The 72,089-nt window shown below is 40.3% G+C and overlaps 1 protein-coding gene and 1 pseudogene across 1 annotated transcript; both read left to right on the top strand.

Moving 5' to 3' along the window:
- The first annotated feature begins 16,186 nt into the window (after positions 1-16,186).
- LOC149260616 (methionine gamma-lyase-like) lies at positions 16,187-53,431 on the top strand (annotated as a pseudogene).
- A 15,964-nt stretch (positions 53,432-69,395) lies between these two features.
- On the top strand, positions 69,396-70,625 carry LOC149260615 (uncharacterized). The gene has a single exon (XM_089460439.1). It carries the CDS (start codon positions 69,396-69,398, stop codon positions 70,623-70,625), a length of 1,230 nt encoding a protein of 409 aa, XP_089316565.1.
- The last annotated feature ends 1,464 nt before the right edge of the window (positions 70,626-72,089 follow it).

Genomic DNA, 72,089 nt, shown 5'->3' with positions numbered 1-72,089 from the left:
CTGAGGCCTCTACCTCTGGAAGTCAGGAGAAACCAGTTGAAGAAATGGACCCGTCCATGCTTACCACGTTCTTGGAGACCTGCATGAAGTTGCTCCATGACAGTAAGGTTGTGAAGGGCCTACAGGAATTGATCAATCGGTGCGCTGGTAAGGATAGCACTACTAGTGAACCACACATGGTCAGGAAGCTTGGCAAGGACCGGGCGTGAGATGAGACTCTTCGCACAGATAGGGGAATATGAGATGGACCAAGTTATCCTAGATCTGGGGTTTGACGCCAATGTTTTGCCAAAATAGACCTAGGAGAGAATGGGGAGACCTGTGCTCTAGTGGTCTCCGATATAGTTAAGGATGGAGAATTAGCAAAAAATTATCCCAATGGGGAGGTTGCAAGGGGTCATAGTTAACATTGAGGGTGCAAGCGCGCTGGCGGATTTTAAGGTAATAGATATTATGGATGATAGAAATCCCTATCCTGCGCTCCTTGGAATCAATTGGACCACTGACATGAATGGGGTAACTGAATTCGGATAATATATATATATATATATATTAAAATAAAATGGCAATTGATTAAAGTAAATAAACCTATTACATTAGTTGAATAAACAAACTAATAACATTAACTTAAATTAAGAAATAATTAAAAATTAAGAAAATCAATTTATAAACATAAATAGTTGTATTTAATCAGAATAAAAATTTAAAGAATCATTATAATAAGATTAAGAATATAAAGGGATAAATACAAAAGAAATTTAATAAATTATTAAAACAATTAAGTATTATAAGTAAATTTATTAACAATAAAAATAATAATAATGAATTTAAATTAAAATAACTTAGATCGTCGACTTCCCAACTTGACAACTCAGCTAACCATATTTATGGCCCCCGCTCCTCTTCTTTGTAAATCAGTCCTGGTGATGAGTCTTGGTCTAGACTCAAAACATTGACAAATTAAAGATGAAGATTACGGAATATCCAAATTCAGTTTCTCAAAAACCACACCATAGAAATTTTTCAAACCAGTATGAATGGGGTAATCAACCTGAAGAAGCAGAAGATGATATTTGAAAACAAGTCGCTCCGTGTAGTGGTGCCACTAGATCCCGCAGAGGGACCGTGCTATACAAAACCAGTCTGAGATTATGAAAGCGATGACGATCTAGACCAAATTTACAAGATAACGGCGCGAGACCAGGATTGGGTGAATCGGACAGTGGACAGACGCAGCGCATGGGACCACAAAAGCTCATGCATGTCAGATTCGGATGAAGAATTAGAGCATGGGTAGAACCGGATGCATGAAGTCTCAACACTGCGTTGTAATATAATGACAAAATCGCTTCGTTGTGTGTCATCCAAAGTCAAGAATCTGCCTCATTATGATGAGATAACTGATGTTGATTGCTTTTTGGACGCATTTGAAAGAGAAGTACCGGAGAGACACCACTTCCACGCCTTGGACTGGGTACTGTGCGCTACGCATACAAGATGGTGGGGTACGCACAAGGATAGTTTTAGTGATTGGCGCGACTATAGGAGGATGATGAGAATACATTTTGGGCAGCCAAAAGTGTGGATGACAGATAAATATGACAGACAAGATGACCCATGCGATCACCTAGCTAAATGGAATAACGCTTATGGTGCAGAGCCCCATCCTGAATGGGTGCATCTGTGTTGGCTTATTGGGGCCTAACCTAGGTTCAGATTTGATTTAGCCAAACAAATCCCCATACTACTGGCCCTTTCGGCAACAGTCCATGGAATGCAGACTAAGGTCTCACCTGAAGTAATATGGGAGGGTGCTAGAACCAGGTTTCCACACTCTGGAGATGTCTGATGGGTTCAAGAGTTCCTCGGTTCAACCCTGCGTGCAAGTCGCTTTGCGCACTTTCCCTTACCTCAAAACCTGACATAATGCCTTCGCGCAGCCCTACTCAGGGGCCAAACGTTGCGCTTCTGCATTATTACCCAAGTCCTTACTGGTATTCCACTGTTAGTTGATTATTTTAGCCTACTTGCTTGCTTTAAGGTATACTTAACAACATAAACCAATCATACAGCTGCCCACAGTAAATAAACAGTGTATTTGCAGTTTATATCAAACATGCATTAATCCAAGAAAAAATACACAAATTGTCACCAAACTTCTCTTTATTAATCCCTTCTTCAGTTACAGACTCGACTCCGCCCTGCGCACTCAGCTGCAGGGGTCCGCGCACTTAGCTGCAGACTACTAGGCTTATGCGCACTCAGCTACAGAGCCTTCTCCTACTCTACGACCCAAAGACACACTTAGTCACTCAGACTCTTTCTCTTCTTCTCTACTACTTCTACTTCTCTTCTTACACTTAGAGCCTCGCTCTATTTATACAATCCCATGGTCCGCGGATCATGGGTAGGCCGACATTACATTACAAAACTAGGGCGGACAACCCTATGACTCTAACATACTTCCGCGCCTGCAATTTATGGAGCTTTACAACACCATTCTGTCAAAACATGGGCTTTGAGCCCCAAAACATGCCTTGGGGGGGATTCCATGCCTGACAGACCCCCAACACAAACATCATGACTCTCCCTCGAGTCACTCTGTCGGTGCGGCAATATTTGCACAAAGTCCCTCCAACTATTCTTGAACTGTGCTGAGGTCAGCAGTGCACAGAGTTGTTTCTTGCTGGATCTGTTGCATCTTCTGTTTCGAGACCTCTATGTCTAGGGTGCTTCTCTGCATTAATGTGTGCATCCTCTGTAGGTGTGCGAGCTTTCCTTCAATGTTTGTCGTGATAGTGAAGGCCTCGTCGATCCAAGGAAGAAAATTTGCTTTTAGAACAGCCTCATCATGTCGTGTCACGTCCACCTACTCCTTCAGTGCTTTAACTTGCTGGATCCTCGCAATCTATTGGGTGAGTACCACTGTCTGCGCAGTTTCTCGAACATCGTCATATTTTTATTGGAGTTCTCGCACCTCTGTCTCCAAGAGCTAGATGTTAGGGTCCTCCTGTAGAGTCGTGAGGACGTCAAGTGCTTGTTCGAACATGCTAGTACAGTCTCGCACTGCACCTTCGATTTCCTCCAGTCTCATTGTGATAGCGCTAGCACGTTGTTCTCTGACTTCTGGGGGAGTGGATGGTTGCACCTTTAATCGCAGCTCAACGATCTGAAGATTTAGCTCTAGCTGAACTTTTGTAGTTTCTTCCCTTGCCTCGCGGACTCCTGTTGCTAACCCATGGATCCGCACCTCCACTGGTAGGTTTGTTGGGATGGCCAGCTCCAGGACGCTTCGACAAGCGTCGTCTACCACCTGCACCAACTGTTGATTTTGTGACACCAATTCGTCGCACTGCAAGTTGATTTGTTCCATATTGATCTTTTACTCGCTAAGGACTTGGATCGTGTGACTCTTCCTAGCATGCAACTCTATCGTTATCCCATCCTACAATAGATATAATGTCTCGTGCAGAAAGGCAGCTAAATTAACCCCGAGACCTTTCATCGTGCTAACCAACAGCCTATCATCCTCATTTGTTGCCACTAGAGCCCCTTCTGGCAACACTATTGTTTTTGCCATCCACACGCGCAACATTTGCTCTGCTACCGGGGATCCTACTATGAGGTTGGTTGAAAGGGTACCAACCTGAGGGGGGTGCACCTGTAACTCCTGAAATTGCGCTCTAAGGGCCCCCAACACAGTCTGGTGTTCCTGCATAAAATCCTGAAGAGCCTCATTGGTTACATCGCGCACTATCTCGCTAATGTCACATATCACCCTCGGTTAGGGTGATCCAGTCAATGGCCAATTTCGAGGCCTTGACCTTATTCCTCGATCCTACTCGCTCTGCGGTGTGTGGGCACTTCAACTGTGTGGACGCGGTTCGTGGGTTCGTGCCTCCTTATTATGTTTCTACTTCCTCTACCTCATGCCCCTGCAAAGGCGTTGCCTTGCCCTCGCCTGCCTTCGCAGTTGCTTCATGTGCTACTGTAACTACTTCTGCAGCCTTTTTCTACTTGGCGGCTTTCTATGCCGCTTCCCGCACTGCTCGCACCTTGACAGCTACTGTTTCCTTCTGCTTTTTTCTCAGCCAACTGCATGATGCGCAGCTTGGCATCGTCTTTCTTCTTGTACACTGCCGCCCTCTCGAGTTCTATAAGATCTGGGGCGCACCATTCTAGAGGCCATGCCTACAAGTCAGTAAAAATGGCGTCTTCAGTGGCTACAAAAGGTAGCTTTGTCCACTACTTCATCAGATCCTTGTGCCCTGATAAACATGTTGTGCATATCTGCCTTAAATTCTACAAAACTCTGCAGACTATTGTAAACCGTGGGCGACAATCGCAGCTTACAGTTGATCCACATTCGGATGGTCATCTCCATGAGCACCCAAAAGATCTTGGTGTCGTGGATCCTTATCACATCCTTCGTGGCCCAGAGCGAAGCGTACTTCACGGCCTCTGGTAAATCTCTATCGATTGTGGGGAATTTACTGTCCTCTAGCAATTCCCCTGCTATGAGCACTATAGATAGCAACAGCCACGCATAGTGGAAGGTTTTACCCTGCTCTTGGGCTTCGCAGAAATTTTCTAAAAATTCTATGCAAAGGAATTTTGACCAGTTAAATTGGACCCCCTCTGTGCATTACTCGACCAGTGTGACCACCGACGCAGGTACCTCATCTGCGCGGCACTTCTACATAACTTTGACTGCCAGAATTTGGGTTGCCACACGTACCGCTTTGTCCTTGATGCTGGAGATGGCGTAACCCCTCTTCTTCTAGCTTGTACTTCATCTTCATGGCCTCCGCGAGGGCCAAATCATTGCCCTTTCCTTCTGATATGGTCTCGAGGTACTTTCATTTGTAGAGGAGCCACGAAACGCGATGAATTAAGTCTGTCATGATGGGGATGGGCTCCTCCAACCATAAATACCCATCATGCACCAGGCAGAGCAGCTGCCTGATGACAAAAATGGTTATTGGGGGGCGGTGGAAATGCGGCACCCAAAGTAGGTTCAGCAGCCCGGCCTTTTCCACACCGCGCAACCACTTTCGCGGCTCCAATGTTGTTACTACCCCCGTGGTGTGTTGCTTCATGAGGTTCCTAGTCTCAAGGTGAGGGAACTTCTCGTGGTCAGCGAGGTCCCAATCTTCAAATTTCATAGTCGGCACGCGGCCCAGGTGCGTGCCTTCAAACGTAATGCCATCTGGGAGGAGCGGGGTCTGGAGCGAACTCTTGGTCTCATCCAGGTCTTTGGGTACTTTGGCCTTCCCTTTCCACGAAGGGACATAGGCGGGTAGGTTTGTCGCAGAGTTCCTATGCTGAGCCATGTCTTCGTCTTCTTCCTCTACAATGATAAGGGCTTGCAAATCTTCTTCTTCCTCGTCTGTTTCTATCATGATAGCTTTCCCCTTCTCTTCCATCGATAGTTTGCTACGCAGCGGGTTCCTAGGGGACAGGCATACAGGAGCCATTGCTTGTTTATCCTTGTTCGGTCTTGGCATATGCGGTGATTTGGGGATCTCTGCCACAACCATGACACCTTCTGGAACATCCTCCACAGTTAGGGCCTGTGCGACCTCACCGGTGGTTACCTCTTCTATTCCCAAACCATCCTTAGTTGTTGTCATTGTATCTGGGTTGTAATCTGTCACTCGCGAATTTAGGGGCTCAATCAACACTCGACTCACAATGCTCAAGGCTTTGCTCAATCGCTTAATTTGCAAATGACCAAGTGTTGTTTTTTGGGCAGCCCTTTATGTTTTATAGCGCTTTTTGAATTCGAATTCGACCGTTCCCCCCAATTCTAGTTCATTAATGATTTCTTGGCAGCATATTTTCCCAAGTCTTGCCCATAAATCGCATCTTAAATGTCTGCCGCCCACTCCATTTGGTCTCAAGATGAGCATCCCATCGTGAATTGTGACTGTAACAGTCACTTTCTAGCCAACTCGCGCGGCAGCGTAACCCTTCATGCGTGGTTGCAAACCTTGTGACTCTTTGCTTCTGCACGCATCTCCAATATCGCGCAGCTCCCGGGCAGAATAGTTTATAGTCCTGCGCTCCCTTCCAACTGCCTGGAGCGCTAAGACTGTCCTTCCCTTGGCTAGTCAAGTGGTCGCACCACCCGTGTGGGGCTCCATCCTGTCCTCCATCATGGTTCTCGGAGAATCCCCACCTTCTATTGTTGTGGTTAGCATCGTGCACTTCACCATTTTCAACGTGCTACCCTAGTCACTATGCTTGGCGATATGCAGTCCAAGCCAAGGCATCAAACTAACCAATTCATGGCAATAGTTCTCAAACTTGTCAGTATGATCGTACGCACCTTGCCTTACCATTCTAGTGTTTTCAGCGAGAAACTCTTCCTTTATCTCGTCCTCCAGCTTCTTGACCTCCGTGTCCATCAAAGCACTTTTCTTTCTTAACCGTACCCTTTCTTTTTCAAGTTCGCGGAGTCTAAGGTTTCCCTATTGGATTTCTTCCTCAAGTCTCATGTGTTCTGTTTTTTTTGGTTTTGTGATTCCTTCTTTCCGGGCTTCGCAAACCGTCGTATCTATGGTTGCTGCTATGCGCGGACTAGGCTTTGCGTGCTCCATAGGGATGACAGCATCTACTTCATACTTCAGCGTCAGAACTGCCCGCGCAGTCCGGGTTTTACACATGGTCCTATAAGCCCATAGAACTGTTGGTACGTGCAGATCCCAATCAATTCATCTCACATGGTGGACCGCGTTCAGTATTTTGCAAACTTTTTCAAAGGCTTCCACGTGGATAATCTTTGGCACGCTTGGTCTTATCATAATTCTTCGTTCGCGCCATCCTCTTGCTCGCTCCTGCTTGTTGGTCTTGTTACCTTTTGCAAGGACGGTGTGCGTTCGTGCAGGTTTCGTACCATACGCCTGTACCCATCTAGAGAGGTGGGTGCACAGGCTATTTCATCTGTCATACCCAACTTTCATCCGCATATGAGGCTTTCCAAACCGCATGCGCATCATTCTTTTGCAGTCGCGCCAGTTCTCAAAAATTCTTCAATGCGTACCCCACTATCTTGTGGGCGTAGCGCGTAGTGCCCATTTCAAAGCGTCGAAATGCTACTGTTCTAGTACTTCTTTTTCAAATTTGTTTTGGAAATCATCCACATCATTCAACCCATCATACATAGGTAGATCTCTTACCTCTATTGTCACGCAGTGCAATGACCTTGTCATCATGTTACAATTGAGCATGGTTACCTCGTGTAACCGGTTTTGCCACCGTTCTACTTCTTCGTCTGAATCTGAGGTACAGGAGCTTTCGCACTCCCACGAAATCCTACCATCCGCTATTGGATTCACCCAATCCTACTCTCACGCAATTATCTTGTAGATACAGGCTAGATCATCATCGCTCTCGTAGTCGCACACTGGCTCTGTGTAGCGCGATCCCTCCACAGGGTTTAAAGGTACCACGACGTGTAGTGACTTTTTCTTGAAAATCATCTTGTGCTTCTTTAGATTTATCACTCCATTCATGTCAGTGGCTCAATCTATTCCCAGTAGCATGGGATAGGGATTGCTGTCATCAACAATCTCTATTACTTCGAAATCTACAAGTGCGCTCGCACCTTCGATATCCACCGTGATTCCCTACAATCTTCCCATGGGTAGGATCTTTTGTTGGTTCGCCATTTGCAATTGAATAGGATACCATTGCAACGCATGCCTAATTATGTGCTCCCATGTCTGCTTTGGCAGGACGTTCGTGTCCGATCCTAGATCCAAAATCACTTGATCCATTTCATATTCCCTGAACTTCACGGTCAATCTCATCTCCCTTACTGTTCATGTTGTGTGATTTCCGAGCTTCCATACTACGCAGGGTTCTCCTGGTCCAGCACATCTAGTGATGAGTTCTTGCAATCCCTTCACAGCTTTTTTGTTGCGCAGCAGCTTCATGCATGTCTCCAAAAAGATAGTGAGCATTGATGGGTCCATTTCTGATTCTAGTTTGTCTTTACTACCTGAAGTCGAGGCTTCTGTGAAGATCTTCTTAGCTTCCATAAATGTCTCCTTCGCACACTCCAAATCAAATTCTAGTTCCTTTGTTGGAGCCTTGCGAACCCAGGCACTCTCTTCGAGCTGCTTACCTTTATCATCTCCTATCGTGATACTGCTTCAGAGCACGATGTTTACATTCGGGTCCTCCTTGCACGACTCAGACCTCATTATTTGCATGTTCTGAGTTGGGAGAGGTTGGAGTGTTCCTTTATCGTGCAACCTTGCTATTAGTGTGGGGTAGTCCTCTGTCTCATGATTAAACTAGGTACAATATAAACATGATGCTCTCGTCAGATTTGTACAATCATGGGCATAATTCCCTGGCCCTCCACAATTGTAACAGATCAGTTATCCGTGACCCCTTCCTGGTCCCATTCCACCTCGACCTCATCCGCGCCCCTGAAATCCAGTGCGCGCCATCCCTGCATTTTGATCGAGGGCTCGTGTTTCGGTCTGAACTCTATAGGTAGGAGTCTGATCCATCATCAGTTCATAACTTCTATAGGTACGCTCATCATGGCCTACTGACCTACAGAAATTACAGAACAACTACTGGGACGTCTGCGTATACTTCTATAATAGATGGCAGTTATCTGTATCATGCTTCCCTCCTATCTGAGAAATCACGCACCATAATGTAGGTGTCGCACTTAGTCCTACTTGTGCCTCTGGTCTCGATGGCATCAGACCTCCTCCCGCCAGGTAGTTCACGAATACTGGACAATGGTCCTTGTCATGTCCTTGGCCTTTTCACTTTATGCACCATATCTCCTCACGCACTTCTGGGCGAGTTGTCCTGTATTTTTTCAAGCTCTACATCTCAAGGCACAAGTTTTTCAACTACGCATGGATCTATTGGACTCCCAGGTTAGGATCTTGTATCGGGGTCTCGTGCAGTCTCATTGCAATCTCCAAGGCCTCAGCCTGAGTGGATAGCTTCTGTTGTGACAGCACGGTCCTTAGATGCGGCGTTAGCGATGCTACAAACCATGCGCGGTGTTATCCATCCATCAAGGTCATATTGGCTTCATGAATTATACACTTCAATCTCTGATCCAGCTCCCGGGGGGTCTCACCTGGAAGCATCACGATTTCCTTAAATCTGATAATCAACTGTGTCTCTGATTTTGCCTATTAAATTCCCTGTTTAGTGCAGCTTGGATATCTGTGATCCCTGCATTTGGGTTTTCATTGGAATGCTTAATGTACCACATCAGTGCGCGATCCTACAAAGCGTTGACCAACATTTCTTTCTTTATGTTGTAATATGTGACTCCCTGCACTTCCCATACAGCCTTTACTACGAACCAAAATTGGTCTAGATCTTCATTCCCTACTCCTTTGAACACCGGCAACTTTATTGCGCTCGCCATGTTGAACTATGGTGGTGGCAGAGGTGGTGTGGGGGAAGATGGGGGTGAAAATGGTGAAACTGGTGGTGGTGTAGGTGGGGGTGGTATGCGTGGAATTTGTTGTCTTATCACGTTGATCACACTTCTTGGTGAAACTTTCGCGAGCTCCTCCTCGCTCTCCCACGGAGGTGAAATCAAGGGACTACTCTTTAATTCTTCGCTACCTTCGTTTTTGTAGATCCTCCCACTTCGCGTAGCCCCAAACATCAATTTATTCGCATAACCTACTTTTCACACAGTAGCATTTTAATCCAAATGTTCAAAGGTTTAATGTACTTACCTCACGGTCCTTTGAGGAAACGTCGTTTCGCCTTGCTATAGCTAACTGAAGTATCTATCGTGAACTCGGTGATAAACCCTCCTATAATGCAATTGAGCCAACGATCTACAGCGTGCGTTATCTTATCTTCTGATGCTTCCAGTATGCGCACCAACTCTGGAGTCCACACAATAGGTTTGTCGACCTACACCTTCCCTGACTGTCTGCTAGCTTTGCAACCACTCGTACAACTCAGAGGGGAAGGATAAAAGAAAATTTCATGGATTTCCATATATAAGTAGCTCTCTAGCCACTCTTCCTTTGATACTTGCAGGTTCATGGTTTCTTGTGCACCGAACTTGTGAATATTTTTTTCCAGCCACTCTTCAAGTCCTTTCTTTGTCGGATTCCAGCGATACAACACCAAACATCTCTTATGCAAATCCCGGTCCCGGCAACGGAACCATTTGTTGGCTTATGGGGGCCTCACCCAGGTTCATATTTTATTTAGCCAAACAAATCCCGGTACTACTGGCCCTTTCGGCAACAATCCACGGAGCGCAGACTTAGGTCTCACCAGAAGCAGTATGGGAGGGTGCTAGAACCAGGTTTCCACACCCTGGAGATGTCTGATGGGTTCAAGTGTTGGAAATAATACTGAGAGGGGGGGGTGAATCAGTATTATCAAATTCTTTTCAATATACCTTCCAAATTTATACTTTAATTTATTCTTCAGATATTGATCATTAACTTGTATGTCAGTACCATATAATAATGAACAAGAACAAGGAAAAACAGATAGTCACACCAAAGAACACCAGATATAAGGTGGAAACCCAATGTGGGTGAAAACCACCTGCTGTAATATGTCTCTATCTTCTTTCAATTAGAAACTTCTTTTACAATGATTTTGTACTGGTGCAGTCCTTTACCAGTACGCAGGCTACAACCTGTAGAGAGCTACAACTCTCTCTCATTTTCCAGTCTCTCCTGGAAGGGAGCTACAACCCCCTTTGATCTTTTACTTCTTTAAGGACCACGTTTCATTAATTTTTAGACTGGATCCAAGAACATCAAATAATCATCAAGTACATGTGAATCAACCAATCTCCTTATACAATCAAACCAATGAACCACCCAACTTCTCAGAATGCTGTAAACAGAAAACCAATACCAGTAATCTAAACCCAGAACTCTGCAGCAATTGATAAAAGGCAGCCAACAAATATTTCAAGAAAATTCCCCAACTTCACCAATATAAACCTGCAGATATCCACAGCTCTTTTGTGCCTGAACTGCACAGATCCACACCTGGTCCTTCTTCTGCTCTGCGTACCTCCGCACCTACACCTTCTGCTGCACTGCGCACCTCAGCTCAGATACGCACCTGCACTATTTGTCTGACAGCGTACCCCCGCACTGGTCCTTCTGTTCCTCTGCGTACCTCCACACTGTGCTTTCTGTTGCTCTGCGTACCTCGCACTAGCACCTTCTGCTTCCCTACGTACCCCCGCAACTGCGCCTTCTGCTGCATTGCGTACCTCCGCACCTGCGCCGTGGATCGCCTGTGGACCTCTGAATAGAGCCAAATTAATAGTCCTCCAATGTACCACCGACTGTCAGATCCACAGATCTGATCACGCGCCCAAGAGATCACGACCTATCAACAGATCCACCTTACACTTTACAGATTTCACCTTGATTTAGATCTAGCTTTTTAAACCGATTACCCAAAATTTCAGATCTTAAGATATTCAAATTTCACAAGTGTGTAGCCAAGTGATCTCCTTTCCTTTTTATAGGCAAGCCCTTATTCAAACCATGGGACAAAACCATCGAAAACCAATACAAGGGATCCAAACCGGGGTTCAATAATTTAGATCCTATACCACGGGCCAAAACCATAGGATCATGAATGACGGGCTAAATACCAAGGGCCAAACATAAGAAACCCCACGTGAGTGTGCTTCTCTGCATTGGAGTGAGTGAACTGGGGTCCGCACCTTCTGGACGGAGAACCTGCGGGTATGTTCGTACTTCTTGGTCGGCAAACCTGCGGGTCCGCACCTTTTGAACATTGCACCTGTGAACCTCTTAGTTTCCATCATTTTGAGAGCCTGGACAGAGTTTTGCCACTTGAGTGAGTTGCCATCAAGTACAACACTCAAACCTGAATCATAATGCCAACATCAAGAGGTCCTCTGTTCGACCCTGCATGCAAATCGCTTTGCGTACTTTCCCTTACCTCGCAGACTAATATACTGCCTTCGCACAGCCCTACTCGAGGGATGCGTTATTACCCAAATCCTTGCTGGTATTCCACTGTTAGTTGATTATTTTAGCCTACTTGCTTGCTTTAAGGTATAATTAACAACATAAACCAATCATACAGGTGTGTGCAATAAATGAACAATATATTCGCAGTTTATATAAAACATGCATTAATCCAAGAACAAATACATAAATTGACATCAAACTTCTCTTTATTAATCCCTTCTTTGGTAACAGTCTCGACTCCGCCCTATGCACTAAGCTGCAGGGGTCTGCGCACTTAGCTGCGGATTACTAGGCTTCTGCACACTCAGCTGCAGAGCCTTCTCCTACTCTACGACCCAAAGACACACTTAATCACTCAGACTCTTTCTCTTCTTCTCTACTACTTCTACTTCTCTTCTTACACTTAGAGCCTCACTCTATTTATACAATCCCATGGTTCGCAGACCATGGGTAGGCTGACATTACATTACAAAACTAGGGCGGACAACCCTATGACTCTAACATACTTCCACGCCCGCAATTCGTGGAGCTTTACAACACCATTCGGTCAAAACTTGGGCTTTGAACCCCAAAACATGCCTTGGGATGGATTCCATGCCCAACAATCTGTTTTGTCATACCTTGGGCATCATACCAATGAATTGGTACTTGGAAACCGAGCTTCGCCATGGCATGGAAGAATGGGACATCCTGCACCAGGGATTTTTAATGATGTTCAACTTTGAGGATGGGTTTGACTGTATTGACGTGGTGCTACAGGAGGTTAAAGCAGCGATATTTAGGATACCACAAGATCCTTTGGACCTGATCCAACCTGATTGGACTACCCAGTTGAGTCATGCACTAGAATGCTATAACGTGACCGTTGAAGAAGAAGACGAGGATCCCCGAAAAGTTAATATTCCGGAAACTGAAGGTCACCGCGAGGTTGAAGGTCCATAGATAGAGGATCCTGACATAACTACACCACTAAAAACCAGGCAGGTCAACATTGGCACAAAGGCGGAACCAAAATTTACAAAGATTGGGGACTATTGGGATGATGCGACAGTAGACAAGGTCGCTGAGATCCTCCGTGAATATCAGGATTTGTTCCCCACAAAGTTTTCTGATCTAAAGGGATAATAGGAGACTTCGATGTCATGAAGATCACCTTGAAACCAAACGCGAAGCCTGTGAAACAAAGACCTTACCGCCTTAATCCTAAGTATAAGGAAAGGGTTTGCACTGAGTTGGATAAGATGCTCGTGGTAGGAATTATTGAACCAGTAGAAGAGTCTGATTGGGTAATCCTGATAGTGGTTCAGGAAAAGGAACAAAAAGAAGAAATAAGGATATGCGTGGATCTTCGTAAGTTGAATGATTCTTGCATGCATGACCCCTTCCTGACCCCATTCACTGATGAAGTCCTGGATAATGTAGGCGGCCAAGAAGCATATTGTTTCACTGATGGGTTCTCTAGTTATCATCATATCAAAATCACGCATGAGGATAGAAGCAAGACAACTTTTGTGACAGAATGGGGATATTTTTAGTATACTATATTGCCTTTTGATCTGAAGAATGCACCTGCAATATTTTTGCGCATAGTCATTGCGTCATTCAAAGACTTCATTCATAAGTTCCTGGAGGTGTACTTTGATGATTGGACAGTGTTTGAATTGGTCAAGCATCATGTGGAAAGTCTGCGCTTAATGTTAGATACATGTCAAAGGTACCAGATCGCGCTCAATCTGAAGAAGTGTATGTTTCGTGTCCCTTTTGGCATCTTTCTAGGGCATGTGCTGTGCAGACAGAGATTAATCGTAGACCCCAGGAAGATTGCGGTGATAATTAACTTGGAGGTGCCAAGGAAAGTGAAACAACTGTGCATGACCCTAGGCATACTAGATACTATAGGAAGTTCATCAATATCTATGCCCAGATCATCGCGCCCATGGAGAAGTTGTTGAAAAAGGATGCTACGTTCTATTTGATTGATGAATGCCATAAGATCTTGGACGTGCTAAAAGAGAAAATGGTCACCGCTTCAATCCTAGTCTTTCTGGACTGGAAGAAGGAATTTCATGTACACGTGGACGCCTCATGTATCGCGCTGGGGGTCGTGCTGACACATACGGACGAGGGGGAATTGGACCATCATATAGCATTCGCGAGCAGGAAGCTGTCCAAGGCTAAGAAAAACTATTCCACTGCAGAGCACGAAGGACTAGCCATGGTATACGCTCTCCAAAAGTCCAAACATTATTTGCTAGGTGGACATTTTAAGATGTATACGAATCATTCTACATTAAAATACCTAGTTAATAAGCCTGTGTTGGGGGGGAAGATCTGCAGGTGGTTGTTATTATTCCAGGAGTATGATTTTGAATTTATTATCAAACATGGACGATTGAATGCGGGACCATATCATCTATTGCGCATCAAAACGGGAGAGGAGCCAACTAATTTGGAGGAAGGACTACCTAACACATAGCTCTTTATGGTATGTGTCGTCGACAGTCACTTTGAAGATATCATATGATTCCTGACAACAGGGACTACTCCAAAAGGGTATACAAGCTAGCAGAAGGAGTTAGTAGTGCACGCAACAGACTTCTTTGTCATTGCAGGACATTTGTACAAAATGGGGTCTAAATAAATATTGCGACGCTATGTACCTGAGTTTGAGCGAAGCAGCATCCTCACGAAGGCTCATGGAGGAGCTGCAGGGGGACATTATGCAGGAAAAGCGACAGCAGAGGAGAATCTGCGTGCTGGATTGTGGTGGCCAACTCTGCATAAGGACGTGAAAGCATATTTTAAGGCCTGTGACACATGTCAAAGGACTAGAAGGCCATCACGAACGGATGAACTGTCATTGACATTGCAGGTGACATTACAACCATTTGAGAAATGTGCGATTGACTTTGTGGGACCAATCAGCCTCTAGGAAAGAAAACAGACGTGCGGTACATTATCACCACGACAGAGTACTTAACCAAATGGGTAGAGGCATAACCTGTGAAGGACTGTACCAGTGTGACGGTGGCGAAGTTTCTTTTTGAATACGTATTGACAAGATTTGGTTGTCCAAAGATCTTGATGAGTGATCACGGTACGCACTTCCTTAATGAAACAATCAATGCATTGACGGAATAATTTCAAGTGTATCATCAAAAGAGCACGCCTTATCACCCGCAAGCCAATGGGATGGTGGAAGCATTCAATAAAATACTGGAGAATGCACTGACAAAGGTCTGCAATGCTCAAAGAAGTGACTGGGATATGTGCATACCAACGGTGCTATGGGCCTACAGAATGACTTGCAAGAAGTTGACTGGGCAAACGCCTTTCAGACTCGTGTATGGCGTAGAAGCTGTGATGCCAATGGAATACATTGTACCTAGTCTGTGCATAGTGGCACTCACAGGAATGGCGGACCGCGGAGCCTTGGAAGAGAGGCTCGCGCAGCTAGCAGAGCTTGAAGAGGACCAATTTCTAGCTGGATTTCATCAACAAGTTCAAAAGGAGCGCGAAAAAGCATGGCATGATCGGCACATTAAACTGCGCACCTTCCAGGTAAATGATCTGGTTTTGCTGTATGACAGCAAGTTTGATAAATTTCCAGGAAAATTTAGGATGCACTGGCTGGGGCCCTATGTCATCAAAGAGATTACCGACGGTGGAGCAGTTCAGTTGGTTAAGTTAAATGGGGAGCCCTTCCTAGGAAAGGTGAATGGTAGCCGATTGAAGCCATACACTGGTGATCTGGCTAGGTGACTATATGAAGGAAGCATAGTCTTAGCACTCCAGGCAGCTGAAAGGAGGCACAGGACTATAAACTACACTGCCTGGGTCGGGGAACTACGCAATGAAGAAACTGCGCGGAATGAGGAGATGTCACAGGGACCACACGAGCATGCAGAAGGCTACGCTACCTGGGATAAAACTGTGTAGGTTAGCCAAAAAGTGACTATTAAAGTCACTTTTCATGATTTGATGACAAAAAACGGCCAAATGGAGTGGGGGGGCGGCATTTAAGACGAAATCTATGGGCGAGATCCTTGAAAATATGTCGCCAATCTAGCATTAATGAACCGATTTTGGGGGGAACGGTCCGATTTGAATTCAAAATGGTCTATAAATTACATGTGGTTTCCCAACGAAGAACACTTGGCATTTTGAGCATTAAGTTGTTGAGCTCTCCGACGTGTATGAACCGTGAATTATTTGAAGCTCTGATAGCAAGTTTGGCATTTGAGCAATTACCAAAGGAGACACAAGAACTGTTGGATAGTGTCATGTCGACACCGGCAGAAACCATAGATATTGGGGAAGCAGTGACAGCCGAAGGGGTTGTGCTAGAGGTTGCTATGGAAGCAGAGGGAACTGCTCCGAAGGTTGCAAAGATACCCAAGTCACCACGGTCGCCTAGACCAAGGCCTACCCAGACCCAAGAAGGCGTGAAAGGCAAGAAAGGAAAGCAGGCCATGACACCACCAGTGCACGCGTCACCTAGGAGAAACCCGCCGAAGGACAAGCCCACCGCTCAGGAAAAGGGAAAAACCATTAACCTAGAACTGGAGGAGGAAGAAATTGGGGATATCCCAATGGACGATGAGGATCTTGGGATCGACACGAAGGACATTGAAGTTGAGGGGTCTGACCCCATTACTAAATTGCCTGAGTATGTCCCTCCACGTAGGGGCAAGGCCAAGGTGCCTAAGGACATTGACGAGAGCAAGGTCACCTTGTACACACCTCTACTGCTAGACAAGATTGTTTTTGAAGGACCACGCTTGGTGCGGATTCCAATGTTGAAATTGGAGGACTGGGACTTAGCTGACACCAAGTGATTCCCTCACTTGGCGACAGACTAGCTGATGCACCGCGTCCTCCATAAGACCACCGGGGTGACCGCATTGGAACCATGAAAGTGGCTCAAAGGAGTGGATAAGGCAGGCCTGCTCAACTTGCTATGGGTGCCGCACTACAATCGCACACCCATTACCTTGCTGGTAATCAAGCAGTTGTTGTGCTTGGTACATGATGGGTGTCTATGGCTGGAGGAGCCAATACCCATCATTGATAGACTAATCCACATAATCACGAGGCTACCATATTCAGGGGAGAATTCGTCTATGATGTTTGGTGGAAAGGCGGGCAAACTAGACCTCACGGAGACCATGAAGAAGAAATTTGGATTAGTTAAGAAGCCGCGCGATTATGCGATTACAAGTATTTCCGACACGGTGGTTAAAGTGGCCACACAAATATTGGTAAGGAAGGTCATGCGAAAGTGTCACTCTGATGAAGTATTGGCGCCCATCGTAGCTCTAGCGGCCCAATGCACAGAGGGGGTTTAGTTTAATTGGGCACGCTACCTCTGTGGTGAGTTCCTCGTGAACTACCGCAAGGCGCAGGATCTCAGCAAGACCTTCCACTATGCGTGGCTCTTGCTGTCCATCATGCTGGTAGCCTGGGAGCTACCCGAAGACAGCCAATTTCCCTCAGTCGCACCGGACTTGCCTGAGGCCGTGAAGTATGCTTCACTATGGGCGACTAAGGATCCTCAGCGGATCAAGGATAGCAAGATATTTTGGATCTTGATGGAGATGAACGTGCACATGGCCATCAACCATAAGCCACGGTTGTCGCCTACTATCTTTGATAAATTGCAGTTGTACGCGGAGTTTAAGGCTGATTTCCACCATGTATCCATAAGGGCACGAAAGGACCCCTATAAGTACTAACCAACCTATAAGAATACCCTACTATGCAGAGGCTGGAAACAGAGGCGCAAGAGCTACAACAACGCTACGATGAGGTAAAAGGGACAGTGCATACTGTTGCCCTCACATAGAGACTTGCAAAGCTGCAAGAGGCCAAGGCACTGAAGGAGCTAGTAGATGCAGCTCAACACAAAGAGGCAGTGTTGAAGGCGCGCTTGAAGCCTTGGTTGGACGATGCCTACTTGATCATAGCCTACAATGAAGTCAAGCTAGCTAGTCTACAGGAGACTCACCAAAAGCTGCAGGTTGACAGTGCAGGGCCAGCAATAGAACAGTTGGTCGAGGAAATCAAGCCGGCGGTCGCGCAGTGCACCGTCGAGGTAGCAATCGTACAGGTCAAGTTGGGGGGTCTTTGCGCCAAGATCTTTGTGCCCACAAATTGACTTGAGTACGAGTCACCATGTTTGTGTTGGGGGCCTGTTGGGAATGGGTTCCCCTAAGAGCCAGTTTTGGGGCTAAAAGCCCATGTTTGTGGGGCAGAAGGCCCAAATTTTGTAATAAAAATGTAAAGCCTCCACATTTTGTGGTCGCGGAGCACGAAGAGGTCAAAGGGTTGTCTACCCTTGTTTTGTGAAGTCTCATGTCGGCTATAAAGATCTACCCATGGTCCACGGACCATGGGATTGTATAAAAACGGAGTCTTAGAAGAGTCTAAGAGAGGAGTAGGAAGTAATGGAAGACAGATTTTCGGGTAAGAAGTTCTAAGTGTTCTCAATTCCTAGCGTAGGTAGAGGCTCTGCAGCTAAGTGCACAGAGGCCTAGGGTGGAAGTCCGTAGCTAAGTGTGCGGACCCCTACAGTTGTGTGCGAAGGGCGATAGAGTCTATACTGAACTTGAGATATCAATAAAGAGAATTACTCTGAAATCACTATGTATTTTGTCTATGTTTAATGCATATAATTATATTATGTTACGGTCTGGGTTTACATTATAATTCTTATTTGATGCGCAAATGTATTTGATTATATCTATTAATTGAATGGAAGCAAGAGTGAAGGATTACGCGAAGGTAACTATAAATGCATGGTAGATTGGGTAACACTTAAGATAACTTAGAAACTTATACAGTAACATAGTCGCAGAGGCACGTAAGTGCCTAGACCTCGGTTTAGGGTTGCGTGAAGATCAGTCGAGTACCTTCATGGAGGTACTGAAGGACGGAAGAGAAGGAACATCGATAAGCCCTAAAGGCTTATCGATCTGCACGAAGGCAAGATCAGGAAGTATAGATCGACATCACAACCATCTTAGGGTGCAGAAACTTGGTTCTTGCATCCCCCCATACTGCTTTGGGTGAGACTTCGGTCCGCGCTCCACGGGCTGATGCCGAAAGGGCCAGTAGTGTAGGGATTTTCTTGGCTAACTAATGCTGAACCTGGGTCAGGACCCATCAAGCCAACATTGTCTTAGCTAAGTAGCTCGAGAGAACTAATTTTGAAATTGTAGAATGACTAAAAGATCTGCCAAAAGAGAACATATTTTCTCTATTTATAATTGTTGGCCTCCCTCTTTGTTGGTGGCCCCCACTTTCCACTAGTTCATCCCCTTTCTTTTTCTCTCTCTTGCTCCACAAGTGTGCATTCCATTTTTGTCTCTATTGTGGCCCCCACCTGCTAATGAGTTGCAATCTTGCCTTTTCACCCAAGCTCCTCAAGCCGAAATATCTGAAACTCGAACTACAAAATTGTGCTATGCCTAGCACCTCTTCAATAAACTTCATTAATCTCCTCAACAAAAAAATCAAAATTTGGGATATTACAGTCCTCCCCACCAAAAATTTCTTGTCCTCAAGCAATGCTTGAAAAAGCACCCTCTCTAGCTTTTGATCCCCATTGTTACTGCAAACCATGTCATGGTCCCAGATATGCCTTTGAATCGTCCTTGACATTTGCATTGTCCTATCATGAAGGAATCCCTTAATACCAGGATCCCAATCCATCACGTCCAACATGAACCCCCCCTTGCTCCACTCACTATCATGCCATGTATAAGTACCAGAAGCCCTTTGCATACAATAAATGAGTAGGGAATCATGATCATCATAATCTAGCACACTATCCAACACCTCATTAAGCTTCCCTACTAAGTGGTCCATCTCATACACTCCAAGAGTAAACTCATGAAGATACCACCCAATCCCCGCAGAGACAAATTCTCGCTCACATGAGCTTCCCTTTATATCTTCTTGTTAATGCTCCTGCCATATTGATGAAGTCCCCCATGCCATCAGTGAATCACTACATTCCAATGGAAGATCTAAATGATATCTCCCTGTAGAAATCGGTTCATCCCTAAGGGTAGTTGCACTGCCAAATATTATGATGCTCGAATCCCATGCTAGTCTAAAATGGGTTCCACCATGTTTTCTCTGTGCAACTTTGACCATGATAGTCTTCCCATCATGTGCAAGTTGTATCCTCCTCTCATGGGACCTAATGGAAAAATATCTATAGATCCCCAATGCATCTGGCCCAGGAATCTCCACGATGTCACTACTTACCCATCCAACACTCACTCTGATCTGTAGCAACAACAAGGAAAACCAACCTTTCCATGCGAAAAAGGCCTCAATGCTCCCCCACATGTCAAACCAAGCATGAGTTGAGTTATCTTCTTTCCTTATCCCACTCATCACAAAATAGAGTGTCTCATCAACCAACCAACTCCCCGGATTCCATAGCAAGAACGGTTACATCATAGTCTTGATAGTTGTTGGCACCAACCTGTACCACGTCTCGTATCCCTACGTTAAATCAATATATGGACTCCCTACATCACAAACCAATCTAGTGCATGCGTACTTGTCATTCGTCAGCCATACCATGTAGTGGGATCAGTCATCGTGCCTCCTAAAAGCACTCCCAAATACTGCCTGGAGTCTAAACATCCGTCTGTAAGTAAATTCCACCAATTGTTGTAGATGCTCATGAGACACCTCATAATGTCTCGCCAAAAGGGGTTCATGCATCTCCCTTAGTGTGGGCTCAAGGGTGGTGCAATTGTTACCTCTATAGAAGATCGAACTACCCCCAAGCATGCATCCACCAAATCGCGCCCCGACCATATGCCACAACTTGAAAGCCTCTCTCCTGATGCACTGTGTCTCTTCCAAGTGTCTAAGACCATCCTCCAGGGTCTTGGTGCTCATGATGCGAGCATCAAGAGACGATATCCATGTCCACTGTGTCAGTGTGCAATGCTGGAGAGAGAAAAATGGAAGCTCATAGTCAGCGTTGTCATCAACTCTCTCTCCAAATATGAGTGTGCCAAACCCAATGGTGTGTCTGATGCCCTCGTTATGAGATATCTTTGGTGGAAACACTTCAACAACTTGTCATGCATCATCATCCTCTGCTGCAGTCAAATACATACCCCTACACTCCTCTGCATAGCATTGAACTCCGTGGCACAACTCTATGCACAACTGGATACAAAAACTCAATGCCATTCCACCATGTACCATAGGGCATCCCATATGTGCCCATGCATCCACCACTTTGCTAGTACACCCACCACAATGTGATCTACACCTCCTCATCTACCTAGGTACACCTATGTGGCCCAACTCCTCACATGCAATTGGGAATAATGCTACCATGTCGAACCTCAGTAGCTCTAGTGCCCAATACATCAATGAGAGAGCATTGTCTCCATATGATGCCCTTTTTGGTGGCCTGATGATGCCACCTCCTCCTACCAACTCCTGCCAGAGTAGTCTAATCATCCTACAATCCCATGTCAACGCCAGAGTAGTCTAATCATCCTACAATCCCATGTCAACCCAACATGCCATGACAACTCATGAAATCTTCCTGCTACTCTATCAATAAATCTTGTCACTATTGCTATCAAGAACTCCAAAGGGGATATGAAAGGGTGTGTGTGCCCAACCATAAATTCCATCATCCAGCTACTACCATCACCTACCGACTCCACGATGTGATGGATGATCCCATCTATATCCCAACAGCACTTTGGCTCTCGAGCCCCTCTAGTAATCCACAACCTCTGCTGAATTGTGGTCGTGGATGCATCTAAACTCTTGGCCAGCTCCACCGGAAACCAATTCGATATCTCTCGCCATCCAACCTTGAGAGAGGGATCAAATGAATGATCAACCATACATGGAACATTTCCTCCATCGTTCGAATGTTGCACCCTCCGCAGCGCGTGTAACCCCATCTCACTAGTCTGGAAAATCAATGTAATTTGCCTAGGTTATGCACCCTCTCTCTCACCAACATGCAGAGGTGGCCCAATAATGCTGCAAGCCTCATTGATGTATGACTGAAGGGGACTTCCATCTAAAAGTATGACATCTAAGTTGGCTTCCCATGCATCGAACTGCTCCTCATCGATGGCCGACTATAAGGATGGATGCTCATCCTACTCCACCATCGGCTCAACATGAGCCACTAACTATCCCTCCAAAGATAGCTCATCATGCATAACATCCTCAACAATCAGCGATAGGTAGCTACCATCTAGAAAATATATCGCAGATCCCTCTATATCTATCGACTCTTCATCAATGGTGGATATGTCTCTTGACACCTCATCAACCTCTTGTGTGTTGCCATCACTTGAAAACTTGGACATGGCCCTGTACACCTCATCAATGGATCCCTCAACAATGGACGACATCTCATCCATGGGTGACTCCTCATCAACTGATCCAAATTTAAACAAGAATGCAACAAATTACAAAGATAACCATAAATACAGAGATGCAGCAAAAATAATACTTCATCTCATAATGTAAAATACTAAAATATGCTTACAAACAGAAATGGAAATAAACTAGCTCAGACAATGGTAGCTTATCTCTGAGGAGAAATGTGGCGGCTACAGGCCTCTGAACTGTCTTACAATGAGGCTCAAAGGCCTATTTATTATTGAGAAACAATGGAAAATCCTAAATATCCAAAAACCTAACCCTACGAGATGAAGCACCAAAATATGGGCCATGTTTTGGGTAAATTGGTACATCAACTTCCTGGGGTCATAACTTTGGCATACGATCTCCGTTTGACGCGCACAATACCTCGTTAGAAAGATCTATCTGAGGACTACAACTTTGGGAAGAGGACCCATGTTTCTCCCAGGTTTCCCAAAAAATGTCGTTTAGGGCCTCAAAACGGCTCCGAAAGTTCAGGACCCGAAAAACTGCTAAAAATAGTAAACTATGCTACAATTAAGGAAACTGAAAAACTAAAAGAAACAATGGTGTGGGTCCAAGTGGAATTGGTGGGTGGCCACCAATATCCACTTGGATCATTCCTCCCCACATAGGAATCAATGGTCCCCATTACGTTGAGTTCCTCCATGAGATGAGGAAACTTCTACTGAACTTGGTCCCTGGTGAGCTACTTGCCCTGGTGAAGGAGTTGGCCTGCTTTGACAACTCGATACAGTTGGATATTCTACTGACAAGTGTGCTTAATCTGCGTGTCCATGATCCAATCAGTTATAGCTTGTTCCATGCAATCTAGATTTTACTCTGTTGGTGTGAGTTGTTTTGCAATGTCAGATGTGTCTACTAATGGTGGAAAGTATGGCTGAAGGCGGTCCACATTGAACACTGGGTGCATGCCAAGGAATGGGGGAATGTTGAGCTCAAATGCATTGTCTCCCACAGCCTTGGTAATGGTGTAAGCACCACATTGGAGTGGTCTGAGTTTCTAATAGGCTCCGCTAAGGCATTCCTTTTCCAAATGCAACCAGACTTTGTTGCCCACCTGAAACTTGTGTGGCACCCAATGATGATCATGTCGTTGTTTGTACTTGGCATTTGATTTCTCCAAAATGTCGTGGACCAGTTGGCGGATATGTTGGATGTGCTCAATGAAGTTGTTTGCCTTATCTGTTTCAGGCTGGACATGAGCCGAATCTTCTTGAGTATATGCAAATGGCATGGCCACATCAATGGGACATAGTGGCTGGAATCCCAAGCCGACTTGAAAAGGGTTGTGGCCAGTCGAACTGTGGAGAGCCTGGTTATAGCTGTGTTGAACGTAGGGGAGGCTATCATCCCATGTGCATGGATTCTTTGAGTTGTACATGAGCAAAATGTGTACGCTCATCCTGTTGACAACCTCTATCTAGCCATCAATTTGGGGATGGAAGGTTGTGGACTTAGTGAGTCTGGTGTACAGCATCGACCAGAGACTGGACCAAACTGTACTGAGGAACCTATTGTCTTGATATGAGATGATAGATAGTGGGATCCCAAAGTGTACCCACACTCATTCAAAGAAGAGTTTAGCGGTGGCTTCTGCTGTGATATTCTTCTTGCAGGCTGCCATAATGGCCATCTTTGAGAACTTGTCGATGACCATAAAAACACAGTCATTTCCATGCTTAGTAGAAGGAAGGCCCGACATGTAATCCATGGAGAAGGATTCCCAAGGTCAACTAGGGGCAGGCAGCAGAGTATAGAGGCCTTTCTTCTTGATGGTTGGTTTGGAAATGGCACAGGCAATGCAGGATCTGATGTACTTCCCGACATCCTGTCAAAGATTCGGCCAATAGAAATACTTCTGCAGTACTGCCACCATTTTCTCGACCTCGAAATGCCCAACATCCCAACTGTAGTGTGCTACCCAAATCATCTTGGCACGTTCACTTGAAGGAACACAAAGGTGACCCAGGTGGCATAACAGGGCATCTTAGAGGTGAAAATATGGAACATGCTAACCCTCCAACAGTGTCTGGTATGTGACCGAATTCTAGTTCACTTTTGTAGAGAAGTGGCCAATCACAAGTCTCGTGCCCACAAGAGTTGAGCATGGTGGTTAATGTGATGATCGGTGGTCAACTGAGGAAATCTGCACCATTATTGGTGATGCCCTTCTTATACTTGATATTCAAATGGAACTGTTGCAGGTATGTGCACCACTTCTGATGGTGATCATTCTGCAACTTCCCTTGCATCTGTATGAACTGTAGGGGTCGGTGGTCTATGTGGATGACTGTTTCCTTCCCCAGAATGTAATGCTTCCATTTTCGGTAGGCATGTACAATGGAATACATCTCTTTGTCATAAGTAGGATACTTTCGGACTGTGTCTGAAAGTGTCTCACTGTGATATGCCACTAGATGCCCGTGTTGAGTAAGGACTGCCCCAATAGCATAGTCAGAGGCATCTGTCTCGATCTCAAATGGTTGTTGCAAGTCTAGTAATGCGAGCACTGGTGTCGAGTAGAGGCGATGTTTCAACTCTGTGAATGCCTTCTGTTGAGATTCAGACCAAAATAATTTTGCTTTCGCTCCTCCCTTGGTGACTTGACTCAAGGGCCAAGTGATATGAGAAAATCCCAACACAAACCTGCGGTAGAAGTTGGAAAGACCCAGAAAGCTGCAGAGCTCTATCGGAGTGGTTGGAGATGGCTAATCCCGAATGACTTGGATATTAGTTGGATCCACATGCACCCCATGTTCATCAATAATGTGCCCTAGATACTGAACTTGGGTCATGCCAAAAGTGCATTTCTCCAAATTGGCACATAACTTGTGTTGACGCAGTGTTTGGAGAACCCGTTGGATGTGGTGGAGGTGCTCTTCCCAACTCTGGTTGAAGATCAGAATGTCATCCAAGTATGCCACTACAAGTGAGTTGGTGAATGGCTGCTAGATGTCATCCATTAGCCTCATGAAGGTTGCAGGAGCATTCGTCAACCTGAAAGGCATAGCCAACCATTTAAAAAGGCCCTCCTTGGCTTTGAAGGTAGTCTTCCACACATCAGAGGGTTCGATTGGTACCTAGTGATATCCTGACTTCAAATCGATCTTGCTGAAATATTTTGCCCCCTTTAGTTGGTCCAAAAGGTCATCAATCTGTGGGATCGAGTACCTATTCCGGACAATGATATTTTTCAGTGCCCGATAGTCAATACAGAGTCTCTAAGTCCCATCCTTCTTTAGTACCAACACGATCGGGCTCCCACAGGGCGATGAACTCGGTCGGATGTGACCTTTCTGCAGAATCTCCTAAATCTGCCTCTTGTTTTCATCATTCTCCAGAACAGAGAGCCGATAGATTGGTCCATTGGGCAGTGGTGCACCTTGGGTCAGATCGATGGAGTGCTTGACCTGACAGTGCAGAAGAACCCCTACGGGGGAGGTGAAGATGTCCTCGTACTCCTCCATGACCTTGTCCATCTGTAGTTGTCATGCGGAGGGGCGCTGTCTGGAGTTCATGGCCACCATCTTCTTCTTTCCTTGAGGGCGTATCATCAGGAAAACAAATTTCCCCGTTTTGGAAATGAGCTTACTGCATTGTTTTGTAGTAACCAAAGAGATGGTGGTAGGTGGTGCTACCTCCTGTATCATGTACAACTTATTTCTCAAAGTAACAATAACAACATGAGGCCCTGACTCATATACAGCATGTCACTTCCACAAGTACGGTTGGCCTAATAATACATCACAAACATCAAGGGGAGCAATGTCACACAATACCTCATCGATGAAGGGCTTGATGTTGTATGGAAGGTGACACTGTTGGCTCACACGAAGATCCCATCCTTGGTGAAGCCACCCGTTGGTGTACGGTTTTGGATGTGTTGTGGTCGGTAAGCCCAACCACTTCACGTCCTCTGCCGAAATGAGGTTCTTTTGGCTCCCGCTATCAAAAATGAATTGTAGCGGGGAACCCTTTACCCACATCTAGGAGTGGAAGAGGTGCTCCTCCTCCTCTGTATCTTCGGGTTCCTCCTTCTGGATCTTCGTGGTGGCAACGGTGGCGTTGGGCTCCACATCGATAATTTCCTTCCCTTTGTCATTCCCCTTATCAGGTTCTGACTCAGACTCTGAACATGCATCTGATTCCGAAAACTTTAGCTTGGCCACCAGTGACTGCTTGGCCCAACACTCGTGTTGTGAGTCGAGCTCTTATGGAACTCACACCACTTTCCCGTGTCCTTCTTCAGCTTCGCGGTGTTGTCCTCTACTTGTGGCTTTGGAAGGTTTTCTCGGGACACCCTACCTTGGATTTATCCTTTGTTCAATGGTTTGAGGGCGCCTTTCCCTTGCTTTGGATTTTCAGATCCAAAGTCTCGCTTCTTCTGTTTAAACTTCTGCTCAATCTAGACAGTGTATCGGTACGTCGTGCCAAGCGAGGAGATGTCCAGGAACTCCATCTCATCTTGGATGTACTTGTGTAGGTAGCCACAGTATTTTAGTAACAAATGCAGCTCAGAATCCTTGATACCCAACTTTGTGCGAAGGGTATGAAAAATATTGGTAAACTCTGGCACGTCTTAGCCCTTCCCTGCCATAGAGTGGTCCACTTTATGTATTTATCCTCATAGCTTTTAACAGATTAGTATTGCTCCTTGATGGCATTTCGAAATGAATTCCAAGTGGGTGCGACTGAAAAAAGTGAGGTCGTACTTTCATTCTTCTACTCGCAGTAGGTTTCCCACCAGTCCTTGACGTGGGGGGTGGATTTGAGAACAGCGGAAGTAATCTTTTCCCGGCTGAAAAAATCATGAACAGAAAAATACCCTTCTAGTAGATTTAACCATTTATCTCAAGCATTTGCATCTATCTGACCCTCAAATATGGGAATGTCAAAGTTAACTTGTACCTTAAAGGGTGTGGCGCTTCCAAAGTAGTTACTAGAAGTAGATGTGTCACCCCTAGGTAGCTGCTGAAGGATCTAGGCAAAGTTGTCCATCATCGCATTCCTTTGTCACTCGAGGGCCTCTTCAAGCAAGATTTTGATAGGATCTCCTGCCCCCTCGTCTTTATTTTCATCCACCATGGGAGGCCGTCGGGATTTGTGAGGCTGGTCTTGCAAAGGTTCAACCAGTTCAAGCCCTAACTCCTTATATCCCGACCTCATTGGGGACATGTAAATAAAAACATAGAAAGAGCAGACCGCTCTGATACCACTAATCTGGATTTAAACAGGAACGTGAAAAATTACAAAGATAACCATAAATACAGAGATGCAGCAGAAATAATACTTCATTTCATTAATGTAAAATACTGAAATATGCTTACAAACAGAAATGGAAATAAACTAGCTCGGGCGATGATAACTTATCTCTGAGGAGAGATGTGGCAGCTACATGCCTCTGAATTATCTTACAATGAGGCTCAAAGGCCTATTTATTGTTGAGAAACAATGGAAAACCCTAAACATCCAAAAACCTAACCCTAGGAGATGAAGCGCCAAACTATGGGCCACATTTTGGGTAAATTGGTACATCAAATTCCAGGGGTCGTAACTTTGGCATACGAGCTTCGTTTGACGCACACAATACCTAGTTAGAAAGATATATCCAAGGACTACATATTTGGGAAGACCAACATCAATCCATCAACCCATTTTTCTCTCAGTTTTCCCAAAAAAAAACATAGTTTAGGGCCTCAAAACGGCTCTGGAAGTTCAAGACCCGAAAAACTACTAAAAATAGTAAATTGTGCTACAATTAAGGAAACTGAAAAAAATGAAAGAAACAATGGTGTGGGTCCAAGTGGATTGGTGGGTGGCCACCAATATCCACCTAGATCATCAACAAATGGCCCTCTGATTGTATGCTCTACTCTCTCCACTAGGGTGTCAACTGGAGCTACAGGAGGGATCTCAAATAAAGGTGACTCCTGCATTACATTGGACACATTGACATGCTCCTCACACTCTTGTGTGCCCACAATCTCATGCTCAACCTCCTCCTCAGGCTCCTGATATCTAAATTTTGGTCTCCACCAACAAAAGCACCTCTCGGTCTCATCCTCTAATTGTCCTCCTTTATGCTCCTCAAATGAGAAAGCCCTCCTAATCCTAGGATCCAATGCCTTGCACTCATCAATCCTATCCATGGAAGGCCTCATCAAATCTTCAAAGGTGTCTGGTTCCATCTCCTTCTGTGGTTCACCCAGAAAATGAGGCATGGTAGGTCAATTAGGCAAGCCATGGGTATTGTTCTGTTGAACTGAGTGTGCATGTGTGTGGCTTCTCTGCTAGTTATGTCTCAATGTCCCCATCATTTGTTGCATCCTCTCTAGGACTTTTTGGTTTTTCCTCCTCAACAATCAGTTCTCCCTCATCATCTCCTCCATGATCCCTTCTATAATCTTCCCTTTCAGTGTCATTAGAGTGCCCATAAATTCACCAGTCACTGTGAATGCATGGCCAAATCCTCCATGATATTGCTGGCTCCCCCACAGTTAGCCAAGATCATGCTCTGATACCATTGTAATATTCCTAATTGGAATTTAACAACTAATACCAAGCAATGGACTAAGAACAATAAATAAAATGGAACTCATACACAATAATTAAAACACCAAAATGTCCAGCAACACAATCTGAGCCATTTTATTAATTTTATGATAAAAGAGTACATAAAATGAGCTGAAGTTTTGGAACCTGGGCTTGCTATGCAAGTTATGCAAACCCCATGTAGTACAACTATGATCTGGAGGAAATACTAGCCCAAACTGGTACTGTGCACTACCTAAAAAATTACTGCTACTATTGTTGGAATGGAATGGGAGATTCTACCCTGAAGAATGCTCGGATCACCTTGAAATTGCAGCCACAGACTCCCCTCCAAAACCCCAGAAATGGTTTGGCCCAAATCCAAGCCAAAACTGAGCCCACCAAGTGATGTAGACTCCCCAGCTAACTAACAATTTTCCCTGCTATAAGAATGATGATTTCAGGCCCGAATATTGCCTAAAAATTTCTATAAAATTAGCCACAGACTTCTCTCAATAAACCCACAAAAACCCAGAAAGGGTTTGGGTTGAATCCAATGTACCCCGGTGACCCCAAGAAATGTGTATGGTTCTAACTAGCTGGAAAAATGACCTATAGAAATAATTCTGCTATACAAGGTCAATCAATTACTATAGAAATCTACTCCAAGCCCTGCAAATCACTCCAAGCCTCTTTATTTCTCCTTAGCTCGAACTTCCCAAATCTCCCTATCAAAATGTATGTGCAGTAGCTATCCAGAAACCCCTGAAATAGATAAATTCAACCCTCCAAAATGCAACACTCTCGGCCCTGTAAATCACCAAAGAAAAACTCGCCCTCCCATTGGATAAATCGCTACAAATTCTTCAGCCAAAACTCCACTATTTGCTAGCTTCTCTCAGCCCCTTCAAATTTCCTTTTGTGCCTTAAGAGAAGCACGCTCCAGCTAGAAATGGTCTACAATGTAGCTCCTAGAGAAACCTTGAGATGGACTCCTTCTTACTTCCCTAGAGTCACTCAAAGTTCACCAAAGGTAGAGGTCGAATTCTCGCTCGGAAATTCCTTGTGCTGAACAGCACGGTTATCTTGGCTAAGCAACTCAAGAGAACTAATGTTGAAATTGTAAAATGACTAAAAGATCCCCAAAATGAGAGCCTCCTTGCTCTATTTATAATTGTTGGCCTCTCTCTCCCTTGGTGGCCCCCACTTTCCACTAGTTCATCCCCTTTCTTTTTCTCTCTCTTGCTCCACAAGTGTGCATTCCCTTTTTGTCTCTCTTGTGGCCCCCACCTACCAATGAGCTGCAATCTTGCCTTTTCACCCAAGCTCCTCAAGCCGAAATCATATCTGAAACTCGAACTACAAAATTGTGCTATGCCTAGCACCTCCCCAATAAACTTTGTTAATCTCCTCAAATGAAAAATCAAAATTGGGGATATTACATAATAAAACTATAATAGTGTAAAATCTCAGATTTTTAATATAATATTATCATATCTCTTGTGACAAACTATCTAGTGGAATATCCGCTACAGTTTACATATCACTGGAAAGGTGGACTTTGAACCATTTGACCCAAGTATTATTACCCTTGTAAAGGTTTACCTTGAAGAAATTGACTTTGAACAAGCTAGCCTTGGAAAAATTGACCTTGTAAAGGTTTCCTTTGAAAAGCTTGACCTTGAAAAGGTTGGCTTTGAAAAGCTTGACCTTGATATGATGTTTGCATTATCCCTATACTAGGTTGTTCGATAGGAATCTATGTTGTAGACTGGAAAGTAGGACCAGTTTGATAAGCAGATGCTTGAGGGATAGCCTGTGTAGGTTTTTGAACAAGTATTTGAGGGGTAACTTGGACAGTCGTTTGTGATACTCCCAGGATAGGTGTTTGAGGTGAAGTTGGAATCAGTTCCTGAATAAATGTTTGAATAGTAGAATGAATAGGTGTTTGAGGACAACCCTAAATAGGTTGCAGAACTGGTTGTTGAATAGGTGTTTAGGGAATTCCTTGGACAAGTGTTTGCGGAACCCCCTGGATAGGTTGCTAGACAAGTACTGAAATACTTGGAAATTATAGGTATTTGTCGAATTGATTGTATAGTAGGTTGAACAATTTTATAATCTGGTACTTGTGGAGCAACTTGAATAGATTGTTGAGAAAAAGTGGAATTCCAGATAGTGTTCACCCCAGGGTAAGGAGCACCAAGCAAGGGTTGTGAAACAACAGGTTGACTTGGACTGACGTAAGGTACCTGACCATAATTTCTAGCAAAAGGTTCTCCTCCAACCGTAGGATAAGATTGGAAAATAGGTTGTCCTCCAGGTGGAGGATAAGGTGGTTTAACCCTAGTCGGATAATAAACACCAGTTGGGGTTACTTGAGGATTACCTAAATTACCAGATATCATCTTAACATATTGGTCTGATGCCAAAGGTGCTTCAGGCATGGAATTCATGCTCTGAACAGTAGTGGTAGATAAACCAGATGACCAAGTAGAAACTTGAGGGGAAGGAGTAGCTCCTGAAAAAGTTCCAGTAAGTGACTGGTACCCAGCAAGAACTGAAGGACCACCATACAATAATGACTCCGGAGAGCTAGTATACATAGAGGTATCAGTGGGTTGACTCCCAGGAGGAATTTCTGACATGTTTCGTCTTGGTGAAAAGTAAAAAGGAGTGTGGTAATGTGGAAGACCTTGACCTAAAAAGTCCAAGGGGGTAGAATACCAAGGATCTGGATGGAAAGGATCAAAAGGAAGTCTTGGAAAAATTGTTGGTCCACCAGTAGTACTAGGAGTACATGGTGATTCTTCCTCCTCTCTTCCAGTAATATCTTCAATACTAATAAGACCAGGAGGTAGTTCAGATGTAATTATAAGCCTCCTTCAAGGTGAAGGTGGTTTAGGAGTAGGGGCTATAATAGTTAAAGCTCATCCAGGTTCAGAAATATTAGATTCAGGTTCTTCAACTTTTGGTTTAGTTAGTTATGTGTATGAAACTTTTCCAGTATCAAATTCTCTTTAAATAACTTCAATAACTTGTGGCATAGATTGAACTAAGCTTAATTCTACTTCATGAGGTTGAATCACTTTAGTTTCTACTGTCCCTGTTATCACCAGAAAATGATCACGTAGCCATCTCTAACTAGGTGAATTGAAATACACCATGTAGGATTAATTTTACCATAGTAAAATCACTTTCACCATATGAAATAATTTAGTAAACCATTTTTATTAAATTATTTTCTGATTAAAATCCAAAAAACCCCATGAGCATAATTGAATAAATCAATATGCACTTAGTTTTCTCTGGGAATAATTATTAAATCATTGTTTGATAATTATTCCTTGTCACGTTTGACTAAATCTCCTAGGAATAATTAAATAAATCACTATTTATTTATTATTCCTTATTTCCATTATTGGAATAATTATTAAATCGCTATTTAATAATTATTTCGATTTCACACCATTTTTAATCCTTGTGAAATAATTAATAAATCATTTTATTTGTTAATTATTTCTAAATAAAGATATTTGACCAATTTGAATATCTTTTTCCTCTCCAAAAAATATAATAAAGTATTGGGCCTCATGATTATATCTTTATTTGGTCAATATTATTTTATTATTCTCCATTTTCAAGATTAACTCAATACTTTGTTATAAATAGGAGGGTTGTCCATTCATTTTTCACCATGATCATTATCATTGTCAACATTATCATCTCTTTTCACCCTAGCTCCCATTTGAGTTTTCCACATATTGAGAGAGAGAATCGATTACTGAAGCATCAAGGACATCAAAGGACACATCTCATAGAGGGAGATTTGCAGGCCCTTTTTGTAGATCTCCTTCACCAAATGTTATCAATAAAAAATTTATTTATTTTAAAGTCTTTCCATTTGGGTTATTGCATTGAATATATACATTGTTGTTTCTTGTTTTGGATCATATATGTTGTTTTTGTTACATGTTTTTCAAGTTTCATTATAGATCTAAAGCGTACGCAGCCACTAATTGTTGTTAGGGTCACGTGTCATCTAGTGACTTAAGTGAAGTGTTTTTGGTACACCTTCCAAGAAATTTGACATGGATACTCCACTGGGGAAATAATTCAATTCTTGGGTGGTTAAAGTTTCAGTAAATTTCAGGGTTTTATACAGCTATTTTTAGCCTCTCAATTTCTATTTATAGTATTATTTCATTTTTTGTCAAATTTTCGGATTCTGGTGGTTTTCTGGTTCTTTCTGCAGGTCACAGGTACCAGCCAAGTAGGAGACGAAAAAATATGTACGAGATATGCCGACCAAGATCCATGGGAGCCCCAGATCTTCTTTCCAGAGAGCACTTTTTGGCCCAAACACTATGTTTTCCACTGTTCCAAGTCAGTACCTGTGTTTTGAAAATTTTCCAACTTTTCAAAATTCTTTTAGATTTGTCAAGAGTGTTATTTGTAGATTGGGAAGGGTTTATTATCTCTATTTCAGTCTCCCCTAGGCCTAGATTCTCTTAGTTTTTCTCTTTGAGGAAGGAAAAATCCCCTAGGGTTTAGAGTACACCTCCACATTGTTAGGAAGATATTGGTTGGGTGAGGAGTCTAGGGTTTCAACATTTTCAGCCACTGATTTTCAGAGTCTAATCCATTACTTTACAACACTTTTGGATAGGTTTATCCCAGATTTTCTCTCTTTAAAGTTTGGGCTTTTCCTTTCCCCCTTAGGATCCCCTCAAGAATAGGTTTTGGAGCTTCATACCTATCCTTTGCATCATTTTTCACCTCTAATTTTTGTTGTTTTTTTGCACCATTTACAATAGATTGGTGTCTCTAGATCTCAGTCCCTTTGACATTAGGTATTTTTATAATCTTATGTGTCTTTGAGTAGCTTGTTTTCCCTCTCTTGCTTAGCTTCTTGATATCCTTTTTGGGTGGGGGTTTTTGTGCTTGATTGGTTGTTTATTTTTTTGTCATTTTCAACATTATTTATAGTATTTCATAACTTTATTTTTCAACAGCACATGGCATCATAAAACATGCTTAATTAACTCATCCACTTGACACATTATTTTCACACACTCACACCCTAAGCGAACGTGAATTTGGATAACATTACCAAGCCAAGACTTGAAACACTACACCTTAATAACTCAACCTACATAGGTTAAGCCCACTTGGGCACTAGGCCTAAACAATACTTGTAGTTTATGTGTAGGATCAGTGGGATAGGCTTCCAATAAAACCCATCAATCGCTTACATTGAGACATAGAATTTGACATATCAGGGAACTTAAAATCCTTCACCATCCCATGGTCCAAAGCCAAAGTGCATTAGAAACTCAATTCAGAGGGAGTTAGGCTAGGTAATCATGCGAGCAGTTCTCCTCGGGGCTACCCAAACCATGGAAGGCAATCTCGTGCATTGGCTGATCACCAAAAAGCTCAAGACTCGACCACCCCTATGGCATGAAGGTAACGGTAGTGCCCAATCTTAGGAAGACACCCTATATGATGTTGAGAAATGACAACAAGAAATTCTAGTTTAATTTTTCCTTGAATTAAACTTTGAATTGAATGTGAATTATATTCTCATAGCAACTTAAAATAGTTAAATTAAGCTTATTAAACATAGTTAACTTAGGAAATTTGAGTTGAAGGTATTTTGGAAGTCATGTATGCGTTCTCCCTACTTTGAATTAGTCCAGTGTGAGTTAATTGTGAGTTTTAAAATAGAAGACTCAGTTTCATGAGTCAATTTAGTTAAATTAGTTCTCAAACTGATTGAGAGAACTAATAGTGAGTTAACAGTCAATGGTGACACTAATGAACTCCACCAGTGCTACTCTAGTTAACTGAATATTTACTCATCAGAAACTCATGCATGTCGATTCTGAGAAAGACCCAGTTGAGACTAGAGTGCAGGGACAGTGTACTATTTGTTTTAGATTTTTCTGAGTTGCACTGATAGTGCATGCAATCAGGAACTGATCCTTGAGGGATTGCACTATTTTTAGAGGCTTTATTTCCCTTTAAATACAAGTTATCCTTCATAGGAATTACACATTGGAATAGAGACTTGGAGAGCTTGTGAAGAGGCTAAGCTTTGGCCTTGAGCTTTCTTATGAGTTGGAGATTGAATTTTCTGAGTGTTGGGATTGTTCTAGAGAGAACAAGCATTGTAATTTCATCTTGATTTTCTGGATTAATACAAAACAAATAGTGTGGTTTTGAGCTGTGGCCTTCCCCAGATATTTATTGTGTTATGTGCCTTTGATTCTCTTCCTCTATTGATTATTGTTTCCTTGATGTTTATGGGCTTTCGTTGTAAATAGTAGAATTAGATTCTTCTCTCTTGCTTTAGAAAATGGCATTAGCTTGTGAATCTACAAGATTTTCTACATAGGATTGTTTGTGGGAAGCAATTGGTTCTCTAGCCTACCTTTCTTTGGACAACTCTTCTTGCAGGGATGAGATTTTTTGAAGTAAGAAGTTCTTTGGATGGCCATCTGAAACAATAGATTTAGGATTGTTTTAGGATTTATACCACCTATAGGCTAGAGGAATTTTTCTTTGATAGGATGGGTTTACTTGTATTAGAGTAGCATCATTAATATAGTTAGTTTACACTTGACACCACTGCACTAGGTGTTTGCATGATCTTTGTTGCTCTTTTATTCATACCATCACCCTTCAGTACTTAGATTCATCATTGTCTTGACATCATTGCACCCCCTAGGTGTTTGTCACAGAGAATTCGAGGCCTTCACCCTCAGTTCTCTCTAGGACATATTACTCCTCCTCGTTGAGTTAGAGTACATCCTCCCAATCCTCCATTGAGTGATCATTTTGATTCTGATTCTAATGATTCTTCCAGTATTTCCTTTTATTCCACATCTTCTCAACTGCGTATTGTCACCATGTCAGGAACCAACGTGGGTGCAGGAAAGAAAGGTGGTAACCTAAGTACCAACCAAGTTAACCCCACAAGTGGAACCTCCACCGGTGTGGTCACTCCTCCTCCATTGCTTCCTTTTATGGTTGGTTTGAGTCTCCCTGATTTTAGCCATCTCATCAACGATCCTCTTCTCCATGATCCCAATGGCCAACTATGCCTACTAAACTTCCTTCATACATCCCAAAGTTTGAAGGTAATCCTGAGAATATCCCACAAATCATGTTCGCTCATTCCATATGTGGTGTTCATCCAATTCTATCACTGAAGACTCCATTTGTCTTCGTCTATTCCAACGCACTCTTACTGGAGCTACTACTAAGTGGTATTTCAATCAACCCAAATCCACTCATTCCACTTTTGCGACTCTTTCCAAATATTTTCTTGCCTATTTCTAGTTACCTCTCCATTATGACACTGGTACCAAACTATTGACTTCTTTCCGTCAAAATTTTGCTACTCACCTATCCAACCATGTTTAGGAATGGCATAGAAGGAGGAGCATATGTAGATCTCTTGAATTCAAAGACTGTGTCTATATGGATTGGTTCCTTAGATTGCTTTTGGACCTCATTTCTAAAGTTTTCACGCCACACTTCCCCCAGTCCGAGGAAGATGCGCTCCAAGTAGCCTAGAAATTTGATCTGATCTATGCTCAGTCAAGTTATGTTTATATTGGTATCCCTGATCTTCCTTAGCCTAGTGCAATGAATGCACCAGGGGCGTCTCATGCCACGAATGGTAACATTAGAACCATTTCACACACTAAATCATATGCTTCACCTCTGATGATTTATGGTCAACCTTAGGGAGGGACCATTTCCTCTTACATTTATCCCTCCCCCAATCTTTCACATGGAAACTTTTATCCGAGTCCCATCACGCCATATGCATATTTGCATTCACATCAATAGATGTTATGTCCAGTTGTTTCTCCACTTGTTTATCCCAATATTTCCCCATCTCCTTACTATCAGTATGCACTTCCTAGTGCTCTAGCCCCTTCGGCACTAGCACCCTAGCCCACCATGCCTGCTCCACCTCTACCACAACAACAAACTCCTCCATAAGGTCAATTGTATGCTCAGCATATCATAGCCAATCCCCCCAACCCCAGGAAAAGGAACAAGGGGAAAGGTAACTGGAACCAAAAATCTCAAGGTAATCAAGGTAACCAAAGTCCACCACCCAGTGCACCTCAAGGACCCTAGCCTAATCTTCCAACCCAGCAACATGGAATAGAGCCCAAGAAAAACAAGGGTCTTTGTATGAAAAAACCTTGTGCTTGTTGCGGCATAAACGGCCATTATGCTCATGAGTGCCCCTTTTTACCTCAGATGCGTCAAGAATGGGAAGCTCAAGCAACTCCTTCTAGAGGACCACAACCCATATCTTCTCCTCCCCCTCGTACTTCATCTCAACCGACAGTGCTAGCCACCCACTAAATTAGTGACTGAGTCCCAACCCCAAGTTTCCATTGAGCCTTTGTCATCATCCAGTGGTACCTTGCAAAGCCCTCCGCCTAAGGTAGAGGTTATCCCCAAGATCCCCAAAGGTCCATTACATCAAAATGTTTCTTTTGCTAAATCACCCCATACCTATAGCATAGTAGATGACTTGGCATAGCCTCTTGGTGCCATGTCAACGCTGGAAGTCCTCCAGAGGTTCCCATACAAATGGAAATCTCTACTCTATGCTTTGCGTGTTGTGGATCCCCGAGACGATCATATGATTTTCTTTCATGTTGACAAGTCAGAAATCCTCCCCTACCTTCATCTGTTGCCTTCCAAATCCCAGTCTCAATAAGAAATTCCATTGTCTAGCGGTGTATCATAGATGAAGGCACATCCACTATGTCATGGATGTTATTGTTTGGAAGAAACTTGATTCACCTGACCTATCTCCTTCCGCAATCACTCTTTGTTCCTGGAACGGTCATCCCTCACAACCCTTTGGCTTATATTGCAACTATCCAATAATTGTTGTCAGCAAGACTGTCTCTATTGATATTGAAGTTGTTGATGCCCCATTAGACTACAACATCCTTTTGGGTCATAGTTATACCTATGCTATGTTAGTTTTCACATTTGTGGTTCACCGTAAAATGTAACTTCCCCATAATGGAAAGATCGTCACCGTCGATCAGTTGACGTAATATGATCCCAAATCTTAGACTTCACCTCATTCTAATAGCTCATCAACGTCTGGAAATAAGATTGTCTTGTCCCTCACCAATGTCTCTCCTGGAGTCTACAAAGATTCCATTTTTCTTGGTGCTTATTATGGTCCACCACCTACTCCTTCTAAGCTTAGCGCATCCAGTGTTTTCATGCTCCAAGCATCACAGGCCGCCCAAAAATGGTATGTTATACCTTCAAAGTAGCCAGAACCTCTACAACCTATTGTTCCCAACTCAATCCAGCCTTTCGTTACTACTCCTCAAGGACGATTTCCTTCTTTTTCTATCTCTCCTATTCCATTTCCCCAGGCCTTAACCATCTCGGAGAAGTTCTCTCAAACCATTACCCTTTTCGTTAGATATTATTCTTATTTCCCCTTGGATTTTATTCTACATCTGTCATGGCTACATTGAGTTTACCTAACATTACCTTGGGGATCCCAGTCAAGTACATCGATCCTCATGCAAACACTCCCTCCAATCAACTCAAACCTTACACTTCTTTGACCCCGTCCAACATGTTGTTCCTACCCCTGCCTTTGCTTCAGTTCCACAGCAACCTCAGTAGGAACCTAATCCTGTTGCGAAAGAATCTAGCTAGGGGGGTAAATCCGATAAAAAAGGAACCAAAGACAAGGCACCCCCAAAAAATCCAACTCCTCCTAAGCCACCAAATACTATTCCTCCATGTGCTTTGTGTGATGTTGTTGGTCATGCCACCAATAATTGTCCTGAACTCCCTCATATCAAGAATGTCATCTCTTATACCCTCCCTGATTCTAAGATTCTTGAGGTCCATGTCACATTACCTGAGCCAACTAAGAAGAACATATCATTATGCATGAATCACCCCTGTGATTTGTATGATAATTATGGACATTATTATCATTTTTGTCCTTGTCTCAAATATTTTCATGATACACTTTAAGTGTTTTGCGAATTAGAGGTTGCTCGTAGTGATTCCACCTCTCCTCTACCTATGGATTCTGGTCCCACTCCTACACTAGAACAAGAGGTCTCTCAACCACCCATTATGATCCCTCCCCTTGATGTCGAGATGATGGATAGCACTACTACCATTCTCTACCTATCGTCATCCATGAGATCGATGCATTGGAACTCCCTTGATGTATCCTATTATGATTCTGTTGAACCTTCTTCGATGAACACCTCGGTCTCAACATTGATAGATCTTACATCTACTAGTCATATGTCTCCAAACCTTGACGATGCATATGTGAACCTTGTCTCTCATGAATATGCCTCAAGTAGCTCTTCTCCATCATATGGTATCTCTTCCTCTAGTCCCCCCATATTCTATTTTTATGAAGACATCATGGAAGCCATGACCACCCCTGATTATCCTTGGGATGATACGCACCATCGTGCATACTTCCTTCTGTAGAAAACCCCTGAGCAATATGATGTGGAGTCAAAAGACTTCATTCATAGTGAATTCGATTGGTTTAAAAATACCATTCCTGAACCAAATGCTTTTCAAGAAGGAAATATGGCTAACATTTCCCCTACCATCAAAATCAACATTTCAAATAAACTAGGGATTGAAGAAAGTATTATCTTGGGTGCACAATGCACCCCAAAATAAATTGATGCTTACACCAAGTTATTCAAATAATTTCGTGTTTTTTTTTCCTAGCCTTACTCTGAAATGCCCGAACTTGATCCCACCATTGTCAAACATCACATCGATACTTGGAATGATGACATCCCTATACATTAAAAGCAAAGGCCTATCCATCCTTCCAAATGTGAAGTTGTAAAAGTTGAAATCGATAAGCTCAATCAGGTTGGTTTCATCTATCCCATTGAATACACCACATGGGTGTCCAATCCTATTCTTGTTCTTCATAAATAAGGCACCATTCATGTTTTCACAAACTTTTTTGATCTAAACAAATCTTGTCCCAAAGACAACTTTCCCACGCCCTTCATGGGTCATGTCATTGATGAGTGTGAGAGGCATGAGGTTCTTCCCTTTATGGATGGATTCTCCGGATATAACCAAATATGTATCTGTTGTGACGATCATCTTAAAATCGCCTTCACTAATACGTGGGGAAGGGAAAATTCGTTTATAAGGTCATGCCTTTCGGTTTAAATAATATTGGGGCCACTTATCAGTGTGCCATGTCCTACTTTTTCCACAACCTGACTCATATTATCCTTTCATATCTATACGATCTCACCACTCGTTCCAAACATCGGTCGTAACACCTTCATGATTTGTGTATCGTCTTTCTTCAATGTCGCAAGTATAACATTCGTGAACCCCCTTAAGTCTGTCTTTTGTGTTCTTGCTGGCCGAATTTTGGTCTTCATTGTGTCCAAAGATGGTATCACTCTTGACCCTCTCAAAGTTCAAGCCATTCTCGAACTTCCTCCTCCTCGTACCCTTCACCAGTTACAAAGCCTCTAAGCCAAAGATAAGTCGGCTTATTCCTGACTATGCCACCACGGCGCATGGGTTTCTTAGACTCCTTCGATCTAACATTCCATTTATTTGGGATGACCAAGATCAATAGTCTTTCGATGCCCTCAAACATGCTCTCACTTTTTCTCCCTTGATTAGTCCACCTAACTTTGAAAGGGATTTCATATTATACATATTTTCATCCGCCTGTTTGATCGTCGGGGTCCTAATACAAGAAGATTCTTCTGCAAATGAGCATGTCATATACTATGTCAGTAAGAACCTTAACGATCCCCCTATGTCCTATTCACATGAAGAAAAGTTGGCATTGGTTGTTGTGTTCTCTGTTCAAAATCTTTGTCATTATATCCTTACGCGTACCACCAAATTTGTGACCAATTCCAACCCCATGGCCTTCTTGTTGAGTCGACAGATCATTAACGAGAATTGCGATCATTGGATCTTTATCCTTCAAGAATTCGATTTGAACTTTTCACACCCAAGAGTAAGAAAGGTTTATCCCTTACTGAACTCATTTTTGAATTTCCCACTGGTACGCCTCATCCATTGGTAAATGATGATCTTTTAGATCAACACTTGTTCGCCATTACTACAGCTGATCCTTGGTATGATGACATCCTTACCTACCTGCGAACCTAGAAATTCACCCCCCACCTCTCTCGTGATGATCGAGGACGTATTCCACATCAAGCCCCTCGCTACCTACTCATCAGTGACTATCTATATCATCGTGGTGTCAATACTATCCTTCATCGTTGTCTCACCGATGTTGAAGTTGAGCAAGTTCTCATTGCCTGCCACGGTGGCGCTTGTGGTGGTCACCTCTTAAGGATGGCCACTTCCCAGAAAATCACGTATGTTGGTTATTTTTGGCCTTCTCTCTTTAGCGATTGCATTGAGGAAGTCAAACATTGTCCCAATTTCCAATTATACACCCCTAACGCATGAGCTCTACCCGCTCCCCTCCACCATATCATCGCAGCTGGTCCTTTCTATAAATGGGCTATTGAATATATGGAGTGTCGAACCCCATCTACTAATAACCATAAGGATATTATCATGGTCATCAACTATTTCACCAAATGGAATGAAGCCATGCCAAAATTCAATAACATCGCAGCTACTACAATTGGTCTTCGACCATGGCCGACACTTTGAAGATGAGATATGGTGTGCGTTATCCTCCTTGTTGGGCTTCAAACACCAATATTCATCGTCTTAAGACTTATTACCCCTAAGGGAATGGGAAAGTTGAAGTTGTCAACAAAATCCTTAAGATTATGCTTCAGCAGACGGTGAATAAACACAAGACCAAATGACATCTAATGTTCTTCCCTACTTTATGGGCCTATAGAACTTTTGTCAAAACTTCCATTTTGTTCACTCATTTCCACCTTTTCTTCGGAGAGGAGGCAGTCTTACCAATCGAGTTTGAAATCCCCTCCCTCCACCTTGTTGTCAAACTCCTCCCAGAAACCCATCATTTAGAACAACAACTTATCATGCTTGAGTGTGCCAATGAAGACCGTCTCATTTCATTGTAAACCATTGAAGAAGCAAAAAATCACTCCAAATCTCAGTACGACCGAAAATTCCACCCTCGTACCTTTCACGAAGGTGACCTTGTTCTTTTTTATGACCAAGTTCATGATATCCTAGGGCATGGAAAGTTTGAACCATTATGGCTAGGACCTTACATCATCCATAAGTGTTTGGGAAAAGGGGCATACCTTTTAGAGGATCTAGAATGAGAAATCCTTCCCAACCCCTGCAATGCACTCTACCTCAAGAAATGTTACCCATATAATTTCCCATTGGACTGTGTGTATCTCTTTATTTTTATTGCATTTAGGTCGATTGCATCGCCACCATCTTATACATTGTCTTCTTGCGTATTTCAGATGATCCATCATCCACCCCTTATATTGGTTATGCCGATGGTGCGAGTTGCTTCACCAAGAATCTAGCCTTGGCAGCTTGGGCCATTTTCACCCCCTTGCATTCATTAGTCCACTGTAATGGCATCTACAGCATTGGATTTGCCACCAATAACCATACTGAATATGATGACGTGAAATGTTTGTTAGTCAATGCCATTAATCACCTCATCCTTCACCTTCATGTTTGTCTTGATTCCTTGCTACTTGTCATGCAATTGAACAACGTTTATCATGTGCATAATCCTATCCTATTTAGAAAATATCTATGAGTTAAGATTTTGGCACATGAATTTGAATCCATTACATTCAATCATGTTCCTAGAGACCAAAATCACTATGTAGATACCATTGCAAATAATATTCTAGATTGGCATTTATCACATGCATATACAAGAAGGCATCCATAACATAAACAAATGGAAAACCACAATTGTCACAAAAGATGCATAACCATAAACATGTATCATAATACAGTGTTTTGAGTCCACTACTCTAAATACATCTGACATGCTCATTCACATGTTATCACAAAACAAAAATGGGGACCCACATGTCCCTATGCCTAATCATTATCATCTGGAGGCTCCTGAACCAATGGCTCCATCTCACTAGCCCGTAGGTCTCGTACTGCCTGACCGGCCATAGAAATGTGTCGCGTGATTCCTCACCACTCTAAGGGAAGACCAGTGCACGCATCTGTATATTGATCTTCTAACTCATGGCACCTATTCTATAACACCCCGGTCAGTAACACGTCGGATATCCTCCAGTAGAGAATCACTACCTAATCTCTATTGTGATGTGGCTCCACCCTGATCTGCAGCCCCAGGCGCTGAGGCTCATCTTGTGTATCATGTTGGCCTCACCGATGTTATATCTGCATGCCACAAAGTTTAGAAAACAATACCATAAACACATATTTCTTAAACTATAAATGCATCAAATATATAGCAACTTTCACTTACCATTTGGACCCCATGCTCATCCTCATGGAAGTGGTAAGTCAGGATCCCCTTGATAGTTCATTCCACTATATGGATAATCATCTATGTACAGTGGAATCTGGTCCCAATGAGCAAAAAAATCAGGTCAGAACACTCGTCTGACTCCCCATCCTCCACCTCGTCACAGTAGCTACCCCCAACAATGCATCCTGGGCTCCTGTGGGCCCCCATCATGGATCTATACATGAGGTTGGATAGTGGGGATCTTCTCAAAGAAGAATGAGCATAACACTATCCCAAAATAACAATTATCATTGGTCTTCCACCTGTATAGTGTCAAATGTTGTTTCAACATTGAAAGCATCATTTGGGCCCACCCAAAGTCAGTCCCTACCAACACACTCTCGACTAACATCATCTACCCCCCTGTAATGTGGTGGAAGGAATGACCACCCAAGATCCGCAACACTATTTTGGTTGTATCTCGTGTCTCAGGCCTCTCTAGGTCACTGATTTCAATGGTCTTTCCCTTTGCATGAACCCCCTATACACAAAGACAATCAACAAACTCACCTATATGACTCCCACGAGACAACACTGGATGTTTCTCCCCCACTACCCCCAGCAAGGGCAATCCTGTCAGAAAATATATGTCTTCGATCATGATCTCGATCATGTGCCCTTGTAATACAAAGGCATATTTATCTAGGTCCCAGTAACTCACAGTCCTCGATAGTAAGGGCTCACCATCCCTCATCAAAGGGTTCTCCAAGAAATTTAGCACACCATACCATGCCAAAATCCCTCTCACTGCTTGATTCCCCTGAATCTCAGCATGGAGGGTCTCCAAATCTCGTTCTCGCCATATAACCTTTAGCTTTGCCATACCTACAAAATACCATTATGTTTTTTCATCTCATATTCAAAGGCATTCATGTCTAGTTCTTAGCTTCATCTCACCACAAACCACCAATATTTCTTTTCCTCTTAGCCCAGAACACAATATTTTCCTTCAAAACTATGTTGGATGCACTTATCAACCCAGTTTATACGTACCAAAATGCAGAATACGCCCCCAAAAGTGTGTTGTGACCGTGAGGATAAGCATGGGTCACCCACAGTGAATTGAAGCCCTAATTTGAAATTCTAATCCACCAAAAATGATGAGTAAGGTTAGGCCACCTACCTCCAACTTGTAGATCCTGATTCTAATGGTCATTTTGTCCACTACGATCTCCACAAGATTTAGGACCTCCTCCTCCTCTCTAAATTTTCCACAGCTCACTATGCAAAAGAAAGGGATTTGGGGGAAAGAAGCCCTTTTATAGGAAATCTAATGTTTCAGATCTTGTTGATGTTGACTTCTTGGTTTTAATCTTTCCAATTGACTAGGTGTATATTTAGGGGGATAAACCCTGAATTCTGCGCAAATGCATCGGTTAATCAACCACGATGAATTTTTATTAAGAATCCAAAAAAATATTCACAATCCAAACCTAAGGTCTCTAAAAAGTAAAAACAAGCAAATAACACACGCTAGTAAATATAAGGAATCAAACCATAAAAATAATATTATCATAGTGAAATCACTAGTTGGTGATGAAATCCAATGTTGCAGAGATCAATGTGAAAGGTGGCTAAAGATAAAGCAGGTGGAACTAGTTACGCGGACAACCTACTTAATGTACACAATCTGGTGTAAGTAACTTCACTTATGCCATCTCAAGTGAAGAATACCCTCCAAAAAGGTCCAAGTGAGTCTAGCCAACATATGTTCCAGGTACAATAGAGACTTCCCCTCCACCATCACCTTGGGTAGTAGCCCTAATATTATGGTCTCTATGGTTCCCACTTACGACAATTTAACCGGGGGGACAGTCACAAATCAAATGTACACACAAGGGCATAGTAACAAAGCTCAATCCCCTTGAAAGTTCCTCAACATGGTTAATTTGAGGTTTACTTCTAAGTGACTCCCAACTACCTTTCAGCACCATTTTTAATACGTGAAAATCACTCTACCGTAACTAATGAAGTGGAGTCGATCACTCCACTAGGTCTGATATGATCTCGTGCTTAACTCCTTTGTAAGGGGAGCTTCCCAAATCAAAATTGTAATAAATGGATTTACTCCCTATCGCAAGATTCTAAAAGTTGTTTGCAGCTTTGGAAATTTAACTCACTTCCCTATTCCAAACCCCTACAACCTAATCTAATGTAGGTGGAAAGAGCATTAAAGTAATACAGATTCTAGATTGATTTTATTAGCGTTTCTTTTTAAAGTTGTTACTTACTCAAAGGGTAAATGGATGTGAAACTGATGGCATTATGACCTGACGCAAAACCTTAATGCAATCGAACATGATATTGTGATCTTTTCATTTCAATGAATTTATAACTAAAGTAAGGAGAGAATCTTTTCAATTTTTCAAAGAAAATGCAAAAAATCCTAATTTCCCAATATCCCTTTTCATGAATGCAAATTTTTAGTTTCAGTTGACCCAAATGAAAAAATTAACCTTTAAAATTTAAATTCACCCAATAACTCAAAAACCATGAAGCTTTATTTTAACATAAAATCAATCAAATTTTCAAAATGCACAAGGAAACCAATCAAAATCCTTAAATGAATTTCTTCCAATGAATGCTATGAATTTAATGTTGTCTAGAGTACAATTCTGAAAAAATTCAGCACTGAAAGAAGAATAGCTTTTCGTTTCAAGTTCAACAAAAGAAGCACTTTCATAAAAAATACTCATTCTCGAAAATCATGCTTTTCATTAATGAAATAATCTTTCACAAATAAGTAAAATAAACACTATATCTGATTTGTTTGAAAGAAGAAAGACAGGAAGACAAAAAATCAAGACCAACCGATCCTTCTTTTGATAGATCTACAACACACCAGATGAAGCTTTTACCCTAATTCATGAAAATATGAATTTTCAAGAAGACTCTTTCACAACACTCAATTGAACTGGTAGAGACCTTATGAAAGTGCAAACAAGTGTAATCAAGCATAAAAATCAAAAGTTCCTCGACTTAGTGAAGGGAAAACTCAAATTTTCAAAAATTTTAGGTATGTGCGCAAGAAACAGTTCAATCTAGTGCACATATGCACTATTGCTAAAGGCTCAATGTGCATAAATACACTCAGTGGTTAACGATAAAGTGTGCACCTTAGGAAAATTTTAGAATATATAAAAATAAGCCAAACTTTTGATATCTTTCGGACACTCAAACAGGGCTAGGAGAAAAGGTTCAAAATTCAAAACAAGGAGATGATGAAGAACGAGATCTTCCCTAGTATGGTCGCTAATTTTTTAGGTGGACTAATCCTTCTTGCGGACAAGATGGATCTCCCTAAATCTCGAATAGAACCTAGTAATAAACAAGAAAATAATTTCTACCTTTCCTTAGCTTATGATTGATTGAAACAAGTAGCATGCAAAGAATCACTTGCCTATTTAACGAAGTTCATGTTGAATTCCTTTCAATGCCTTCCATAGCCAACTTCTCCCTGGTGCTTTAGAGGCCTTTCCAATGCTTTCCACAACTTCGCCATGATGCTCCAAAAGAGATCCACACAGACAAAAACACACAAAGGATCAAAGCATATAGCATACATAATCAAAGATAAATGAAGCTCTTAACTCAGCATACATCATAAGTTGAATCAATAACCAGTTATAAACCATGTGAGTGATCAAGGAATCTTACAAATAATATCAAAGTAGACATGATTAGGAAAAAACAATTGCTTTGTATTGAATTTAAAGGAGAACAAGCTTACAACCTGGTTGCCTTGATGTCACAAGCCTCTTCCCATGATCTCCAACCTTCTCCTTGGATGAAAATCCTTCTAGCCCTATTTTTGTAGCATAATCCTACCTTCAATGGTCCTCCCCAACCCTCTGTCTTGTGTTTGATTTATAGGCCAAGAGAAGGAGGGTTAGAATCCTCTTCCTAAGGGATGAGATCCACAAATGGTGGGATCTGGGATCCACAAAGAGAGTCGATTAGCTTCATGATGAGATAAATCAGGCTTAAGTAAGCATCAACTCAAAGCTTTTAGTTGGGAAAGGTTCGACTAACAAAGCTTCTATATTTTCTTTCTATTTTTTACTTTTGTTGAGTCATGTGTGCAGTCCATAGTGTAAGATAGAGCGCACTTTTGCACTGACTGTAATGGTCAAGTCTGCGTATGTGCAAAAACTGGCTAGGGAACTGCGCAGGCAATCAAAAATAGGTTTTTGGGCCTTGTAATCTAGAAATTTCATTCTATTTTCGATTGTTTAGGTTCTAGCCTTGCAAGGGAATGCTTTGGAACACTTCGATGGATAGTGAAATATCCAGATTGAGGGTTATTTTCTTAATGGAAAAAAAATGACGTGTAACACTTCTTCATTCAAAGCATCTGGAGGGAAAACCCTAGAATACTATATTGTTAACTGAGAAATGTTTTATTTATCAGGTTTGTTTGCTATATCATGAAGCCTTTTTTCTAACTAAAGAAAGAACAAATGGGTTTGTTAAACAATTCTTTTACTTAATACATTATTTTAAGACTTCTTTTGCCATTAAAATTTTTATTTGTTGCAAATATGATAAAATATATTGAGGAACGCCCTTGGCTTTAGGGAAGTACAAGATATTTTTCAACTTTGGTTCCCTAATATTTTTCTCGCAGCTTTTATCCTCTTCCATCCTAGTATGATCAAGACTTCCAAACCTGCTTGTGCACCTTTGGCTAGAAATATTTTAGAAGAAATAGAGAAGTCCATCAGGAATACAGATTGAGATGGATCTTCATAAAGGTTTGACGGGGGTTACTTTTCTAGAGTTTCAAGGTAACAATTGGAACAGGATTCAGTGAGTCTCCTGGTTACTTGCAAGTTACTCATCTCAGCAGAAAAAAAAAAGGGGATGACATGGTTAATCTCGTCAAAAGTTCAAACTCTTCATTACTGGGTGATTTTGTGTACGATTTGACCTATCCCTGGAAGACTCGATGAGAATTTCAAGGTTCGATCAAGTTCAACTTCATGCACTTGGTCAACAGCCTATAGATTGAAAATTTCATTCAAAAAAATTACAACACTTCTTCAAGGGTTTCATACTTATTTTTTCTTTCGGGCAAAAAAATTTACAGAAATGATTCTCAATCAAAACGCATAAAAATTTAATTTTGTTTTGTGTATTTTCAATCCATGTGAAGAGGATAATTACTTGGGAAACAACTTTTGAGAATTTTGAAAGGATTGTGCAGCAAAATTTCTGAAGATTTGCACTAAAGGTGTGGTCAGACTTGTGTTCTAAGCCAACAACCTTAACCATAAAATATTTTCATAGAGATTGGAAGCAATTTTTGGCTTATGCAAATTTTGGATTTTTTTTTAAGCTTTGTTGGCTTTTTTATTTTTCATAAAGACGTAAGGAGAAAAATAATGTTCTTTTCCTTTGTCTAGGATTAGTTTTAAATTTTTAATTCCCCCTTCCCTCTCTCAAGTGGGTTTAGGCATAATTCCTCCCTCTTGCCCCATGTCATTTTGTAAATACTTTGTCCTATCCCAAGTTATTTTTAAGGGGGGATATTAGGATATTAGACCTTAGGAGTTTCTTAATACCAACTTGGTTTAATTTAATATAGTCATGTGTGCTTTGGTTATCCAATGGTCACCGTTCTATCTCATGCATAGATGCTTCGATGGTGCTCATGTTCTAGGTATTTATGACAACTGATCTATGTCTTATCACCTAATTGGTCCAAGATCTTTATTTAAATATCATGAAAGGTCACTTTTCTTGCATGATGAAGAGTAGATTATTGTACTAGATATATTCCTTCAATTCTTCCATTGTAGTACATTCTATTGCTTCATGGATGTCTCATTTTGAGGGTTTCACCATGCAAATCTCAGTGTCTTAGTTTATGGTCAACATGAGTTATTCCTAAGTGGTATCCATCCTTCTGAGTAACCCACTTGTGATTTCCTAATATGGCATCAAAGTGCTTGTGAGTTTCACTCCTCCTCGTTCAAAGATTGAGCTAGTTATGTTGGGTATTTGACGAGCTTCAAATCCCCTCTTTTGGTTTTAAGGTCAGACCTGTGGAGCTTATATTATTAGGTCTTGAAGAACTGGGGTGGTTATTGTATTTCAACAAAACCTATTTATTTTTGGGAGATCTAACCACTCCATGTATTACAGTAAAATTTCAACGCTTCGTATTTTTCTTATGTTGTGGCCCTCAAGGCTCACTTGAATTTTAGGTTATTGGGAGTCATGACACTTCATATGGGAACAACTATAGATTTTTAGATAGTCGCAAGTGGACCCAAGCTTTGCCTAAGGGTTGGGTCCACCTAGTTGCACAAGGTAGTATATATAAATGTAAGGCATTAGCCTAGATTTGGAATATAATCTAGATAAACATATGCAAACCTGAGTATATCTTTGTGTGTCCATATTCCATTTCATGAGAAATGATAATAAAAAAATATGTTTCTTCATGGGTGTTTCCCTCTTTGAGGGTTTTACCACATAAATATTGGTGTCTCAGTTTTTGTCAGTATGATTTATTACTCTGTGGTGTTCATCCTATGAGTATCCCACTTGTGATTTCTCATTATGGTATCAGAGTGCTTGTGTGGTTAACTCCTTTTTTTATTTGAATAATGAGGTAGTTATGTTGATTCTTTCAATAGTTTCAGATCCTTTGTTCTGGTTTTGAGGTCAGAATTGTGGAATTCTCCATACTAGATCTTGAAGTTATAGAGTTATTGTTTTGTTTCAACAAAATATGTGCTTCTGGGGAAGATCTGACTACTCCATGTATTACATAGTTAAAGCTTATTATTTTGCTTCCTTGTTCTGCAACAACTCTTCAACGCATTAGGCACACCATCATTTTCAATTATTGACTCCTTTATCACCTCAAATACACTCAAAAACACCCCAACTAATCCTTGTTGCAACTCTCCACCTTCCTAATCTATTGGGTAGAATTCCTAGGAATAAACATTACATTGTACCGTTGGTCCCTTTAGAAACTTAGGTGTGTTATTGTATGGAAGAATCAAGATGTAAGGCACCATGAACTAAAACTCTCTTCTTTGTTATCCAAATGAAAGTTCTTTCCTCCTAATACAGTGAATAAGGCTACAAGTGGACCAGTTCCTGTCAGTTGCAAAAGAAAAAAAATTCTGGAAAAGTACCCAAAAAACAAGTTGATAAAGCTCCAAATCCCCATCCCCATCCATCCTATTAGGTTCACATGTGCTATGTTAAGTAGTTCTCCCTTGCATCCACATTCTAATGTGTTGAAGGGGCCATTAACTTCCCCAAATGAAAGAAAGTGATTCTTAACTCCACCTCCTAATCGTTAATAGGAAGCAACTCTTTGGAACTCTTTTGAGAGCACATGGTTTGGCTATTTTCCTACTATTTCCTTGTTTATCAATGGCTATCAGGTTAGGTCCATAACAACTACCTTCAGGTATACTATGGTGTCTAAATCCAGCTCTTGATTTTTGTATATGGTAGTTTTAAACTTAAATTGTATATAAAAGATATATTTTATTTAGAGCTACATGTTACCCCTATTTTGTATAAAAAATGTGGAGGAGGATATATGAATATTAATATGTCATTTCCAGAAATGGTCTTTTGAGTTCCTAAAGTAACTAAGGGATTTGTTAAATTTCTTCTTCCTCTCTTTATGATTGGAAATAAGTGTTGGTATTATAAGGCCTTGTACTTTGTTTTTTGGACTAATATATTTTTTATGTTCATTAGAAATCAAATTTGAATACTTTTCTTGCATTTTTGCAGTGGATATGTTAGGACTAAATCCTTTTTTTTCAAGGAAAACCTCATAGGGAAACTGAAGGGATGCTTCCCCACATTCATGGATGGCACTCCTAGTAAAACCATCCACATAGACTAGTGCACCTAACCCAATGGGATTCAAACCAGGTGTTTGTTGGCATGGAACTAGCTAATGACCAAAAACATTGGCAACAACTGGTTGAGATAACCCCTTGGGTTCTGTTAGAATTAAATATAACAACTAACTACAAAAAAATCTGGAATTTTCCATTTTGATTGCTTTATCAATATTTTCCAGAGTTCACTTTAATTTATTTTTATGAGAATATATTTCATCTTACTAGAAGATACCGCTGGTCCAAAGAATGTATACTTATTAATTTCTTGAATTAATATCTCTCGAATGGGAAAAATCTTCATGATTCATATTATCTGTCAAATAGACACTGATTCCATAAATGGCTCCAACATTTGAAGTACGAAAAGGATAATTACAGAAACAAAAATTAAAGTTCAGAATTTCTCATGAAATCACTTGCTTCATGAAAACTTGAATCTAGAAAATATGTACTTCCATTGAACTTAGGATTTCATATTATTATTGACAAGGTTCATACCAAGATGGGAAAAACAAATGGAATACACATCACCATACAAGTCAAAAGTAAAGATGTGCATTGTCACCCATACTCTTTTAGTTTTATACTGACGAGCTAGAATATCTCATTTCAAAGTGATATAGGTGGTTTCCTTCTGTATGGGATTTCCATTGGAAGAATGTCATTGAAAAAATCCACTTTTACATCTATGCTGGAAAATAGGCTTGCATTCATTCAAAGATGTGTTACGATAAAGGATAAGTACCATTGAACGCACAAATCCCACCATTCTTATGGATACATTTAACAATATTAAATGTAATTCTTATGTATAAAATATTTAAGATGGTGACATACAAATTTACAATAAGTATTAAAAAAATAGCCTTTTGGTGGAGGTCTTTGAACTCGTTATACCATTCTTCACATGTGCAAGAATTTTTTTATAAATGATATGCTTAACAGAGATCCATCATTTATACAATAATAAAATGGTCCTTGTTTCACCGTGTTTATATGATTAGATTTCTTCTCACTTTTGCGTCATCTAGAAAATATTCTTGTTGCATTACCTCTTCACTTTCTAATACAGAGGCAGAAAATTGAATTTAAAAAAGCAGATAATTGGAGGAACTATGCTTGAGTGAGAGGTCTTCTCATGACATATCATACACAAAATGTGAGAGAATAAGAAAGGTATAGGGCTCACCTATATGGGAGAATAATTGAAGGGATATTTTCTATTAGAACAAATCATCCTAATCTCATTAATTGAGAATAATTAAGGGGATATTTGCTCATGTTGACTTTCTCACTTCCTACTATAGTTCTAGCGGTATATCTATAATATCTTCTATTTTATTGTAGTTGGTAGCCATAGAGACCATATTGTGGCCTCCAAGTGTTTATATGGAGGAACCCATGCATTTCTAGCACATTTTCTCACAAGGGGTTGTGGAGTTTCAACATTTTTTGTTGATATACACATGCATGAAGATGTGAAAAATACCATAACACCATATATAGAGGTTTTATACTTTGATTCCATGTCAAAACCAACTATGGCAGTTGCAGACATGTCATCTCTGTCTTCCATTTTCCATGAGAAAAATGTCAAAGTGGTGGTTGATAACACCTTTTCCCCCATGATCTTATCCCCTGCAAAAATGGGTGTTGATGTTGTTATTCACAACATTTCCAAATATATCAGTGGGGTTGTGGATGTTATAACAGGAGCAATATGTGGATCTGCAGAGCTAGAGATGAATCTGAAAGTGGCATTTGAGATATCAGGGAGGCTTCCCCACTTGGGATTAAGGATGAATGAGAATTATCACAGAGCATATACACATGCAAGAAAAATTAGGAAATTGGGAGTTAAATTTATTTATCCCAACCTTGAAGATCACCCTCAGTATGCCCTTTTGAAATCCATGGTGAATAGTCAGTTTGGGTATGGAGGGATTTTGTGTGTAGACATGAAGAATGAGGAGAGGGCCAACAGGTTCATGCATCACCTGCAGAGTTATATACAGTTTGGGCTAATGGTTGTCAACTCATAAGGGAGAATAATTGAGCGATATTTTCTCATGTTGATTTTCTCGCATTTGCTCATATTTGCTCATAAGTACAGGGGATATTTTCTCATAAGAAACAAGTCGTATTTGAATATGTTTCGTGTACTATCATATTCACCCAATGCAACTCCAAGTTAGGTTTGTAATTAAGTGACTTACGTCACATGTCATAAACCAAGTTTTTTTTTATTAGGTTAGAGCTTATTTAATAAAGCAGTTCTATGTGATTTAGTATGTATTGACATCTAAACAATATTGTAGATGAACCAAGCATATCATTCTAACAACAAAGTTCTGGAAGTGAGGATCTCCAAACCTGATAAGTATATAATTTTACATAAAGAAGAAGCATAGGTTGATTCATCCTACTATAGTGCTTTGCTACATGATAAACTATCTCTGGTACATACTCCAACACGAGATTGGGATAGAGCTCATCCTTATCAGTGGTTGAAAAAACCAATGCTTTAGAGAGACAATATTTGGATGATCCAAAAGGCGCATTGTTTGCAGTTCACGATTCTTATATCGTTAAATCTCTCTGAGGTGCAAACCTTTCCTCGAGTTTTGCACTCAAAAAGAGGGTTGCATCTTCAGATATTTAGTCCCTCTTAGTGCTTGGTATATCTAGAGTTAATATGGATCTATGTTGATCATATAACACAGTAACAAGGGGACAACAAAGATATGTAGAGAAATTGTGCAATAGTAATAACATCTACAACTAGAAACAACATGCTATTGTGGCCTAATATTGTCAATGGATGTCCCTAGCTTAGTGTTTGAAACTTTAAAATTGGCTTCCAACTCTTTCAAATGAAAATTGTAATAATTTAAAAGATTTAACCCTAATATTTGAACTAAAATTACATCCCATGTTCTAAAACATCACATAACTCCTACATGATTACATTTTAAAATGGCAACAAGGTATTGTTCACACAAGATTTTATGCCTGAGGTATATCATTACCAGAAAATAACATGAAATAACATTGAAATCCAAAATTGAGAATTATTGCAAATTGAAGTTGTGACTTGTAGTAGCAATCATATTGCAAAAGAGCCATCCGAAATTGCAGAGGTGCCATCCAAAATTTTAGAGGTGCCATCTAATGTTGTAGAAATCTGACCTATAGTAGCAATCGTGTTGCAGAAAATCCATCTGAAATTGCAGAGGTGCCATATGAAATTGCATAAGTTCCATCCAAAATTATAGAGGTGTCATCTGAAGTTGCAGAGAGCTAGTCATCCGAGAGTTGCAGGTGTTATCTGAAGAGTTGTAGGTATCATCTGAGAATTGCAGGTGTTATCCAAGAGCCAGTCATCTGAAAGCTAGTTATAAAGTACTATTCTAAGGTCTGTCATTCATCATAGTGATATGAAGTTTCCATAACATCTCAGTAATCTGAAAACCACAGTCATAAATAGAGGTCCGAAAAGAGGATTGTATAAGTATAATTATTACAATGATCTAGAATTGTGGAAGTTTGAAGGTGACATTCCTTTTTTGACTAAGAGGACTTCCTTTGAAGAAGTTGACTTGTAGCTAGCAGGTTTGGTTGTCAAATCTCACTGATTTCCTCTGCATTTGGAATTTTTGGTGCTTCATTACTTTCTGTGAACATGCATTTCTACAAAATTGCACATGAACATGCACTTCTTATGAACAACAAACTTATATTTGTGCTTGAATAAGAGTTTGAATTACCTAGAGGAATGTTTTAAACCTAGGGCTAAGGCATCTTGAGAACCGAGTTCTTCTCCACATATTGGTACCCTTACACATGTTGATGAATATTGAAAGATGGCAACATAGCTTCTACTCATGTGATTCCAGATCTGCACACAGATTAGTCTTCTTACCCATGAAGTCTGAAAGGCATATGATAGTAGTCATAGCAAATTATGCAACAAGAAGAAAAAAAAAAATCACCTTCAAAGGAAACAAACATATTTTCTTTTAGCCTTGCAATCAAAAGTGTAATTGCATAAAAGGAATATTGGTCTCATGCCAATAGGTCTCCTACGATGAATGCACATGAACCTAATACATAAACCATTTTTCTCTTCTCTTAGCTACTCAAGGCTTATTTCCCTTTCCAAATATCAATAATTCTTTTCCAAGAAAATACATTATAAGAATAATATTTTATTATATTCTAAAAGGTGAACATGCTGAAATCATGCCACAAAGTGAAAGGAAATAAAATTTCCTCAAACCACCAAATATATAAAGAAAACAATAATAATAATAATAAAACTAGATCTATGGATCTATGCATGAAATGAGAACTATAATCATTCAAGGGACTAACAAAATATTTGACCAAAACAAACCAAAAATTTCAAACTCGACAAAATCCTCTAAACACAAATAACAAACAAACCACTAAAATTTTCCAAGATATCAAAGCTAGACATCAACACAATTTCATGTACTTGAATAAGCCCATTGTTTCTTAGTGTTAGTCTTCTTAAAATAGTTATTTATCATTTAATAATAGGATGCTATCTATGTAAAAAGAAATAGGTCCCAGCTTCATCAAATCCGACTTCATTTCCAATCAAAGATCAAATCCAGCTTCATTTCCAGTACCAATATAAAATCACACCCTTTATAAATCTTAACACCTAACCACTTAGACCCCTCATATAATCCTTTTCATAGCCCAACAAAAAGATATCCCTGACAACAAAATTTACTTTTAAAAAATATAACATGATCATGTAAGACACTAAATACTAAATATGAACACTACTAGATAGGAATCAATTCAATGCCAGTTCAATCAAACTTCATGCAATGAAGAAAATCAATAAATCATTTTGCGATGTTGAATGCCAAATTCTTGTAGTCAATAATTATGTTGACACTTGAGTTGCTAGTGTTGTGTCAAAGTAACCATTGCTCACTACCTACAAATGTTGAAATACAGGATGGTGCTAAAGTTAAAGACACAAAATAACAAAAAATAAAGATATGACAAAAAAATAGACATGAAAGAAATATTGGTTGAGTGTGACAGGCACACCAATAACTGAGACTAGAGATATTTATAGAATGTGGTAGTTACTAGTGTGTGTCTATTGTGTGAATAGTTGCATGGTGGAGAGACCTACCAAGAAGGGAAGTTGGTCCCGGGAAAGTATAGTAGGTAGATCCATAGAGAATTTATGTAAAAGGAAGATGAGAAGTGTTGTTTTCAAGTTGGGTTATGTTATGGTAAAATTTTGTTGGGGCATGTATTGGACTGACTCATGTTATCTCATCCCTTAATGGTCCTAAGGACATGTGGGGACCCGGCAACTTAGTACCTGAAAGACGTGAAAGCATGGATGACAGATGACCGACAAGACTCTATACAAAATAAGCATAGTAGTCTACTAGATTCTAAAAGTGAAGATGCTAAAGTTATGCCACAAAGTGAAAGGAAATAAAAAACAACTTTCTTCAAACCACCAAATATATAAATAAAACAATAATAAATACAAAACTATATCTATGAATCTAAGCATGAAATAAAAACTAAAAGCATTCAAGGGACTAACATAATCTTTGGCTAAAACAAACCAAAAATTTCAAACTTGACAAAATTTTCTAAACACAAGCGACAAACAAACCACTAAAATTTTCCAAGATATCAGAGCTAGACATCAAGGTAGTTTCATGTACTCGAATGAGCCCATTTTATATTTGTGTTAGTCTTTTTAAATTAGTCATTTATCACCTAATACTAGTCAAACACTATCGATGTGAAAATAAATAGGTCCCAACTTCATTTCTTATCAAGAATCAGAAATAGACGATCTAATGATTAAATATGAAACATTAATCTTAAAATAACACACATCATAGAAATGTAGCTTCAAAGTTACAATGAAAAGTACAAAATATAGAACCTATTTTTACCTGAAATTGAAATATAGTAATCTTGCATGATCAATGGAACATGTATACCAAAATAAGAGTCCCCTCAAATATATCGAATTAGATTACGTCTTAGGTTATATCAATTTCCCATTTCTCATCTTGGTCCTATTTTTCTAAATTGTTAACATGATCTTCTCCAGATGAACTGCCATTATGAGCCTCCAAAACAGTATGTTCTGTATCGAGTTCATTAGAGAAATTTGTTATATTGTTTTCTCCCCTTCTATCACAATTTGATCACCAAAGAGCTAGTGCTCTTTCATATGGAAAATTGTTAATGTCATACTTTGTTACATATAATCTTAAACATGTATCCATATGTTTATCAATCTTATTCCTCAACTTTGAATTCAATAATTATAGTGCACTAAACATTCTCTCATCATCCACAGATCCCAAAATCATGGTTTGACACAAATTTGCTAATTTGAAATATTTTGATTTTTTTCTTGCGGGTATTAGCTAACACTTAAAGTAGTCCATAATCTTGTTGTAGCACCATTTTCATAAGTATTCTCCAAAAAAGGATATTTCTTCCACATTGTTTCAGCAAAGCATCCACCATGTTCATGCAATTTTGATGAATCTAAAATACCTTCAATTTGTTCTCCATGTATCGAGACATTCTTGCAAAAGTGGTCTACTAAAAATATTAATCTCTTTTAAAAATCAGATTTTAAAGTTCTTGGACATTGACAATTGTTTCAACATTGAGGGTATACCACACACATGGCCTCCAACAATTCATCTCAAGGAAATCATTCTCTTATCTCTAATGATAGTGATCTTGCAATTTCTATCAAATTTTGTCTCACTAAAATCACAATATTATCAAATTGGTCTCTTAACACACATAACTCTTTGGTGATTCGTCTCATATTACTAATATAATGAAAGGGAACCAACCATATATCATCAAAAAAAAAAAAAATCAGTGTTTTCTATATTGGTGATCTTAGTCCAACTTGTAAACTCTAGACCAGTAAAAGACACTAGCATCATATAAAAATTATCCAATGCAGGGCATGTTGAATTTATTTCATTTGTGTATTATACAATAAACATTGTGTGATTCTTAGACATTTTCACGAGTAAATTCATTTCATGTAGCATAAGAAGAATTCCAGCCAATGTCAATAATGTCTCTATATCAGTTAGTCGAGAAAGAAGATGTTGAGCTTTGTCTACATTGTAGTGATTTTCATACATCAACCCTACCAAAGTGTTGAACTCACTAAATAGTCTTTGAGCTGGTTCATTCAATGAGATCCATCTTGTATCAACATCTTTCAAAAGTTGTTTTCCATCCATAACACCATATGAAAATTGTTGAAACTCTAAAAATCATTTCGGACCACGAGTAAAGTATGAATGAGCCTCATGTACAAGACCTTCAACTTTTGAAATTGATGGAAACTTGTTTATTATTTAAAATGAAAGATTCATCCTATGAGACATACAATGAATATTAAGCATATATAGTGAATCTAATAGTTATATTCTAACACAAATCCCACTCCCTTGTCCTTACATTGTCCTTGTCATTAAATTATCCATACCACTTTCCTTCAAACTATTAAGAACAAGTTCATAAATATTTTTAGTTGTAGAAGTCTCTCTCATATTTTTTATCCCAAGTAGATAGGATATCCTAATATGGTCATTAACCATATAAATTATCATTCATATCCATTAAGTATTATCTATAGCCATAAACTCATCCAAAGACAATGCCAAAAACCTAGCATTTGTAATTTTCTCTTTCAAATCAGCATTTTCTACTTGAGCTAGATATCTTGAACATTCCCAACCATTGGTTATAGACCAATGAGAAGATGGAAAGTTTGGCACTTGAAGAAAAGACAAATATTCATGTGATATGGATAATCTTTCATAGGACGATCTCTAGATAAGATGTGAAATACGATGCTCAATTGTATCATCTTGGATAACGAACTTCTTTCCATCATATTTTCAAATAGAAATATGTTGGTTCCTTCAATTGCCTCAAATTTTCTCTTAATTATTAAATATTTCTTGTATTCTTCTACATATTGGATATGTCGACATTCCCTAGATATTTCCATCTGAGAATAGATTTCTCTTCACCATTTACAATTTTCTTTTCATACACCTTTCCTTCATGCTTATGTATTGTATCTAGCTTCATCTGAAATTTCACTACCTTGTGAGTTTTCCGACTACATGCATTACATGTTACTTCTTAGGAAACCTCATTCTCATTTGTAGTAGGCATTACTTCAATAAATGGAATTTGAGACCCGATCTTCTTGGAATTGTCTCCCTATGGTCCACTGACCTTTTTTCCTTTTCTGTGAATGGATTATGTCACCTTCCAAGGAAAAATATTCAACATTTTCATCACCAATTTCTGTTGAAACTGCATTTATCTCACCCTGGTCACTCGAGGAACCTATTCTTTCATCCATCATATGGATATCATGCATTTTCACAAGATTTAACGTCTCTCTCACTAACATATTGTTCAAATGAGCTTGAAACATGAAGAGAATGTGTATTCTTGGATGGAGGCTTTTGAAAGTATGATAATACATCCATTTTCCTTGATGGTTTCTTCCCATGATTAGCTTTTGACATCTCATTGAATATTCCACAAGTAAAATTTCAAATCGATCTAGAAACCTGCATCAATAGTTTCCAAGAGTTGAGAATTACTAGATTTGTAAGTAGTATTCAAAGTAAAATAAGTGCAATGTTCACAAAAACCATTAAGAAATTTTTTATTAAAATGTTATGCCAAGCCCAAAAGAAAAAATAAATCATTATACGCAAAACAATAACATCATGATTCATCATCTATAAAACAAAGAACATCATTCAAATGTAAAATATATAAAAAATTCCATTAAATTAATTCATATCTCCAAATCACCTGATGAACACTCGAAAGCTTTAAACAAAACAACAAAGTATTACAATAACTTTAATCATCCTTTGCAAAACACCTCTCCATCCAAATATTTCATTTATATATGTATATGGTGAGAATGTTCTCCAAGATCAAAGATTAATTAGAATAGGTGTTGCTTGCACCTATAGTTTTCCACTATACAATTTTTAAGGTTGATGTCTTTATAAACCAACTTATACATACTCAAGCATAAATAGATATTTACTTCATGTATCCCCACCATACAGTGACTCAAAAGATGCACATTTCATATATATATATAACACATTTGTGTTGTGCACCTTATTGGAATTACATATAGTGAGGAGATATGTATTTTTTTTATATAACAATATACCCTTTATATTTTATTGTAACTAATGTTTCCAACAATATCATACAAACTTATGATCCACTCAAAATGTAACTTACCATCATTAGTAAGAACACAACCAAATATCAACTCAATCATGCAAGATCCACTTTACAATGACAAGTAATAGGTTTTTCTCTAAATAACATAAATTTTTGAGTGATCAACTCTCTATCTTTTGGATAATACATATTCTCATGGACACGAACATAAAACCATGTATGGTGAAAGAATAATTATGATTATGTTTTAAGAATGGTGAAAGAATTCTCTTTAGAAAATATTATGGGCATAATGCCACTCACATATTGTTTTTACCCACTTGTATTTTAAGGCTTAAAGAACTTTCTCTCACAGAGACAAACATAGAACCTTCAATGATGAAAGCACAATTTTGATTCTCATCAAGATCAGAAAGTATTGTCACAGTGCCACACACTACATTATTTTTCCACACTTGAATTCTTAGGCTTCAAAAATTCTCTCTCACAAACACGAATATAGAACCATCTATGATGAAAGAATAATTCCAATTATATTTAAGAATGATGAAATAATTCTCTTTAGAAAACACTATGAGTACAGAGCCATTCACTATATTTTTTTGCCTCTTGGATTTTTAATCTTCAAGAATTATCTCTCACAGACACGACATACCATCTATGATGAAACCATAATTATGATTATGTTTAAGTATAATGAAATCATGCTCTTTAAAAAAAAATATGGGCACAGTGCCACTCACTAAAAAAATTTTACCACTTGGATTCTTACACTTCAAAAATTATTCCTCACAACCATGAACATAGAACCATCTATGATGAAAGCATACTTCCAAAAATATGCAGAGAGTATGGTCTCTAAGATGTTCGCAAACTACAGATAATTTTTATCAAGTGCAACATGAACAGTTTCCCATGAGATTTATACAAAGCTAGGTTGTGTAACGCCTTGCCTTATTGTATTCACTGTATTGAATTTTGCAGTGTTGTCATTTAAAATTGTAGAAGAGATCACAAATGGCATGCATGGTTGCCATTGTCAGCTCCCCTATTTTGGGTTCATGCAAATCCTCTTCACTGACAGTATGTAGTGAAGTGGAATCAGGAAAAGAGATGCATCTAGGATCACCAATGATGAAATATCCATTGAACAATGTTACAATTTCTCCAAGCTTGTCTCTTAGGCAGCAATTTCAGGAGAATTTGTAATTGAGTAGTGTAAACCATGGTCTTTCACCTTTAAGGATCTCTATATAGACATCTAGGCTTCATTATGATCGTGATGAGAATTAGCCACCAGTGCTTCAATGGAATGATAACAGTCCAGTGAAGCATGGGGAATATCATCATCATGTGGGTGATAGGTGTTTTGGGGCAGAGTTTAGTTTTTTGTCAGTGAGGTAAACAAAGATTTCAGGGTAGAATCAAGGTAAAGGAAGAGCAGGCTGAGAGAAGTATGACAAATATCAATGGAAGTTTCAGTGCAGTTTCTCCTTCACTCAAGCGAACCCGCCCCCCCAAAGCTAGATATCCCAAAGTCTCCTAGAGAGCTTAAGATGATCAACCTTAATGAGAAAGCTATTGTGGATGAAAGCATTAGTCTTGAAGGTGATCATTATGGTTTTTACTATAAAAAGGGTAGGAAGGAAGTAATGGAAGACACCCACAATGTGACTACAAATATACTTGGTGATGATAAGCAGGTAAGAAAGGGCCTGCTCTATAGGCCATTGGTAAGGATAATAACAAGATATAGGGGTATATTAGTAAAGGGAAGGGTAAGGTGATCCATCCATCCCATCATCTGGTGCTAATAAGAGAAGGTCTAGTTCCATATCCCGTTGTGGATCTACCAAAGGAAGCAAAGGTGGAATCTCAATCACACAGACCCATATAAGTCAAAGAAAATACCTTGCTTTATCCTAGAAACCAATGTCTAAAATCATTTCTAATACACTACAAAGGAATTGAACTCACCACAATCCCAAGTTAGTGCAGGTTTTGTTTGCAAATTGGAGAGATATGAACCTATTGGCTTTCTTTTGGAATCAATTCACTACATAGGAGCTACACACTCAAGAAAAAGAAGGCCAAGTTTTGGGCCTAGAACCTCATATGCTTTCCTCTAATGTCAATTTGTTAAGGAAATTACTTGTTTTGTGTCAAGCATCCAAACATGGGAGACATAGAGGAATTTAATTCCTTGGTTTGATCTTAATTCCATGGAAATGAAGGAAACCTAAGCCATAGCATTTTGTTTTCAAAACAATGGAACATATTCCTCAACTAGTTCTTCCATCTTCAAAACTAATATTGAAATTCATTATCCACTATGAGTGAACTTTGGTTAGAAAATTTATAGGTCTCTAGCCTAGTCTAAAATCTATGGAAGCATAGGTGGAAAAGCATTTGGTCCTCCAAGCTAAAAGGGCAAGTAAACCCATTCACCTTTTGTCATGGTTATTATGCCTTAATTATTTTTTAAAGGAAGAGAGAGATGTGATTTGCAGGTTTGCGCCATATTTCATGGGTTTTGAGAGAATGTATCTCTCTGAGTAGACCCTTAGCTTTAACCTTGAACAATAAATCACAACAACTACAATGTGGGTCAGATTACTCATCTTCCATTGGTATTTAGGATGATGGCCCCCTAAAGGAGATTGGAAAAAAGCTTGGTCACTATTTAGACAAAGCATAATCCAAAGGGAATATTCATTATTGTGCAAGAATTTGAGTGGATGTAGTTTTATAGAAGGGGCTCCCAAAATCTTTGCAAATCATCATAGATGGTTGGAGCCACCATTGACTGCTATATTATGATAAAATCCCTTTTAAGTACATGGTTTTCCATATTCACATACAATTTTCTACAAATTGTCTAAATGAACCAAGAATGGCATTCTCCTTTAAAGCTAGAGTTAAGGAAGGAACTAATTTCAAGATGGTTTCAAGTAGGTAAAGGATTTTTTAGTGAAAGGGTTCATCTAAACCAAAGCCATCGCAGGAAGGTCCACCTTCATCAAGTAACAACAAGTTTGAAATTCTTGGGGACTTCGAGGAAACGATGCATTTGAAAAATACAAAAAAAATATGTTGAAGAGGAATAGGTAGGACCAATTCAACTTGGCAATGACCCAGGCTCATCCCTTGAGGATTTCATGGCTAATTCCTAAGAAGAAGAGAAGGAAGTAGAATGAAAAGAGGAAGGTGAAGAATATGCATAAGATTTAGAGGCAAAAGAAGTAGAAGAAGATGAATTAGAGGGGGAATCTGGTCAATAAAAGGAATAAGAAATGAAACCATAAACAAAATCTCATTGGCAGTTCACTAATTCCTTCTTCTTTGTTATAGCCCTAAAAAGGAATGGTCCAAATATCTCCCCTCGTATTATAAGGGAAAATAAAACTAGTTGGGACCAAAATGCTTATGAAGCAAAAATAAACATTTTTTGGGACATCAAGTAACTCTAAGATTTCCGTCAATTAGAAAAAAGGTTTAAAAAAGCATAAGATAAAAATGTTGTTTCTATATTTTCCTTTATAGCTAGTTTGTTAGAATTTATCCATGTACTCAAGAAATTGGCATAATAAACCCCTATAGGAAAATTCATCTTTTGACCCTGCATTCTTATGCAAGGAAGAAGGAAATATGCAAAATACCCAATTTTGTAGAAAACTCTATGAACTAGCATCATGTAAGTTGTTGCTAGCCTCAAATATGACCATTTTGATTAAAATAAAGATTTTGTTTCAGTTTGAAAATAAAAGAATAAAAACAAATCTATGGGTGTTTGTGTAATTAAGCTAAGTCTAGTGTCCTTCAATGTTTGACCTAACCAAGCTTTCTTCTAATCCAAGTGTTGATGAGATTACTAGTTATTGATGCATTAAACAACCAAGCTTATTTCTAACCCATGCAAGGATGAGAAGCTTCTTTGCTATGTATTGAATAAAATTACAAAAAACTATGGTTTAATCATTATTTTTGTTGGCATATATTAATCTAAAGAGAGTTTATGAGGTTGTCTTGGAATATATGTTACAATCATCAATATGTGCATACGAAAACATTATTGTCATTCAATTTTGAAAATGGTGATTGCATCTTGTAATCATAGAATTATTAGTTTTTCATGTTATTTAAATACTTGTGCATGGATTATTTTTGTGTTATGTCACTGTTGGTTGATATTTCTATTGCCTTTATTGTAATAACCCAAGTCCTAGACATATCCTAGACTGGATTCAATGTGATTTTGGGTTGGCAAGACTTAGGGCTCAAATGTAACAGGTGGCCCCTTGGGAGGTATGTATAGGTCATTCTGTATAACAAGGGCACCATCCTGATGACGACATTCTAGAAATGGAGGATGCATACCAGCTGTTGAAAGGTCTTCTATTTAGCTCTGTTGCGTAATGGACAGAAAATTCTTTAAATTGAAAATATACCTTTTAACATGTATTTGATGGATGCATGCCCAGTGTTAGGTTTCAAATATACACCCTGAATTTATTAGCTCCCCACATTATGGATTTATTTGATTTTGATTTTGAGTTGGTGAGATTTGAGGCACAAGAGCACCTTCCTGGTGATTACATTCTATGCCAGCTGCTAAAAGTCCTCTATTTAGCCCTTGTTGATCCTAATGACCCGAAAATTCTTCAAATCACACATAAAAACCTTGTCTTATGTTTGAAATCAGGTACAACAATTTCCTTTTATGTATTAACCCACATCAACTATATCAAGCATGTTCATATGATTTCCTCAATGACAGGGGAACACTCAAAAACCTAATATCATTGATTATATTTTGATTAAATTACACCTTTGTTTATGGGAGAATAGGTTCTATAGACTAATTTAGGTCACAATGGCCCTTTAAAAGATAAGAACTAGACAAAAGCATACCAATGGAGATTCAAACCTCTGATTATATTTTGATTAAATTTAGCTTTTTATTCTAGGAGAATAGATTCTATGACCAAGTTTTGTCACAAAGGGCCTTAAAGGATGAGCATAAACATAAGAATACCAGAGTTTCTAATGCTACAGATTTAGAGAGCCACCATACCTTGAATTTTCATTAGAGGTAGAAGGGAATTTCTACATCAAGTAGAACATAAACTTTGTCAAGATTGAAGGCACCCTTAATTCCATGGAAAAATGAGATCACTATAATAGGATATTCTAATTCAAGACAACTATTAATGCCCATATAGGGTTTTTGCATCCATTGGTTTGAAAATAAAACCTAAATACCAATTCTACTTAGAATTCATGGTCACCTATGATATGGCCTTCACGCTCATTAATGCATCCAAGCATCCATTTTTCTGCAGTTTCATTTCTGAGACAAAATGGATCTTATGTTCACAAAACCCAGCAGTCCCTCCATCATCCTAGGGTGAAAGTAATCAAGTCAAGGGTAAGGTGGTGATATGTGTGGTGTAGTAAGGGAAGGGTAAGGTGATCCATCCATCCCATCGTAACAGGTGTAATTCCTTCACTAAGATACCCCTATTACCACAATTCTACCTTGTATCTTAGTCAAGGGTACCATAGGGTTTGAGTTCTCATGTTTTTTCTTCAAAATCTAAGTTCTTTGAGGTGAGCGTTATAGGGAAAATAATATCATGCATATTTAAAGTTATAACCCAAACAAATGATATATTTCTCATGCTATTTAAAGGTATAACTCGAATAATTGACTTGTGACAAGGGTTTATATTTTTGCATAAGGTTTACATCTAAGACTTATCATGTCATTCTTATTGCAATATTTGACCTTTCTTGCAATCTAAATAGCAGAAAGGGATGAAGCCATAACCATACTACCTAAACGCATCATTAACTCTTCCCAACGTCTTCCTCAGTATGATTTCTAATCATATCTAAAATTTGCAGATCCCTTTCTATTGATGCTTGAAATTCACATAACACTACATCATTTGGCTTGTAAATTGTTTTAAACTCATTAAGTATCAAATCTAAGAATTTCCGGGTTGGAAAACTTGCTTTTGAGCCTGATGTCACCCCTTAGATCTGTTAGAGATTTGTAAAAGAGTCATAAAAATGTTGGTTTATTATTTTCTAAGGGTATATCTCATCAGCTTGAGTTTTTTAAGTTTGTCAAATAACATGCTAGAATCACAAGGTTAATAACATCATTTCACTAATGATCATAAAATCTCGGGGAATGGCATAACTGTTTTAGTAATTTGAGGGAAAATTTTTCCTAGAATGATTTCCCTTAACCATAGTATATTATAGCAACTTAAATGGTATTAAATGTCTGGGGTTGATTTCCACTAGTAATTCACATGACAATTTTTACATAATTCTGGCAACACACTTATTCTCCATTGATACTTTTCTTATCATTTCACAAGGTATTGAACACACAATAATTAGATTTATTCATGGTAATAGGCTAAGCATTTTATGACTTATTTCTGGCACTAAATTGTTGTCTCATCATAATAACAAAAGCATCTGTGGAGATGAAACTTATTTCATGTTTGAATAAACATTGTTAGCATTGTTGATAATCTAATAACCATCTTAAATCATAGAGATAAATGTACCCTGGATGCTAGTAATGATTTATACATTTCTCATGGTTGAAACTGAGCATTATTGGTCATAATAAATATGTCCTCATTATTCTCAGATACACTTTTATTGTTTTTGCATGGGATAGAAATGACAACATAGTACCATTCTCTACATAATTAATATCCCTCATTTGCATTATCTACACCACAAGACTAGTGTACTCCAACTTAGTAGTGTGTATAAAATTCTTTGTTGGTTTCTCTACAAAGTACTAAGACAGTCTATGGTCGATAAGAACAATTGATATTTAAATAGATTTCAATGCTTGATTCATCTATAGTAATTTTGTGCATTGTTAAATCTCACTTCATTTCTGAGTGCAAAAATAAACAAATGTTTATCTAAGCATACATCCAATGGTTATAATGACACGAATGATATACATTGCATGGTTTACTATGCTAAATGTGTTTGGCATTTTTCGTCATTGTTACTAACTATAATCTCAACTTATGGTGGTGTATTTTCTTTAAATGTTGGTAAGGTAAGGGTAATAACAAGATATAGGGGTATCATTATATGTTCGGCAATAATCCCTTTGGTTATTCCCGCTTTGCAACTGATCTGCGCTTGAGACCTTTGCCTCGGCCCTGTGGCCGCTTCGGAGGGTTCCCTACGCGGCTTTGACCCTGCGCAGCGCCTCCTTTCTGCCTGTCGATCCCTACCTGAATTGAGCCCCCTATCTGCGTGGCGATTGGGCTCTCTGCTCTTCGGAGGTCCCTTCTCTGGGTTGGATTGAAGGATTATGACCTCTGGAATTTGGGTGCGCTCGCTTCGATCGAGCTAAGACGTCGTTTCAATGGATCCGTCGCCGCCTCCCCTCTCTGATGCTGAGGCTTTTATAAAACTGTTGGATTCTCTCCCAAAGAAGAAAGTGACTGAGGCTGCGAAGTTTGTCAAGCGCCTGGATGACATCCCTGAGATTGAGCTCCCTCCTGAGGGGCCGATACAGGTCGCCCTCTCATTGGCAGAGCAGGCTTTGGTTGGACAGTTCACTGGACTCTGGCCCTCCCCCAAAACCACGGAGAGCTGGGTAGCAAGGAATTGGGCACCGCTGATCAAAAGCAGAGTCACTTCCTATTTTCTAGGGAAGGGTTTCTTCCTATTTGAATTCTCTGAAAAGGAGGATAAGGACCTGATATTCCGCAATGGACCCTATTTCATGGGCCCTCAAGGGCTGTATCTCAATAAGTGGACGCCTGATTTTGACCCAGCAGTTGACGTTCCCACAGCCGTCCCTGTGTGGGTTAGATTGCCCAACCTGCCAGTGCATTGTTGGAATTGGGAGTCTCTTAAGCACATCAGAAACACATTGGGCAAGTTCATTGATTGAGCAAACAGCAAAGACCAATACGACTGTGCTCGAATCTGCGTTGAAGTGGATCTTGAGGTTGGTTTGCCCGAGGCAATAAAGATTAAGGTTGGAAATTGGACGCATCTCCAAAAGTTGGACTATGAGCAGCTTCCGTTCAAGTGCAGGAAATGCCATGTCTATGGCCATTTTGCTAGAGGCTGCCCAAAGAATAGTGAAGGGGAGAAAGGCAAGGAGGAAGGATGGACTCAGGTCAAAAGGACCAAATCCACTCACAAAGCCCCTAGAACTGGAAATAAAAATGGCAAAGTCCCCCAGGCAGGCTCTGGGCTTCAAACACCCCTCATGGAAGAACAAGGAAACAAATACACGTTGTTAAGCTCAGCAATAGAAGATCCTCAAGAAATAGAGATGCAGAATGAAGTATCGCCCCACAAAGAGCCCCCCTCGGGATCAAAGCAAGTTGAAGCCAATGCAGACAGACCGAAAGAGATACCCACAGAAGAGGCTGAGGAAGTGCAAGGATCGGAGGATTCAGAAGAAGAAGGTGAAATAGGGGATTCGCAAACCTCGGCTAGAAGATCATTGAGAGGCCGAAAATCTGCCCGTGAAAAAAGAGAACAGGAGACTTATAAAGACAAACTTCAAGGAAGCCAACCAACCCTCGAGAAACTCTTGGCAAAAACTCTGAAGACGACCAGAAACCAGTCCCAGAGCTCTAAAGGAGCTCTCTATTCCAAAAGTAAGTGATGAAGATTGTCTCCTGGAACTGTAGGGGTATGGGGAGAAAAATAAAAGAAGAAGCCGTCAAAAGTCTGATAAGAACTGAAGCTCCTGATATACTCCTCATCCAGGAGACTAAAATGGAGGACAAGGCCTTCCTCCATATCGCCAGAAAATTGTGGAAGAGAAGTGAAGGGCAAGTTGTTTCAGCTCGTGGTGCCTCAGGAGGCCTGGGCACCCTTTGGAACGCAAATAAATTTTCAAAAATCAAAGAGGTCGCCAACACCCATTGGCTGCTCTCTAAGCTGCAACATGTCGATTCAGATGAGACTCTCTGTCTCTTCAATGTGTATGCTCCAGCCAGCGCAAGTGAGAAAAAGAGTTGTTGGGAATCCATTAGAAGCATGGCAGATTCGGAAGATTTAGTGAATATCATCATTGCAGGGGACCTTAATCTTACCCTTTCTCTGGCTGAAAAGCGAGGAGGAAGCGTTGTAAGGGATCCGGCGCGAGAATGGGTTGAGGACCTGCTTCAGGACTGGGACTTGATTGATATAAAACCTTCGTCGGGAAAGTACACTTGGTCTAATAAAAGACTCGGCCCGGGACACATCGCTGCAAGGTTAGATCGTTTTTTTGTTCAAAGTACTTTCCTTCTTCTTGGATTAGAATCTAGAATGCATATCCTCCCTTGTAGTGTCTCCGACCACAGACCCATTAAACTTGATCTTCTGGCTCATATGGATCAAGGTCCTATCCCTTTTAAATTCAGTCCCCTTTGGGTTAAAGAACAGTCCTTTATGCAATTAGTAAAAGATACTTGGAAGCAACCAGTCAATGGCTCTGCCTTCTTTGTTTGGGAGGAAAAGCTCAGGAGAGTGAAAGCTGCATTGAAATCTTGGGTAAAATCCCTTCCTAACCCAGCAGTGGAAAGGAAAAAGATCCAAGAATGTCTCGAGATTCATCAACTGAATTCGGAAAATGAAGAGATCACAAAAGAAACTCTAGATAAGGAAGCTGAACTTCAGGAAAAATTTCTCAAGGCAAGTCTGGCCGAGGAAGAGTATTGGAGGATTAAATCCCGTAGGCTTTGGCTCAAGGCTGGAGATAGGAACTCTTCCTTCTTCCACAAGCAAGCCCAAGCCCGGAAAAGTTTCAACTCCATCTCAGAAATCAAGGAAGAGAACATAAACCACAGAGACATACAAAGTATAAAAAAGGCTGCTTTCCTCCATTTCAAAATTTGTATAGTGAAAAAGAGGGCTTGGGGCACGCATCAACTTTAGTGAACGAGGTACCCTCTCTGATTACTACCAGAAAGAATCAGCTTTTGGAAGCAGAAGTCACCAACAATGAAATAAAAACTGCCCTCTTTGCAATGGAGCTAGATAAGGCCCCGGGCCCAGATGGCTTTACTGCCAGATTCTTGCAGAACTGTTGGCAGATTGTGGAAAAATATTTATGCAGAATGGTCCGGAAATCTCAAGCTTGTCAGAAAATTGGGGGAAGCACCAACTCGGCTTTCCTGGCCCTTATTCCCAAGGAAAAAGGCGCCAATTCCTTCACCAGATTTCGTCCTATTTCCCTTTGCAATATAGGCTATAAGCTGATAACAAAAGTGATTGCAAACAGACTAAAAATCATCCTTCCTAACATCATTCCTGAGAACCAGGGAGGTTTTATTCAGGGAAGACAGATTGTGGACAATTTTATCCTGGTCCAAGAGGCGATTCACTCAAGCTTGAACCGGAAAGAGAAAGGAATGGTTATCAAACTAGACCTTGAAAGCGCCTTTGACAGGGTGAGACACAGATTCTTGTTTGATGTCCTCCACAAATTTGGTTTTGGACTCTGTTGAAGCCCGAAAATCGGGTCGACAACAAGGGGGATACCCGCCCGGTCCGGACCTTTGTTGGCAGCTCCTTATCCGTTTGGTATAGCGGGTCCGACTGGGGATAATGGGACCAGTTTCCCAATCTATGGGTGTGTGTGTGTAGAATTGGATGTTGCTGATCTAACAGTAACTATCTAAGCTATTCTAATTCAAACTTTAATCTAATTTTATACTATGGTAATCTGATAAAAACAGCACATCTAATCTATGCTAACCCGGGATGTAATTCTTCTATTATGCGATCTAAAGAGATTTCATATAACAACTGGTAATAAAGATCATTCAGCGATTATAAAAAAGGAAATCAATTAAGATGAACTATTTCGCATAAAAAGTTAGGCAAAACAGTGGTGAACAGCATATCGCATAATAAGCTATTCATAAATCAAACATAAATAAATAGCTACCACCGTACAAAAGTGCCAAATGGTAACTCAAGCATTCATGCAATAACATATAAACAACTAAAAACTGTATATCACTCTAACATATAAGCAGAAATGGTCAAGAGATAAAAGTACCATTTATGACTGGTCCTACTCATAAGCTTCAAGCAACAATGATTTATTTCTCCTTGCTCTAACATCTACTAAGAGTACAGAAGTGCAACATCAGTAGCAGATATCAAATGCAAACATCAACAAATCTTGATCCATTCATTCACCAAAACCTCCTCTGAGGGTGCAAAAGTGCATGTTCTGAGGACAAGTTTTTGATAAATTTCTGGACCCTTCTCTAAAAACATGAGAAGGGTTTAAATACTACTAACTAAATAACTTAATTACACATATTCAGGATACGGTTTAAATGACCGCCCTTTTTCTAAGCAAAATTATTTCTAAAAATTAAATCTAAT

The sequence above is a fragment of the Pinus tabuliformis genome, chromosome 6 (assembly GCF_031772625.1).
Source record: "Pinus tabuliformis cultivar Carrire ecotype Pingquan chromosome 6, CPIR1, whole genome shotgun sequence".
NCBI classification, from domain to species: domain Eukaryota; kingdom Viridiplantae; phylum Streptophyta; class Pinopsida; order Pinales; family Pinaceae; genus Pinus; species Pinus tabuliformis.
The sequence above is the reverse complement of the archived record's forward strand: the minus strand, read 5'-3'. Positions and strand labels throughout refer to the sequence as shown.

Bases quoted from the DNA above. Each gene is read 5' to 3' on its own strand.
- LOC149260615 (XM_089460439.1), top strand. From the start codon at position 69,396: ATGGGGAGAAAAATAAAAGAAGAAGCCGTCAAAAGTCTGATAAGAACT.